General features: G+C 46.2%; 1 protein-coding gene across 1 annotated transcript; it reads left to right on the top strand.

Annotated features, from left to right (window-relative positions):
* Window positions 1–19,732: 19,732 nt before the first annotated feature.
* Window positions 19,733–65,130, top strand: MINDY4B (MINDY family member 4B). The gene is made up of 12 exons (XM_075555853.1): window positions 19,733–19,845; window positions 20,096–20,123; window positions 21,736–21,903; window positions 28,747–28,866; window positions 31,207–31,298; window positions 39,562–39,727; window positions 40,485–40,550; window positions 46,819–46,889; window positions 48,606–48,678; window positions 49,929–50,093; window positions 62,716–62,896; window positions 65,000–65,130. Exons 1-12 carry the CDS (start codon window positions 19,733–19,735, stop codon window positions 65,128–65,130), a joined length of 1,374 nt encoding a protein of 457 aa, XP_075411968.1.
* The last annotated feature ends 6,959 nt before the right edge of the window (window positions 65,131–72,089 follow it).

Raw genomic sequence — 72,089 nt, 5'->3', positions numbered from 1 at the left:
CACGGCTGATGTAGCCAAATGCAAACAGACCCAAACGTAAGCAATTTGGGAGATTTGTCACAGGAACCAGAGTAAGAAAAGTTCCTAGTGGAAGCCCAGAAACGGGAGGCTCGGGTCTGGCCCAGAGGCCTGTTCTGGAACCGGATGCATGAGGCTGGATGATCTGCAGGACCGAGCAGAGCCACGCAGGGAAGCGCGAGCAGCTGGGGTCTTTGAGTGGGGGCAGCCATCACTGAGGGGGCCACGCCATCTTTGAATTTGCCCTCAAATGAAAACTGTTGACCCGACTCCTATTGCCCCCAAATTCTCTCATCTTCCTTTGCTGCCCATGAAGATTTTTAATTATTGAAAAGTCTTTGAACTTTTTTTTCCTCACTAAGGTAAAGCTAAACAAGCACAGGACTCGCCTCTTGCCGTTGACCTACAAATACTTATAAAAGATCTTGCTGGTAACCAGGGACCTGCCTGTCTGTGTTGGAAATCTTAACTTCATTGGGAGGGTCTGTCTTTGTTAAGTTAATGAGGTAGGAATAGCACAGAGTGTTTAGTCTATTTCTTTTGAAACAGAAGAAATTAATGCAGCAAGTCAAAAGGAAATGGGGTAAGACAGGTACCAAGATACAGGAATATCTCCAAGGAATCATAAACAGAAGCTAAAGAGACAAGAAACTTCTTGCAGAGCCAACAGAAAAACAAAGCCTCCCCCTAGCTGGTGCTCTGAATTCAGACTTCTAACTACCCAAGCTGTGAGGAATAAAATGTTTGTCTGTGGTATTTCTGTTATAGTAACTGTGTTAGCCAGGGTTGACTAGAGAAACAAACACATGGGCACTCATATGTGTAAGAAAGAGCTTTATATACAAGAGAAATTGTATCTTGAGAAAACATCCCAGTCCAGTCCAGATCAAGTCATTAAATCCAATATTAACCCATGCGTTGGATACCAGTCTATAAATTCCTCCTCAGACTCATACAACACATGCAATGACACTGAATGCAGGAAGATCACAGGCCGGTGGGCGGAAAGTCTTGTGGATCCAGTGGTGGTGGAAGCATCTCAGAACTTGTGTGGGTCTCTACGTGACTCCTCCAGCTCCAGGGCTCTGGCTCCATCAGCATGGCTCCATCAGGCTTGTCATCAGGAATGTGTAGCAGAGAGATGAGCAGAGCATATATCTGACCTCCAGTGAGCCATTGATCTCCCTGTGCCTCCAAATGAGGTCATCAAGCTGCGACCTGATTGACGGGTTAGACTCCACCCCTTTACAGGTTGACAAATTATGTAACTGCCCCAGCAACACTAGAGAACCAAGACATCCTACCCCTCCCTCAGTTCCCTCCTAGTTCATGCTGGGAGTGTACAGGCCCTCTTGTGTCCTTAGGAAGAATCTTATCATCCCTGTTTTCCACACCAAGGCAATCCACAGCCAATGTATCTGCAAGGACAATTTGAGAAAACTGTGTTTACAAAGGAATGGTGCCCTATGGGTGCCCAGCAAACCCAGAATCCACGATGGTCAATGATGGAGCAGCAGACACCGATGTGGAGAATCATTCTCTTTTCCTTCCAACTTTACAACACAGCCTGCCGCACATACCACTGGCCAGACTGGATTGTGTCTGCCGTGTCACCCATCGTTCAAGAAACCCAAAACTGGATGCCCAGGCTAAGCACAGGACAAAGGCCACAGATCCATGTGTGTTTTGGGGGGTTTGTTTTTCTGCATTCAAGTCTTCCTCCTCTCCTTCCAGGTGCTTGGCTACTCAACTGTCTTCTGTGACCCAAAAAGGAACCGCTTTACTCTTATCCGCGTGTCTTATTATGCTTCATGCTTACCCATGGTATCTTAGGGCTGCCTCCTCAGCCCACATTCTGCAGAATCCGGGTTCAGCTTGTTTGGGAACACAGCTGAATTATCTCAATAGGAAACATGAGAGGGTCACCCCCCAAAATATCTAAGACCCTTCACGGATAAAACAGCCAAGTGCTCTCAGGAATTCCAGGCTTCCCTGAGAACACAGTTCCTCCAGACAGTGCGCCCCACCGTTGGAAGCATTTGTATGTATTGTCCAATGGGGAGCAGAGGGCATCAGGGCGACCTATAACCTGGTGGCCTCGCTTCACGGGTATGTGTCAGGCTGCTCTACACTTGTCCTGCCATAGGTCACAGGGATGAGAAGATTAAAACAAAAAAGCTGGTTGTTAACTCCTATTCAATGAGCCTCAATTTATGAGGACTCCCTGAATGACAGAGTGGAACCACTTAATAGCTGGAGTTTGGATTGGCTGATTTTTAGGCCTTTCTTGTAGTCCATCCAAGTCCAAAAGTTGTGCTGAGACCACTTCATCATCAGCGCCACACGCCAGCCTCCCCAGACAGATGAGTGATGGCCACTCTTTAGAGCCATGGTTGTGGAATCAACCCTGGTCTCCCGCATGGAGGTGAGGCAACAACCACTGAACCACCAAGACCCATGAACAGGCAATGAGCCCTTGCTGCTCTTTAGTCATCTTAACTTTGAGACTCTTCCTCCTCCACTTCCCCTCCATGTTTCTCTAAGAAGTGAAAGGATTGTCTCATTCTTTTGAATGGCTTATTTTGGAAAGTGGACATGTCTGCATCAGACACCTTAGGGGATTTCTTTCCAAATCAACTCCTTGCTCAGAAGTTCACAGCTGTGTCTTCGGCACCTCGTGAGTTACACACACTCCAAGTTCTAAGTCAGATGAATCACAGCCCTCGGCTGAGGTAGCCTGCTGGCCCGGCTTCCCTGTAGAGCGGTCTGTGTTGACACAGCCAACTGGTAGAGGCTGAGGAAGGCACTCGGAGTGTTGACTCAGGTCTATCTAGCCATGGAGAAGAAGGACAAGGCTTTCAACTCCCATAAACAGTTATGCTGCCCTGTCCTATAGGGTCACGATGACTCGGAATCGATTCGATGGCAGTGAGTTGGTTTCTTTCCTTAGAGCCGGTCAGACGTGCTCAGTGTCCCGGTGGGGGTCAGCTTGGTGAGCCACGTAAAGGAAGTCAGCAAAGACCCTTTTTGTTTGGGACACAGCAGAATTATTCACTACCTGAAAGATGATGGACAGGATTCACCTACTCCTGCCCCCCACCCCCACCCCCAAAAAGATCTCTAAGATCCCTCACAACTGGAAGGATGTGCCTGTGGACCTCAACCACTAGACTATTGATGGCACGTGTGTGTTTTCATTACGGAAGTACAATATGTTGGGACCTATTGTGAGAACAAGACGAAGCAACCAATAAAATGGTTTTCCAAAAACTCACTCACAAGGATGAGACTCCGACTCAGACAGTGGAAGGAAACATGGACATTGATGAAGCAAAGGATGCAGATTTGGGTGACTGGGCCAATGGAAGGGGTGAGAGGCAGGCCAAAAATAGGTGTTACACCTAAGTTTCTAACTTCAGAGACGACGTTGGAAGAATAAGAAGGAGCACCGACGTCTCGCAGGACTCTGGGAGTGCCCACGCGGGAGGGAAGGTGATGAGTTGGATTTAAAGATGGGGCCTGTGAGTTGCATTCGATGAAAACTCTGACTGACAACTGGGCCGGTGAGAAGTTGAATGGAAGGGGCCTGCGCAGAAGACAGGCCTGTGAGTCATCGATATGTGGTTAAGACTATCGTGGGTGGCGTGGGTCACCCAGGGAGGGGGGTGGCGAAAATCCACCAAGGAAAGAGATGAAAGGAATTGGTCAAAGGCAAGAACAGGGGCAAACATTCAAAGAGGAAAGAGAGATTTCAGAAAGTGACGAAAGGTGTTCTCTAGAACTGAATGGTCCAGTAAGAATGATCAACCAATAGATTATTGAAATCCTCGACCAAAACGATTTCCCAGAAGTAACGTAAGGCCCAGAGTAGAGGGCAGGCAATGGATGGTTTCCAGGGGTCTGTTGTCCGTTGTTGTTGTTAGATGCCATTCATTCAGTTCTGTCCCATCACGACCCTCTGCACACAGAATGGAACTGCCAGTCCTCCACCACACTCCCCGCTGTCCCTCTGCCCGAGCCCCTCGTTGCAGCCGCTGTGTCCATCCCTGTCCTCGAGCGCTTCCTCTCCTTTGCTGCCCCTCGACGTTGCCTAACATGATGTCCTTCTCCCGGGGCTGGTTTTCCCTGACAACATGCCCACAGTGTGTGCGATGAAGTTTGCCATCCTTGCCGCTAAGGAACAGTCTGGCTGTTCTTTCAGAGCAGATCAGTTTGTCCTTTTTGCAGTCCATGGTGCATTCAATATTCTTCTCCAGAAGCACAATTCAAGTGCATCATTTCTTCTTCGGTCTTCTGTATTCAATGTCCAACTTTCACAAACAGAGGCAGTGATGGAAAATATGGCTGGGGTCAGGTGCACCTTACTTCTCAAGGTAACGTCCTTTCTTGTCAGTAATCTAGAGAGGTCGTGTGCAGCCGATTTACATAATGCATTGTGCCTTTCGATCTTTTGAATGCTGTTTCTAGGAGCATTGATGGGGCATCCAAGCAAGACAAAATCCTTGACAATGTCAACCTTTTCTCCGCTCATCATGATGCTACCTATTGGCTCAGTTGTGAGAACTTGGGTCTCCTTGACATTGATCCACACTGATGGCTGCAATCCTGGACTTGCTCCTTTCTCAGAAGCGAGGAGACCCTCTCAGACAGACCCTGCCCGAAGAAATGCCCAACCAAGGTGACGCCAGACAAACCACCCAAATATTATGAGGTGTTAAATGCATAAACAGGATGAAAGTAGAATGGGTACCTTAGAAGGACCCATGGGTCAGGGGAGCAGAAAGAAGATACACAAGGGGTCTTAATACTTGAATGGTGCCCTGAGGGGCCAGGAGGAAGAGCCAGGCAAACACATGAGGAATCAGATTTTCTGTCTTCAGATTGTGTGATTGGTACTTCCAAATAATGGTATTTTCAAAGAATATTGAGTATACTCTGCACTGGCAGAGGAATGAGCAGATCAGCCCTAAGTGATGTACAGTCAGAATGTCCCATAGAAGCAAGGTGGCTGAGACTTCAACTCTCTTCCTCTGGGCGCTTCAGGGAAGATCAGTCACTCCACAAGGCGATTCCGTAAAGGAGAAAGTCACCCGGACACGAGGGAACGAAGGGCAGAGGTTAGGGAAGGAGAACAGAAGCAGGAACACTGGAAGGAAGTGCGCCAAGCCACGATGCATTGAGCAGGTTGAAATAAAATGTGTATTGAATGTAAAACTCATGGTCTGCTCTGTAAATCTTCATAAATCACACTATCTGTGTGTTAATGAAGAAATGCTCAATAGCCAAGAAATGTACTTAAACATACCAAGTATCACAGAGGTGGCATAGAACGGGGCAGTATTTGTCCCTTCTACATAAGGTGACCATGACTCGGAGCCAGCCTGACAGCATCTAACAGCAAGAATAGGTTTGCCTGTAAGTTCACACAGCGCGGTGTGGGTGGGTGTCACGGTGAGGGCGCACAAGGACAGATGCACACAACAAGCGAGGCAGCTGCTGAGCGAGGCCATGTGAAGTGGAGGTGGAGCGGGTCGAAAGATCTTTTCATTTTTTGCCCAGAAAGTCCATTTTCTCATCCCTCTCTGATGCAGACGTTTCTTTATCGGGGAAAAGACATTTCATTCTGTAACGGAAATGAAAGTTCACAGGATCGCTCGGGGAGAGGCTTCTTTATCTACAAAAATCTCCCTTTGTATCCTACAACTGGCTGTCTTTGGACCCTTTTCCAACGACCGGTTTGGATTGGGAAGACGCCTGGAAGCAGAGGAAAGGCATGGTTTACTTTCAACCCCGAGAGAACAAAGAGTGGTACATCTTTCCAAAGAATGGCACATCGGAGCGCGCCCGATGTTGGAGTTTGCCGTTGTGAGGAATGCAGTGGATCAGTGAAGGTTCCTGTAAGGGATAGGAACTGCTGTAACCAATGGAGGCAACAGTGTAGACTTTCTTGAAAGGGCAAGCTAGCCAATGACATACGAGACATTGATGATGTATAGGACTTGGGAAGGGCTCCAAGGCCCCAGGATTTGTGCACGGTTCCTGGGACCTCTGTCAATAAAAATACTCATCACAATACGGCGCTCAGTTCAAAATGTGGGAAAAGATTCCTGAAAGAAACTACCTGATTGACGATTTGGGGCAAGTTACCACACCTGAAGTGAACAACGGTGACCAGTGTGGGGATCATGTACAGACATGGGGTTCTTGGGGGCTCCTGCTGCAGGAAGAACTGAGTGATCAGATGGGGTGAGATCGCAGTGCACCGGTGCTTCCCTCCCACATCTCTCCCCAGCCAGGTCCTCTTTGTCTGTTCAAAAGTCCAAAGCACATTTCCACGTGACTCTTTTAAGTCTTCTCAGTTATTGAGAAAGGTGGACCCAACAGGAACTCTGCCATACAGTGATGCCTTCATCCAGGGCAGCGGTTCTCAACCTGTGGGGTGTGAATGACCCTTTCAGAGGGATTGCCCAATTCATCACAGTAGCAAAATGACAGTGATGAAGTAGCAATGAAAATAAATTTATGGTTGGAGGGATCACCACCACATGAGGAACTGTGTTAAAGGGTCGCAGCATTAGGAAGGTTGAGAACCACTGCTCTAGGGGAAGAAGGGGCTTAATGAAGGTTAGTTGACTTCTCTGAGGTTATGGATAGATGAAGTGAAGGAGACAGAACTTTTGAGCCAATATATATACATATACACATACAGACACATGCATATCCATATGTATGAGTGTGGGGATCATGTGACTGTGTGGGTAGAATGGGTATCTCCATTAGAGCCACCAGGACTGAATGGATGTGCTCACTTGGGTGTGCAAACCAAGTTGCTTATAAAAAATCAGGGAAGTGGGGAGGAGGACCTAGAGCACAAATTGAGGAAAGAAAATGGCAAAAAATAGACTTAAGTCAAGAGAGAGGCTCCTTACCCTCTTGTACATGGAAATCATTTGAATCAGAGGCTGCCCATTGTTTCCCAACAGACATTTTTTTATCACGGTCTAGTGAAACCATTGTTAATTGAATGGATGATGGCACAGCTAAGGACTACATTACATATCCGTTGTCCTATGATGCTTACCTATTGGCTGCAAAGTACAATTCTGAGTCATTCCTTTAAGTGGTATGTCCTTTCTGCTGTCCTCCTTCCTTCACACTGGAGGGGCAGGAGATTAAGCAACCATACAGGAGCATGAAATGCAAGCCATGTGGGAGGATGGCAGAGCAGCAAATGGAAGATGCCTGTGTCCTTGATGACTGCAGTGTTGCCATGTCAATAATTTCCAGCTGAGACTTATTTTCAAGGCCAAAGAAAAATCATGACAGTTATGTAGTAAGAAATAATAAAATCATGTGTGCGTGTGTGCAGTCATGTACTCCAAAGGTCGTGGTGTAGTGAGTTAATCATGGGGTAGCTAGCGGAAAGGCAGGTGATTCAGGGCCCTCAGTCGCTCCCAGGGAGAATGGAGAAGCAGTTGGCTTCCATAGAGGTCTACAGCCTCTGAAACCCTCTGGAGCAATTCTGCTCTGTCCAATCAGGACTTTAGGAGTTGGGATCAACTCTAGCAGTGGATTTGGATTTGGGTTTTTGACATGGTACACCTTATATTCCAAACCAAACTAATTACCATCAAGTCTAGTCTGGCATGCTAAATGCCTCATGATTGACATATAGCCTAAAAATAAAGAAGAAAAAGAGAACACATTTGACTAAGAGATTATTATAGATTCAATTGTGTTCCTCTCCCCACCAAAATACGCTATGTTGAAGTTCAAACTCCTGGTACTTGTGAATGAGACCTAGTTTAGAAATAGGACCTTTGAAGATGGTTTCAGTGGCATTAACATGAAGCCACACCAAAGTCATTGGCCTTTCGAAGAATTCTTTCATGAGAGCTCCAGCATCATTTCTATCATCAAGGCCATATTTCCCAACCACAGATCCTTCCTGTGTTTCCAACTTTCACAGTGCAATCACCAATAATTATCAATGCATCCAATTGAATGTTTGACCAATTTCAGAGTGATGCAGTTTTAGACTTCCTCAATTTCTTTATCATCACCTTTAGTGGTTGGTGAGCAAATTTAAATAGTAGTTGCACTAACTAGGTTTCTGTGTAGGCAAATGGATATTATCCTTTCATAGATCCCATTGTAAAGATACATCTTGAAATGTCCTTTGCGACAATGAATGCAATACCAATCCTTGTGCATCTGTCCCTTCGAGCACACTAAACCGTGTGATTGCTTGTTCCATGCTAGTCCATTTCAGTTCATCAATTCCTAGAATATCATCTGCATGCATTCCATTTTATGACTCCCAATGTGATGAGGTTCATACTCCATACATGTTCTGATTATTAATGGATCTTTGCAGCTGATTCTTCTATTTTCAAAAGTGCCCCACCAGCAAATGAAGGTCCTGGATGCTTTACTCGATTCATATCTTGAAGGTTGAATCTGCTTGGTGGATGGAGCTCTTGCTTGGTCGTTTTTTCGAGTGCCTTCCTGAAGGGCTCATCTTCCAGCGTCTGACCATGTTTGGTTGCTACCTATCACATTTCCAGTGACTAATCTCAGAGGTAGACAGCTGATTCCTTCTTACTCTGTAAGCTCAGCTGAACTCTGTCTGCTGGCTTTGAAACACAGTGACTGAGCTTTGAAACACAGTGACTGGGCTTCCAGCATCAGCGCACCATGCAAGCCGGGCAGATACAACAGACACGAATGAATAACTGACAGAGGAGTGGTGACTTCCCCCTTCTTAGAGCATTGCCAGGAAGACACTCTAATACAAGATTATTACAGAAGGGTTAGCAGGGTCAGGAGATCAGGCAAGCAATATTTAATCATCTGGAGGTGATAGAGAAGATGCCAAATTCCCTCAAGGTACTGCTCCGGCTAGTTCACCCAAATCTTGAATTTCTTCCCCAGATTGAGAAGTGGCTATGCTGAGAATTGCTCAATTTGTAAAATGGAACTGCAAAGACTTTAGCGACAATCCAGGTCAGGGGGCAAACAAACTCTTCCTTTAAAGGGCCAGAGAGTGAATATTTTAAGTGTGAGGGGCTGAACTGTCTCTGTCCTAACTATTCGGCTCTGTTGTTCAACACAGAAGCACCCCTAAATGATATGCGTGCAATTAAATTTTCGTGTCATCTAAATTTTGCAGGTTGTGAAAGGTTAGTCTTGTTTTCCTTCGGTTTGGGCCATTCAAAAATGCATAAGCTATTCTTTGCTTCCAGGACACCTGCTCACAGATGGCAGTCGAGATCTGGCTTGTGAGTCATAGTTTGCCAACCCCCGATCTAGCCCAATTGAGAATTAAACAGGGGACCAGGGATGCAAACTGAGGCACCCAAAGCCACAGAGGACGTTGATGACTGGGGCCACATTTGAGCCCAGGTCTTCTTTGCTTACAAGGTACAAATGAGCAGAACAGTTCCCCTTGGAAGAACAGCATCCTCAAGAGCCATCTGAAAGGCCCAAGACAAAGAACCAGCGCTTTTTCCCAAAGCAATATGTATACATAATGACAACAGAGAGCCGACTGCAGGGCCCGTCTCCTAGTAACCACAGCCTCTCTGATGAGAGATTGCTCCAACGTGTTATTTATAACTTATTTCCCAATAGAGAGAGTGAGTGGTTTGTTTATATTTAGTTACAAGGGCCGGGGAATCCTGATCTACCATCTTAGGGAAGACACAGACCTGATAGTCGCAGCTGCCAGGAGATGGGGAAGCAAGGGCGGTGGCGGTGCCTGGTGTTGTCCCTGTTACCAACAACAAGGGTCACATATAGCCCGGTACAAACAACAGATGGTGTGAGGGGCGACCAGGAGGGAACGGACAGCTTCCTATTTATACTCTCAGGAGAGGCATGATGAAAAACCTTTCTGCACCTTGTTCATCACTTGGAGCATCTGCTAATTTTGCCTTTTTTTTTTTTTTACATTGTTAGCATGACTTTGCCTCTCATTCCTAGAATTACATTTCTGGGAATGAATTCTGCAGCCTCCAAAGAACTTTCTTGGTGCCATAGAAAATTGGATTCTTTGAAGTCCAGGAATAGAGCACGAAGCACTTCAAATCCACAAACAGGCTATAAATAGAGGAGCTAGTGGCCCAAGTCGAGCCGGGAGCTCCCAGGTGGAGCTAGGTGGAAGTGGGAAACTGTCCCGAGTCAGAGGAGACCAGCACAGGAGGGGTTTTCCAGCAATTGGGCAGTGTCACCCAAACCTTTGTTTTCACCTTCTTACCTCCAGAGAAGGAAGTGGCCTTACGTAAAATCACACAGCCCATTCAATGAACATTAGAGGCCAGACCCGTCACGTGTCGCCCCTGGCTTTGCTGATTGACGGCCGAGCAGGCTCTCACACAGGGCAGAAGATAGCTGCAACTAGGGAGGCCGGCAGGATGAACCAACGCAGAGCCTTCACATCTTCCCATCTGCAAACATAAGCAGACAATCACGTGTCGTTGCACATAGGAAATTCGGCTTTTATGAAGAGAGTGGTGAAGGGGTGGTGGTGGGGAACCAGGAAACCATGGGCCCAGAAGTTGCCCAGCTGTTGAACTGCAGCCCCATCATTGTAAAAGAAAAAGTGCTCTTCAGTGTAATGGCTTAGCTGAGGCTTGGGAGCTGCAGGGGGCGTCTTTTCTGACAAAGAAAGAAACACAATTGCTCAGGAACCTTGAGGGGGTGGTTGGAAGCAACCGTATCTCTTCCCCTGTCACTCATTAAGAAAGCCGTGCAGTTTAGGCTTGGCTTTTCTTTTTGGGGGGTAGGGGTGTGTGTGGGGTGTGTGTGTGGTGTGTGTGTGTGCACCTTACCCAAATAGCTCTTGTGGTGCTGCGGTTAGACCCTTGGCTTCTAGTTGAAAGTTTGACATCTTGACTCGGCAGGGGAAACGTACGGCTGTCTGCCTCCTTCTAGACGACCACCTTGTAACCCCTGGAGCACTGAGGTAGTATATTGTGCCAGCCTGGCCGATTAACACATGTGGGGTTAATTAAAGGGTGGAGAGATAAATGGCTCAGTGAGCCTTACCCTTCAAGTTCTCAGGTCTCTTGCTTTCTGATGGTCGGACCAGGGTGCAGCTGCCTTAGCCAGTCCCTGCTTCAGCTGGCAAGGCTCACTTTCTGCAAGACAACCCCAAAGAGAAGCCACATGAACCTACGCCGATGCAACCCTGGGTGCTGGAGCAGCCATGTGGAGACCCCTGCCAGCGCTGAGATGCTTACACGTTCACTGACTTGGCTTTCTTCCTGCAGTCAGCATCATTGTGCGTGTTTTGTGAGATGGAGGAGGACTTTGTGGATTGCTGTCAGACATATGGGTTAATGTTGGACTTGTGGGCTTGGGCAGCACTGGGTTGGGATGTTTTCTTGATGCCCACTTAATCTTTGTATAACCTCTTATACACGAGTTTCTGTGGATTTGTTTCTCTAATGTACCCAGACTAGCACAGGCACTATGGGGTTGCGATGAGTCCGAACTGAATCGATAGCAGTGTGTGTGTGTGTGTGTGTGTGTGTTGGCTGTGAGCAGCTTCAGACCGATCATAATGTTTGTTACCCATCGTGATTTTAGGAGCAGATAGGAGATTGTCCTCTCAGCAGAGCCAGGCAGACCACAAACATGAAAGTGAGGCAACAAGAAAGTCGTGGCAGAAGGTGCTGGCTGATCGCTTGTCAGGGACAGGGAGGGGTTGAGTAGATGACTTCTGTGCTCCAGGTAGCACGGATGGCCTTTGAGTCAGCAGTAAATCACAGATATCTTCCTAAGTGTCTCAGACATGCTTCTCCTGTACTGGCGTGAATGCTCTGGTTCTCTTTCTGCCAAATAATTTGAGAAGCTGGTCTATATGAAGAAGATTACAGCAACAGGATTGGACAAAGACTTCTCAACAACCTGTATTATACTGATGACACAATCTTGCTTGCTAAAATCCAAGAGGGCTTGAAGTATTTACCGATAAAGATCACATTTCAAAACAAAGAAACTAGAAACATTCGCAACTGAGCCAACAGAAAACATCATGATAAACAGAGAAAAGATTGAAGTTGTCCAAAATTTCAATTTGCTTGGCTCCATAATCAGCCCTCATGGAAGCAGCAGTCAGGGAATCAAACGATGTGTGACATTGGGCAGATCTGCTGCACACGGCCTCTTTAAAGGGTTAAAGAGCAAGGATGTCGCTCTGGGCACTAAGGTGTCCCTGATGCAAGTCACAATCTGTGATGCAACTGTGTCATGTGCAGGTATAAGCCAGCCAAGGAGTAAGAAAGATGCAGAGGAATCGATGCATCTGAACTGAAGAAAAACCCAATCTGTCTTGGAGGAAGGACATTCTGGAAGTACCGGAAAGCTCCTTCAAAGCGAGGGCGGTGGGACTTCAGCTCACGTGCTTCAGACGTTATCAGAGGGGCCAGTTCTGCTCAGGGGGAAGTGACATCATGGTGAGTAAAACAGAGGATCAGAGAAAAAGGAGACGACCTTCGATGAGAAGGCCGTTCATGGTACTTGTTAAAGAATCTAACATAACCACAAAATTGAGGTTGGTGAGGCACTGGGCAATGTTTCACAGGGTCGCTGTGAGTCAGAGAACTTGATGGCGCCAAACAGCACAACAAGTGTTTATGAGTCAGCATCAACTCAGTGGCAACAAATCACCCCAAAAGCAAAGGGTTCTCACAGAAGGACCTGGGCTCAACCAGAGACTAAGCAGACAAAGACCCCCTGACCAGTACCTATGGGGGAAAGCTGGAAGCCAATGCCCTTGTAGTCTCTAGGACAGCAGTTCTCAACCTGTGGGGTCAAACAACCCTTTATCAGGGGTCACCTGATTCCTAACAGTAGCAAAATGACAGTGATGCGGTAGCAACAAAAATAATGTTATGGTTGGGGATCACCACCACATGAGCAACTGTGTGAAAGGGTCGCGGCATGGGGAAGGCTGAGATCCACTGCTCTGGGACTTTTGAATTCTAATCCTAGCCCTGACCCATACAAGCTCCCCTAACATATATGCTTCCCGTAAAATATATAAAGGTAGAAAAATGAGAACTTTGAAGAGAGGTTTGTTTGTTGTTTTTTTTTTTAACAAATAAAAGGCATGGACTCACCTGTTACAGGTATATCCATTCCGTGTCACTCTATAAGCCAGATGTCAGGCTCAGAGGATTTCTTTGACTGGTCACCATGGTGTGGGTGCTGAGTCCTGACCGCGCGTGTGCACCCATCTTACTCTTCACCACGTCGCTAAGGATCAAAAGCAGGGGCAGCGCTCCCCCCTTCTGGTTTGCATGCATGCGGTGGAATCCTTTTGGGAATGAATATAATCAGGAAAGTTTCATCTCCACCGAAATTAGAACTGAAAAAAAATTTTTGAGTGATAATTAAGCTTAAAGGATTTAACTTAATCCTAAGGAAGAGCTTTCCAGGCCTAAGGTTAATGAAACACTAACAAGATTTTGTTTTTTAAAAATTAGAAGGCACTATAATTCTGATTCCAGATTTCTGTTTATGAAGTAGTACGTAAAAAAATCAGCAAGAAAGAAAATTGGGGATAATTTTGCAAGCCAGTCAAAACATCTGCATGCCCAGGATTTTTTTTTTCATTTGACTTTAAGGCCAAATTGAGTAAAGAATTCTAAACATCATATTTTTTTCTGGGAAACGATCACAAATGTTAATAATATTAAATTCTTAGATAGCAATCCAACGATTGGAGATGCCTAATAGCTTTTCTTAATAAGGTATGGGCCCTGTCTTCCAAAATGATCGACCAAGAAAGAAAATGTATTGCTGTGTAGAACGTGTACTTATGCAGTGTGTTTCCTTTATAGATAGATATTTGATATGCGATTCTCTACCATTCTCCACTCTCCTGTTGCATAGCCACAGAGTTCCCTTGGTACTCACCCTTGTACGCACCCTTCCTTTTGCCACTGCAGACTCGTTGCTTCCTGGTACCCCATGCTCAGGCCCAATCTTTTGCCGCAGAGAGGGCTATCGTGGGACTGCAGTGGGAGGCGACTCTATGTGCCATGGATTAAGGGCAAGTGAAAAAGTACGAGGCCAATCCCCAAGTCAAACTTGCACTCCCTCCCGGCCCCACCCCTGCCACCTCAACCCTACAGACCTGGTCCAGGAACCTCCCATCTCACCTTTCCTTTTCAACCTTATGGAGGCCCCTCCCCTAACGTTTGGCAAAAGACTCAAGGAGCAGGGTGGCTTCCTCTGGCTGTAGCTGAACCCCACTCCTCCCTCTCTCTGGGACTTTCCAGAAAGCAATCTTTTCAAGCCATAGATTCTTCATCGACAGCTGGCTGAAAACGGAGCCGAAGACGGCACTTTCTTGGTTCAAAGGTTTGGGACTGCCGAGCCAAGAGTTTCTCTTTGCCTGGGCTGTTTCTGCCTCTGCGTTTGTAGTCCCACCAAGATGCTGTGCTGGTTCATCATCTAGCAAATGAATTGGTGTGTCTGTGAAGCCAAAGAATCATAGAGGGAGTAGAACCCTCAAAGGATTTGGTACCTTATGCCAATGGGGTGACTGTGGGCTGTCAAGTGGATTTGGTTAGTACTGCCATCCTGCTAGACTTGAAAGGGTTTACCCCACAGGTTGGGGAGGCTGGATTTTTCCATACTACCCAGAGAAGGGTCCACAGGGCATTGTCCTGGGTACCCAACATAACCTACAGGAAGACCGGAAGTTGAAGGATAAGGTTATCTCCAAATTCTCTTCCACAGGAACCGCTTGGGTGCTGTCAACCTTGACTTCCCAACAGAACAGTTCACCTCCAAACACAAAGGGATGGCTTCTGCATCACCAACTGGACGAGGAACCAGGAGAAGCTTCTGTTGGCAACTCCAGACATTGTTCCCATGGAAAAGTAACTAGTATCAGCACCACAGCCTCTGCAAATACTGGCCAGTCAGCTGGGCTGCCACTGGAGCTGAGTGCTACCCTCCTGGATGCTTCCCTAGCCAGAACCAAGCAGCCTCTGGGAGTCACATCTTCTGATGGCTACTGGTCGCAGGGCTAGCCACCAGACTCTCCCAACACTCTTACCCATTGCTACCCTGTGTAACACAGATTCTTCTCTGCTGGACATGGGTATTGCCCTTGCATGGAACAACAAGGCCACTCGCTCAGTGGGTCTGAAGTGGTGGATGCAAGCCTGGGAAACTCTGTGCATACAGGGCACCAGTTCCAGGGAGCACCCATGAGAAGTTGGGTTATCGCTGATGGCTACTTCTCCTGAGCTCTGAGAAGAGTAGAAAGGAAGAGTGGGCTCCTGCTGAAAAGGCTGTGACCAAGGAGAAACTTCACAGTGAGCTGACTGTTCTAGCTGCTGAATTTACTGCTGCTCAGTCCCAGAGCGCAGACGGGTCTAAAGGCATGCCGGTGGCCTCTCTGCCTACTCTACAGTTCTCTGCTGGAGACCAGAATGCTCCCTTTGCAACTGAAGACTAGTCTGCGGGCCCTTTGCTTGGATCACCAAGTGTCAAGCTGTTCTTCCACTCTCTTAGGAAATGAAAATAGGCTTCTGAGGAGCAAACATCAGTTTCTAAAAGAAGGACAACCAAGAGTGGAGCATGTCCTTGATTCCATTGGACCCGGAGTCGCTGGGCTCAGAGCCTTCTCCTAGACCCAGGAGACAGAAACGCCGTGAGATGGTATAAGATAATATGAGTAGCAAGAACCAGGAAACCAAGGTTAGAGGGAGATGTGCTTATTGGTGCCCAAAGGAAAGGGGCTGCCATGGACTCACCAACCCACAAAGCAAGAGAAATGAGCACCTCAGGCAGGAGGCATGCTGGTGGAGTGGCATGCCTCCAGGCTCGTGTTGGCAGAGCCAAAAGGACTGTAATGTTAGAAGGACTGAGGGCTTGGAGAGAGGAAGGAGAAGCCAGTGGCAGAGGTCCAAGTTGGCCTGGCTGCAGGAGCAACCAAAATGGAATCTAACAGCTTTCTTCATTGGAAATTACCTGATTGACAAATTGTATCCTACAAAGGGGTACCCCACTCAAAGCTATGTATTTAAATATATTTTTTTAATAAAACAACCTTATCACCTTCAAAGTACTCTCCATGACGCTTAATACATTTGTCAAATCTTTGATTCCATTCTTGGAAGCATTTTTCAAACTCATCTGTTTGGATGGCTGACAGCACCTCCTTCATTTTTTTCTTCACGTCTTCTGTGTCTCAAATCATTTTCCTTTCATGTCCCTCGTTGTTCCCGAAACAAAAAAGAAGTCGCACGGAGGAAGGTCGGGTGAGTCAGGTGTGTGAGTCAGGAGAGTCATGCTGTGTTTTGCCCACCATTGGCACCCTGAGACGGCTGTGTGAGCAGGTGCATTGCTGCGGTGGCAAAACCCGTCCCCCGTCTGCCACACATCAGGCCATTTTTGTCCCACACTGTTCCACCATCTTTTCCGAACCTCTAAATGATAGCTTGATTAGCAGTCTGACCTGGTGGAGCAACTCCAAATGCACTGCAAGTGGACATTTCCATCTGATCTGGAAGTTGATGGATGTCTGAGGTTTGTCATCAATCAACATTCCACCCCTTTTGAAACAAGAAAAACACTCATACACGTGAGCTTTTCCCATAGCTGTCCTTGTAAGCTGTGTTCAACATCACAACACCTTCTGTGACATTTTTCCTGAGCAGAAAAGAAAATTTCACAGCTGCATGATGTTCTCTTAAATCAGCCACCACTGAAAACCAGGCTTGAGTGAAATTGCTTTTACAAAAAATTCACTGTGACCAGAGAGAACCTACCCAGGTGATGCCACTGGGTGCAATAACTCAGAGCGAGGTGCTCTGTACTTGCTTAGCAGGGGGGAGGGAATGCTCCCTATGAAAGCTCCACCCTGCAGAGTTTTTATCCATTTTTTATATGCTCCTGCATATCTCCTGCATTATTCCTGTTGCTTCCAAATTGGTCCTGACCCTGTTGTGTAGCCTGTTACTTCCCTAATAAACTGCATACTTGTGAGTTCTTTGTGACCATTGCAGTGAACTATCAGTCAGCAGCTTGATCAACCCAGCAGAGAAGTGAGGAGTGCTGGGGGGAGGGTGGCTGGTGTTGGAATTGGGAGAAGAGTTGGAGAGTTGATCTTGACCTCATAGAAATCAGCCTCGTGCTGATGGCGATTCTCTATTCTCCAAAGAGAATATTGTGACCTAAGAGAACTCCTGACAGGCCAGCTCCTAACACATTCCAGGAGTCATGGATTTCTTGCTGGGAATGAAAGGAGTAAGAGGGATGTGACAACGGATGATCATCGAATCTGCCGATGTGGACCAAGGGTCTTTAGAAAGGCCGTATCACTTACTGCAGTGTTCCATTTCTTAGGAGTAAGTCTAAGCCACGAGAAGGGAATAAGATTGAATGGAATGCTAGGCCAGGTGGATAGATGAGATGAGAAATCAGATAAGGAATTGACCCCATTTCCTAGGTGAGACACAGAGAGGGTAGATAACTTCTCCAGGACGAGACAGCGAGTGAAGGGGAAATCATGTCCCAGAGGCTTGCTCTTCAGGGCTTCTCTACTGCAGTCCGCAGTCCGCAAGCACTTGCCCTGCTGTCTGCCTGTGTTTCTCTGCTGAAAACGGCAGAACTCCTATCTTGTTCCCCTTGGCATCTCCAAGTTCCCGAAGCACATAGGAAACACTCAAAACTTACTGATGAAATGGCTTATTGGTAAGCTGCCTGTTCATTAGGATGGAAGCTCCCCCCTTTGTAGACATCTCTTTAAATTAGGACATTACCTAGCCAACCTGTTATTCAGCAAAAATGCACAGATTTAATCATGACTTTTAAGAGAAATTGTTTTCTTAGCTGCTCCCCATTCCCAGCTTTGGGCTGTTAAATAATTTAAATGGCAGAGGCAGAATTTATTTGTTAATATGGTTTCTAAATTGGAAATCCCAGGACATTTCTCACCATTATATTACTTGAGAGGAAAGACTCTGCCATTTCTTTTGTTTTTGCTTTGTTTGCTTCCCCTACACTGCGGGTGCCCAATAAATATTAGCTATGGAGGCTACCTTTAAAACAATAAAGTCATTTTTAAGTAGGAAGATCTACGGTTAAAGATGAGGAATAAATGATGTCTTATGCTCTTTACGTTTATAATAAGAACTGCTAAACCTGCTGGAAGAGAACAGAATCTGTAAACATAAAATGGTTAAACAACTGCCGAAAAATTAACTTACGAGCTGGATAGAGGTAGAGTGTGCCTGCGCCAAGTTGGGGACACTCAAACCCACCTCTGACTGGCGCCACTGTCAGATCGCTGCCATGTTATAAGTAACCAATCCCTTCGTCTCTGGCCACTTCTAATGGTACTAACTCCAAATAGCCTCTTTCCCTTGACCTCTCAGCACTCCCACAACCTACTGTGACTCATGATCTGGAATGTTCGTGGACAAAGTGGCCTCCTACTGAGCAGGCTCAAGGTGGGTGTTCAACCAAGTCAGCAGGAACAAGAAGACGTTTGCTGGTAAGCATCATTTATTTTTGATTAACAGCGTTCATGGTCTTTATTGTCTCGATTCCCGCAACTAGAATCCATTCAGCCAATAGGAAAAGACTTAACTTTAGGTTGCTCTCCCTTGACATAAATGAGACCTTCCACTTGCCTTCAAGATTTTTAAGCACTAAGTTCTACAGGAAACACCTGTTGGACGGCTGCTTTCTTGTCCTACATATTTCCCAACTGTGGTCGGGAGAGAGTTAAGGTTTATTGTGCCAACCTGGCCAGTAAATATTTGTGGGATTAACTGACTGGCGGAGGGATAAATGACTCCGTGAACCTCGCCTTTCTAGTTCTCAGGTCTCTTGCTTTCTGATGACTGGACCAGGGTTGAGCCAGTTCCCTGATTCAGCTGGCAAGGCCCACTTCCTGCAAGACACCCCTGAGGAGAAGCCGCATAGACCTACCCTGGTGAAGCCCTGAGTGCCGGAGCAGCCCTGTGGAGACCCCTGCCAGCACTGAGATGCTTATACATTCACTGATTTGGCGTTCCTCCTGCAGTCAGCGTCATTGCATGTGTTTTGTGAAATGGAGAAGGACTTTATAGATTGGTGTTGGATGTATGGGCTAATGTTGGACTTGTGGGCTTGGGCAGCACTGTGTCGGGATGCTTTCTTAATGTACGCTTACCCTTTATATAAAACTCTCTCTTATACATGTGAGTTTCTGTGGATTTGTTTCCCTAGTCTACCTCGACTAACACAGGTGAATAGTTTTCAAGTAACAGCAGGACAGATTTTACCCTTGGGCTATGGATTTCGGTGTCACAAACACTTCCAAAGAGACCTCACCATATGAGGAACTATCAGTCCATCTGCCTGGTATCTCTCATCAATTCAAGGATCCCAGTCGTTTTGATCCAGTTACGTAATGGCAATCCTTTTGTTATAAATCTGTGTCTTGGATGGGACATTCATGCTGTCTATACAGTGAGCAAAAACACACAAAGTATTCCACCTCTAATGAAAGTTTAATGGTGATCGGATAGCATGGGCTTACAATGAGCTCAGAGTGGCAGTGGGTGGGGCGATCTCCTTACTGGTCCGAAGTAAGGATGGCACGCTTCACCCGGCTCAGGGTGCCAGCCGCCTCTCTTCTCTATAGCCAGAGCTCTCTCTTTCCCACTCTACTCTCTTCCTGCACTCCATTCCACTTCAAATGGAGACAGAGTTCTCAGACCAGGAACACAGCTCCCAAGAGCTGGACTTAGAAGCAATAACCAGGAAAATTTCACTGCTTGACAAATGGAGGGAAATCTTTAGTTGTCACAGGTAAGATAAGCTTGTTTTCTCATTTCCGTAGAATGAAAGGGGTTGGGGGTGTCTAACTAATCAGTGTGTATGCTTGCTACATGGAAAGTCTCAAGGCTAGGTTTATCCTGATAGTTCTATAAGGCAGAACTCCTCTGTGGAAAGAGACATCTCTAGGAAAGGTAGCGCTGGAGGGGCGGGGGTGGGGTTCGAGGATGTGAGGTCTCAATGAAGTGAGTGATTTACTTGATGTTTGCGCTTTCATTTCTAGGTTGGGAGCCAGTGATACAGCTCCTCAGGTAATTACTTTTCTCAAAGCCAATGTGTTTTTCTCGAGTTGCTTCTTCAAACAATCACGTTCACTGCACAAGCTGCATTTAGTCCATGCACATCAGGCCACGTAGGCACAGGCTTTTCACGTGTGAAAACATGATGCTAGAAAGCCTGTTGAAGATCTTTCTTTGCTTCCTTTTTATATAAAACCATCTGCATACCTTTAAGAGCTAATTGTCATCATTGAGAGCCTGGTATGGTTATTACTCTAGGGGAAAAGGTTGTATTAGGCTCTAGAGTTCCCACACTTTTGAAATGGCCCTAGGCTCTGTTTACCCAAGTGCTGCGTGTCCTTGATGAAAGGTGGATTTTAAAATAGTTAGCCTTATTCAGCTTGGGGTGGGGGCGGGGAGGGATATTTTCAGTCACCATTTTTAAAGAATAAAGGAAAGATGACTGAATGCGATTTGTTTAAAAAAACCTTAAAATATGCCGAACAATTTAAGATGAAAGATTTTTGACTGCATTGTGAAAAGATTCCACTCTCCATGTGAGTTATTAGCTCAACTACTGAACAAACGCAACACAAAATATCAAGAGTGATTTTCCCGGCACGGTCATATGATCTGATCCAATACTTAAATTATTGATATTATAATGCGAAAGCATCTTGCACTAAGGAACCTGTGATCAAAAGCCTTGTTTGTGCTCAAGTTCTCTTAGCTGTAGTCTAAATTAGAATCCAGCAACCACTGCTTCCCTTTCACTTGGAGAAGTATTGAATGAAGATAGCTGTCATTTGGGAGACAGAACACTCAAAAGATAAAACAATCTTTGAAAAGAAAAAAAAGGCAAGTTAGGCTTAACACAAGGTGTGGGAAACCCATTCCCATAAATATAAAGATTTCCTATTTGATTTACCAAATGTAGCTTCTCTCATCCGTAGTCTGTGATTTGGAAGCTGTAGCTCCGAGATAAGAGAGCATCTTCGCCTCCAGCCATGCAGAAATACTAAGAAGTGAATGTTCTTCATGTTTCAGCTACCGGTGGGGCAGATTTATGTCATGACAGCAGGACAGAGGTTAAGTAAAGGAGACTAGCGGGGGAAGAGCGACACTAAGTTATATTCAAATGCCTTAAGAATCAGTCAAGAAATGTAAAAATGCTTTTGTAAAATACAGGGGAGGTCTTTCTTTAAGGAAGAATATTATGATACCCACTTACTGGAGAATAGGAATCTGAAAGAATTTAACCGAGACAACCTGGCTTGGGCTTAGCATTCAGTGACTGAGACATACCCCGTGTAGCCTGGGAAGATTTGCTCCGTGTTTATAGCTTTTTTTTTTCTCAAAATAAGAGATTGTGACGTTTACATTCTCCTCTCAGCAGGATTTTAAGTCAAGGTCTGGATCACTTTAATTTTGTTTCAATAGTTACTTTTAACCAAAGTCACATAAAATGTATGAGAGGGTCCTTTTGACACGGACAGAGGGATTTCACCAACACACACACCCCTTTTAATGGCAATTTATCACAAGTTCTAGACATTTTTAAAGGGGCGAAGGAGCGAAGGGGGGGGGGGATTGGCCATCACCAGCTCTGTTTGCTTTGTTGGGGGGAGGGCAGTGTTTTGTACAGCATCATGGAGGCAGCCATGTTCCTGCTGATGAAACAGAAGACGGAACAAGAAGACCTCCGCCCAAAGGACAAGGACATATGTCATCAAACAGCCTTTGTTCTATTCCCAAGCCCTCTATCATCTCTTCAAAATTGGGCGCCTTTCCTATCTCCCCGGCAATGGCCACGGTAAGTATAGCTTGTCAATTAAACATGAAACGAAACGTAATCTTCCCCAAAACAACAATGCTAGGGAATCTTATCTGCTGTCACGTGAGAGTGTTATTGAAGATAAGACCGAAGACGGTTGTTATTGGTAAATGGAGACCATCATTTAAATGACTTATTTATGGTATTTCTCAAGGACACTGGGGATGTTCTAGTCTTCCCTCCCCAAGCTCGGAGAGCCTGTCTTTTCTTACTTCCTCGACGTGACAGCTAAAATTGAGGGAGGGTGGAGGAAGAGTCAAATAACCCACTGTGCCAGTAGGATCGGACAGAGCCTTGCAGAGGCAGACGAAAGACTGGCCCGGTGTGGGAAGGAGGATCATGGGAATGCCATTTGGCAGGGACGGAAAGGGGAAGACCCGTGCCAGGCCCAGTCCTGAGACGAGGGGCTGACTGCAAGGGGGAATCATTTTCTGTGCTTGCTCAGGAATATGCAGATTTGAGGAGAAACACACAGCTGAGCGGGTAGGAAAAGTGCTGGTTCCAGGGACTATCTGCTCCATTCAAGGTCTGCCTAAGGATCTGATAAATGGCTGAAGCAGACACCCAGCTAGGTGGCACAAGGAGGCGCCCCCTAGTGGATCAATTAAGCCAAGGCAGATGCCTCCCAGATGTCCAAGGGACCAGCTGTCACCATCCAAAGGGCAGGATTGGAAACCATGAAATTGAGGCAGGGCTCAGGCTGAGGCGGCAGTAACCACCAGGGTCAGGGATTTGTGTCCATTGGATTTTCAAATCACACTGAAAGGCAGGGCCTCTCAAGACAAGTTGTCCACTTACACCTCGTCCATCCAACCCCACTGACTGCCTAGAGCAGCAGTTCTCAACCTGTGGGGCCTGACTCCTTTTGGGGCTCAAAGGACCCTTTCACAGGGGTTGCCCAATGCACAACAGTAGCAAAATTAAGGGGTGAAGTAGAAATGAAAATAACTTTATGGTTGGGGTCATCACCACATGAGGAACTGCACCAAAGGGTCACAGCATTAGGAACGGGGAGAACCACTGGTCTAGAGCCTCAGGCAGAGATCGCTCCTTGGGGTCCTGCATGCTAGAGTCAGAAGAGGCCATTTCCTATCTGAGGACACCCTGGCCTATCTGGGGACATGTTTGCAGGTATAGCTCACTACCAACCTTATCATCAGACAAAGAGCCACTGTGCGCACTTCACACAAGGTCCCTCCTGGGAGGAATGTGTGAAGATGGAAAACCTTCTGGGAAACCTACACAAAGCCTTCACACAGTGCCTCCTCTGGGTGTTGAACACAACAGCAGGGCTGGCCCTGACTGCAGTAATTCCAACCTTCAAGGTCACCTTCACTGAAGCTCCTCAGACCAGACTCTGACCCATGGGAACTCCATGTGCGTCAGAGGTGCGCTGTGCTCCACATGGCCGGGAAATGGCTGGTTTTTCAGAAGTGCATCCTTGGATCTTCCAAGTGACTCTGGGCAGATTCGATCTGCTATCCTTTCTGTTAGCAGCCCATCGTTTTAACGGTTCACACACACACACACACAGAGAGAGAGAGAGAGAGAGAGAGAGAGAGAGAGAGAGAGAGAGAGAGAGAGCAGGGACTCCAACTACAGGGACTTGTTAGTTGCCCTGGAGTTGATTATGATGGCCTCAGTGTGCAGGGTAGAGCAGTTCTATTGTTTCCCCAGCCTGGGACACTTTAGAAGCCGCCCACCAGGCAGCTTGCCTTCCAAGACAGCTTGAGATGGGTGCATTGACTGGCCAACCTTTCCGCTAGCACTTAGCCATTTGTGCCACTCAGGGACTTTTATACAGGGAACCCCAGTGGCATAGATTATACATTGCACTGCTCACCATAAGGTTGGCATTTCGAGACCGCCAGCTGCCCTGAAAGAGAAAGATGAGGCTTTCTACTCCTGTAGAAAGTGACAGTCTCAGAAACCCACGGGGCAGTTCCATCCTGTTCCTATGAGGTCCCAGGCAGGCAGAACATAGGGACTGCAATCACTCAATTTGTTTTTCTTACAGACATGCCCACAGGACGCACAGAGCACCTTTCTCCGTCATTGGATTGACGGTCCGGGGAGGACTTATTTGCTCTTTTTTGTCAAAAATCTATCAGCCCCAATCAACCTCAAGCAGCTCGGTCTGGGGTAGTGACTATCTCTGAGGGTCCCCCTAAATCCACTCCCCATCCTTCTCTACCCGGTGTCGGCTGACCCTGAGAAGGCTGTCCCCGGGGCCCTGGGGGGCGGGAAGCGTGTGAAGTTGCTGAGGGCCATCAGAAGTGAGGGCTCTTAGCAAGGCAGCCCTCCTTTCAGGACTGTCACCTTGCAGGCTCCAGCAACCACTCAGCCTTTGCCCCTTCTGGTCTAAGGATCCTAACGGCTCTTTGCTGTTGCCTTCGCCGTTGTAGTTTCTCTCCATCCCCCCCCCCCCCACTATTTATTTACTGATCCGTAGTCTCTGCATGAAGCGTCTCATAAATTGATTGTCCCGATCCGAGAGGACATCTGTTTCCTGCTGGGACCCTGGTCGGTACAAGTTGAACGGCTTGCATGTGAGTGCTGGCACTGCCGCCGCATGGAGGGGTGGCCGGGGCGTGGCCATTGCACTGCCGTGGGCTCCAGAGCCTCGGACCAGAGAAGGAAAAGACTGAATTCCTTTTTGTTCGTTTTGTTTTAATTCAACAAATACGGATGTCTTTGTTGCACCAGATGCGGACAACACAATGGTGAGCATGCCAAAGCCAAGAGCCCACTCATCCTTCAGGAGGCTGAGCACATAAACATCCTCTCCGAGCTCAGCAACGCTCACATTTCTGCTCCCATGATGGTACAGTCATTTGTAAAGCCAGAAGAGGCTTCAAAGATTATTATTCTCCCCCTAGGGCAGCGATTCTCCACCTGTGAGTCCCAACCCCTTGGGAGTCGAACAACCCTTTCACAGGGGTCACCCGATTCATCACAGTAGCAAAATGACAGTGATGAAATAACAACAAAAATAAGTTGATGGTTGGGGGTCACCACCCCATGAGGTACTGTGTGAAGGGTCGAGCGTTAGGAAGGTTGAGCACCGCTGCTCTAGTGGAATGGGAGGGAGCCGTAAGGATGCATTGGGTTACAAGTTGGGTTGCTCCCTGAGAGAAAGGTGAGGCTTTTTGCTCCTGTGGTTTATTGCCATGGAAACCAACAGGCCCATTCAACCGTGTGCTAGAGAGTCATTCTAAGTTGAATTCCATGGACTGGATGGCTGTGAGTTTTTATTGAGTGAGTTGGGTGGGAAATGGGTTGGAGAGGAGTAGCCTGGTGCAAGTGTCATAGGGAAACTGATCCCAGGTCAGGATGAGACATTTTAACCTACTGAGAATCGTGAGCCCAAACCTTTGACTGCGCTGTGCAGATGTGTGGTAATGATCACCACCACCATCATCATCATGATTAACTGGAATTTACGGCCATTCCTCATAAACACTTGAAAACTACCAAAGCGAAATGACACGACAAACCACTCTTCGTGGTGCTAACTAGCAACTATCTTGACGGTCACAGTTCGACCACCCGCCATTTGGGCCTACCTACCAGGCAGGACAACCACACTCCATGCGGGTCATGGACTAGCTGTCAGATTAATCTTGCGATAGATTTTGTCTGATGCTTGATACCAAGGTCATATAGAGGATTCATCTCTGTCACCCTGGCTGATGGGCCCTGGCCTGAGGATCCTGCAGTCTACCTGATCCCCAGGCTCCCCGAGGACACAGGTCTTCCAGATCCTATCGAAAGAATGAGAGGATTTCAATTTCAAGTCCCAGTCTGGTCTCAAAGACCCTCCTACTAATTTCCTGATACCTAAAATTCTACGAGGTCAGTGGTGAGGGATACACACTCTAAGCTGCCAATGGCAACAGGCAGGGCGGACCAGGGTTTGGTTCTGTTGGCAGCATTGATGCTAAGTGAATTTGAGCTCTAAGATTGCTTAGTCTTCAAAGTCGACTTCCTCTCTCACATTTACACAACAGCTTCTCTCTGCCCTTCATCCTGCCGGTCTCCGACCCCTTTCTTCCCAAGTCTGGGCTGGCTTCCACACCAGCGTGTGTTCCAGTACAGGCACACGCTGTTGTCCTTTGTGACATTTGCTCAGCACTTTGCCAAAGCCAAGGCCAAAGCCCCTTTCCATACGTTATCTCTTCAAAAAATATCTGGAATGTGGGCCAGCGGAGGTTATTCCCATTTCTGGATAAGCAAATAAAGAAGTTTAGAGAATTTGTCTGGGGCCAAAGGGTCCGTAGACAGTTAACCAGGCATTTCTCAGCCCCCGTGTGGTCCCATGCCCCTTGTAGCCTCACAACACACACACACACACACACACACAGTATTTCAGTGAAACACAACCACGCCTTCATCCCTGACTTGAGTTTGTGTGTGCACGCTTGCAGACCTTTCTCTCTGTTGGGTCTACTCCATTCTAGTTTAGACCATTGTACGTTGTGTCCCAGAGCGTGTGATGGCTGTCTCTGTGGACCATGGGGTGCTCGGGCTGATGGGGTTGAGTAACAAGTTAAGGGACGAGGAGTTGTCTGGCGACAGAGTTCTCCCTTTCTCCACTCTGGCAGGCACCCCTCTAAGATGGTCTGGGCAGTGTGTGTCCACACCTCATTAACGCTCCTTTCTTCTTCTTTGATCAGAGTGCAAGGCTCCCAGGCCTTTCACGGGCAGCTGTCTCTAGCTGTTTCATGATATCTTGTTTATACATAGTGATTTTACTTCCCATTTAAGGAAATGGTATAAGTGTCCTTTCAAAGTAGATGCTTCCCAAATGATACTAAGGTACCACAAGCAATTAAATCTATGAAGTAAGTGATGGTGGGTACCTCAATAGGAGATCATGAAGATGGGCTGCACAGGGTTAAAGGTGGATTAACCGCAGTGGCAGAAAAAAAGGTATGAACCCCAGCTATTTCTACTTGCTGGGTGACCTGAGGGAAATGCCTTACCCTGTCTGTGCCTCAGGACAAAGCAGGTAGCAATTATGTCTACTCTGGATATATGGTAGTGTCGATGTTGGGCAGCTGATCACAAAGTCGTCAGTTCAAACCCACCAGCAACCATGGCTTAGAGATAAGGTTATCGGTTCCCATAAAAATCTACTGTTTTGGAAACCCTGTCTCTATAGGGTCACGCTCAAGTGCAGCGAATGGGACCTTGAATGTGAAGTGCGTGGCAGCACAAATAGAGGGGCATGTGGTGACTGGTTGAATGATTAGCAGCTCAAAGTCACCCAGAGAGACCTCAGAGATGGGGCCTGGTGACCCGCTTTCTTAGAGACACCCTGGAGCCATTCTTTTCCTCGAGCACTGAGGTTGACCCGAGTCAGAATCCACTGACGACAGCTAACAGCAACAACGCCTTGAATGGAAACCAGTAGCTGGTTCCTATTCCAAGCACGTAGAACATGTTCGAGTGAATGCTGCCTGTCATGACCATAGTTGGAATGCCACCTCTCCGTTATCTTCCTGAGGATTTACTCAGACATGCACTCCCTGCCTCCATGCTCTCATGGTGCTTCTAATTGCCTTACCGAACACTGCACATTCCATCTTCCGCATGTCCACGTGGTACTAGACATTGGACGTATCTATATTCTACACAGGCCCTTGCCTATGGATGGATTCCTTTAAGACATATAACAACGTAGCTCTGTCTTTTAGAACACTCTAAAGGTCCTCGCCAGTTTCAACCTTCTGCAGAGTATCCAGGGAAAGCCCTCAAGACCCTTGAGCAAGAGAAGACAGCATGCACGTTGAAGATCATGTAAAGCATGGTTGCACACGGGCTAGACACAGGGTGTCATGCCCATTCCTCTTTTCTGAGTGAAGCCAGATGGAAGTAGTTACAAACTCATGGAAATCAGGGACCAAACATCAGCCCACAAGAGAGTCTAATGAGGTTAAGGGAAGATGAGTGGCAATGGAGGGCAAGCCAGAAGGGTTAAAGCCAACTTGGGAGCAATACTCTGTAGGAATGGCATGTTGAGTCTGTAGAGTAAAACAGTATATAGGAATCAGACATGACACTTATACACGAATCAGACGTGACACTTATACACGAATCAGACGTGACACGTATACACGAATCAGGCATGACATGTATACACAAATCAGGCGTGACACTTGCATAGGACTTCTCACAATGAAAATACGGGAAGAGAATGCAGTATGACTCTGTATGTCGGAAGGGGGCAGAGAGTCATCTGCAAGTTCTGCGCTCTTACTTAAACCTGACCATGAACCAGGGTGTGACTAGCCATGCTAACATCCAGGCTGCATCGGAAAGTGGATTGTTGCAGATGCCCTTAGGTTAACAGCACCCTTATCATTTGATTTCCCTTACGATCTTTTAAATTTGTTTGATTTTTAAATATCTTCTGCCTTCTTTTTCATTGAGATGTTTAAAACCTGTTTTAATTTGTTGCTTTTAGTTCTTGCTTTTCAAAAAAAATATTTTTCTGCATATGAAATCCAGGCTAGGGGAAATCTGCAGAGACCACGATTGGATTAATGGCTCCTTAGGGGTAAAGCCGGGGGAGGGGGGGTTGGCAAGAACTGGGGAGCTAATCCCGATGAGGACCAGGATGAGGAAAAGGTAGTCAACCTGATGGAGGTGATGCCTGTACACCCTCCTGGGTGTGATTGGACTGCAGAATTGCACAATGTGTGGATGCATTCCAGCAAAACTGACGGAAACGAACCAAAAGGATGTGCAAAGGTCTGGTGTGGAGTGTGCCTGAGAGAAGTTCTCTTTGGCTCGACCACTCACTTTCCCTCATTTCAGAAGCTGCGCCAGAGCCTCTTTGGAACTCCTGCCCATGTCTTCAGTTCTGATTGGAAAAAGGCCTCTTTCCGGTTCCGCGAACCTTTTTCTGACCTGGCTTTTGCTTTGGAATTGGGAAAGGTAACGACCCATTTCATCATGTTTAAAACTCTCCCCCCCACCACGTTCTGTTCAGGCGTCATCCATACACGTGTGTGTTTTCATTAGCAACACATGTTAAAGAATATCAGCAATGAAAAAATGAACCTTAAATTCTAACAGAGTGAGATGATGGCATCCTTGCTGAGTTGGAATAAGTCTAAAATCCCCTTTCTTTTCCTTCAAATTCTAATTTTCCTGTCTCTTCCCTCCAAGTTTTAAGCACTACTAATGCTTTAGAAGGCAGGATGAGATTTGGACAAATTTTCCTGGCTTATTTAAAATCAAATAATTCAACGGCTATCTCTCTTCCTCTTAGACCAGTGGTTCTCAATCCTCCTAAGGCCACGACCCTTTCATACAGTTCCTCATGCTGTGGTGACCCGCCCCCCCCCCAACCATAAAATTATTTTTGTTGCTACTTCATAACTGTCATTTTGCTACTGTTATTAATCAGGCAACCCCTGTGAAAAGGTCATTTGACCACCAAAGGGGTCGCAACCCACAGGTTAAGAACCGCTGTCTTAGACCAAAAAGTCAAACATGTCACCATAAAGTTGATGCCAACTCACATTGACTCTGGAGAACACAATAGAACTGCCCGTGACTATAATGTTTATGGAAGCAGACTGCCACGTCTTTCTCATGGAGAACAGCTGGTGTGTTCTGAGTGCCAACTTCTGCCAGCGGCCCAGCCCTGGGCCACCTTGGTTCCTCCCGTACCTCCTACGATGTAAACGTTTGCTGTAAAGCAGGGGCGAGTGACAGCGGGATTTGTCTGTGGCGGCCGAGGTGATTCTGAATCGTGGACACCCCATGCTTGTCAGAGTAGAAGTGCCCCATTGGTGGGTTCTCGGTGGATCTCCAGGCTTTTCTTCCCAGGTGCCTCTGAGTGGGATCGAACTTCCTACCTTTGGGATAGCAGCCACTGTACTCAATATGTTCACCACCCAGGCAGCCCTCAGGTGGGACGTTCCTGCTGTGGGTCATCAAATGAATCCCAAGGTGACGGAGTGAAAGCGCCTCCTCGGGGTTCATCTCCTCTGGAAGGAGCGCTGGACAGTGCTGTCCAGTAAGGGCTGGACCGACCGCTTCAAGGCCCGTGGTTCCAATCCCCAGACACTCATCTAGAGAAGGATGACCCCTCTGCTATTGTAAAGCTTTGCAACCTCGGAAACCCTATAGAGCAGCGGTTCTCAACCTGTGGGTCGTGACCCCCTGGGAGTCGACGATCTTTTCACAGGCATCACCCGATTCATAGCAATAGCAAAATGACAGTGATGAAGTAGCAACAAAAACAATCTTATGGTTGGAGGTCACCACCACATGAGGAACGATTTAAAGGCTGCAGCATTAGGACGGTTAAGAATCACTGCTATAGAGGGCTGCTACGAGTCAGAATTGACTTGATGGCAGTGGATTTGGTTCTGAATCATTCCAGAAGCGTCCTGCCAATCATTTTCCCCACAGAGTCACTGGGGGTTCGAACGATGGTCCTTTTGGTTAGTGTGTTCGTCTGGGTAGACCAGAGAAACAAATACAGGGACACTCATGTGTGTAAGAAAAAGCTTTATATGCAAGAGCAGTTGAATATTGAGAAAACATCCCAGCCCAGTGCAGATCAAGTCCATAGGTACAATATTAGCCCGTATGTCCAATACCAATCTTTAAATTCCATGCAATGATGCCGAATGCAGGGAGATCACAGGCCAGTGGGTTAAGTCTTGTGGACCCAGTGGCGGGCAGTTTAGGCTTCTCAGCACTGGTGTGGGTCTCCATGTGGCTCTTCTAGCTCCAGGACTCTAGAATATCTCCATGTGTCTTGTCAGCAAGCATGTCTCAAAGGGAGTGTCTCAGTGTCCCACCTCCAGAGAACTATTTATCTCCCTGGCGTGTCCAAATCAAGCAGTGTCATCAGGTTGTGACTTGATTGACAGGTTAAACTCCACCCCTTTACTCTTAAGTCTCAAATTGACACCAGATTATGTAATTACCACAGTCCGCAACTGAGCACTTCGACGTGCCACACCGGGGCTCCTGCAGGTAGACTAGGGAAAGACCTGCGATCTCCATCAACTGAGCTCCGCAAAAGCAAACAGACAGGCCCAAACTAGTCACCGTGGATTCTAACGCGGCCCTGACGAGAAGGAAGCGATAGCCCACATGCATGCCATGCCGACTTGCTTGGCTCGGTTCGGGAGACTCCAGGAGGGAAAAGAATGCCAGCGCTCTGTTTTGTGAACAGCAGGCCCAGACGACTCCACCACAGTAAACCCAGCTCCCCACCTTCACGCACCTCAAGGTTCTTCCTCTCCTTTCCAGGGAGGTGCCCGGGGCGTCCAGATGGCTGTACAAGTCTCCCTGATCAAATACTTGCTGTTTACAAGGACAGGGAAGGGCTGTGACATTCACAGGTAAGAGGTCTGTGAGAAGTGCTTGCAGGGTGCCATTGTACCAGAGCCTTGACAAGCAAAATGACATTGTAACGGAACATTCCAGGGAAGGGGATCTGCCTCCTGAGGGAGAAAGGGCCGTTTCTAGCAGAGGGATGGATTCCAGGGCAGGGGAGGGCTCCCCAGAGGTCACTGTCAATGTTCAGTGGCAGGAATAAAAGTTGGCAGGTTTTATGCTCTGCTGCCGATCACCCTGTCAGGTAAGATTAAGTACGAGGTCTCAGGTGGGCTTGCTTGTCCTTATTGGATGGGAAGTCTCTCTTAACAATTCCAGGGAGGAATGCAACCTGGTGATGGAAAACCTGATGAATGAAGGATCAATTCTCTTACTTAGCCCAGCTGACAAAATACATAGTGTTTGGGAGTAGTCTATGAAGGAGAAGGAGGGGGGAAAATCCGTTTGAATTACTTTATCCTTAGAAGCTAGCAAACCCTATGGTGGATATGAGAGGGGATAGAAAGAAGGAAACGGCATACCTCTGCCCCCAGACAGGATGAGTTATCACCTAAAACAGGAACTAAATGCATCGCCACGTCTCTCAGAAGCAGAGCTTCAGATGGGAATGCTTATGCAAGCGGCTTATTAAGGAAGTGCCTCAGGAGGGGAGGACGAGGCAGAGAAGGTTAGTGTGGTGGCTGTGTCTCCTTGCATCGGTTTCAGGTCATAAAGACACCCCCTTGTGACAGAGTAGAATTGCTCCATTATAGGAGAAGCTTGCCTGGTCTGTCTCCTGTGGAGGCCCAAGGTGGGTTCAAAGTCCTGAACTTTTGGCTAGCAGCCCAGCACTTGACCACGGCACCACCAGGGCTCCTTCAGAAGTTAAGTACGAATGTGGCTTTCAGTGATGGCCCACCTCAGCTGGATCCCTCCAGGAGCTCTGGAGTGTCAGCTCCTCTTGAGGGCCAGCTCCACCTTCCGATAAGGGGGCAGGACTTTCCTGCCTCTGTCATCGGCTATGGGCTATGGGCTTTGGGCGGGGGGGGGGGGGGGCCTAGCTCCCAATCACGTCTGGGCAAAATGACTCCACTTCCTCAAGAACCATTGGAAAGTGGGAGCCTGAGTACCAGAAAGCATAGCAGATGGAAGGTGTGCCCATCCAACGAGTAACGGACCCACAGGATCTAGATGAAACACATGCATTTGCTGCCGGAGTGTACAGCCTTTCACCCAGTCACTGGGCTGTGATAACTTTTAAATAAACCCAGCGAGTCACTGCTAGTATAATGCTGCTCCAAGTGCCACCACTTCCAGGAAGCCTTCCTGGATCTTACCAGTCAGATGTTCTTCATTCTTCCACTTGCTGCATCCACCTTGCTGCATCCACCCTACAGCCCTGGTCCTCAGACTCCTATTTGTTACCCAAACTCAAACACCAGGTAAAAGGAACATGATTTGTGGGCCTTAAGCATGTCAAGACTGGAATTTATAGAAAACCATTTTCAGAACCGTGTGTGTTCTCTAGCCTGGGTTCTCTAGAGAAGCAAAATCGGTGCCACTGTCATCCGTAGACATAAAGAGAAATTTATATTTTAGAGAGTGGCTCACACAACTATAGAAATAAGTACATCCTATCTAAGTTCTGAGGGTCAGGTGTTAAGCTAGAGGCGTCTCCTGAGTCACATAGCATCAGGGCTGATGAACCCAAGATCATCACAAATAACACAAGCTAGTATCAGGCTGCAGTTACGGATGAATATGACGTCAGTGTATCAGGCTTGTGATTGGAGAGAAGAATGAATCCGGGGTCAGCAGATCAGATGGCAAGCTACTGCTGGACCCAGAGTTCAGTGGGTACTATATCAGGCTGTTGGTTCAAGTCCAAAGAACCAAAGGTTGATGAGCAAGATGCAGGATCCAGACCCAGCTAACACTGAGCAAGCTTGCCTACAGCATCAGTTTATCTAGGAAGAAGAGCTCACCACTCAGGAAACCTCCTTTCAATTGCATCTTACTCATCTGGGCTGTGACTTGAGTAAAGTAACTAATATTTGTATAACTGATTAGCTGCTCACAAAAGATCCAGATATGTGAGGTCCTGCCATGGAGAATTACTGGGTTGGATCCACAATCAATTCTCATGAAAGCGGCAGCCAGGGGATCAAACAATATATTGGACCTGATAAATCTGCTGTACAAGACCTTTTAATGTGTTAAAAAGCAAGACTGTTACTTTGAGGGCTAAGGTGTGTCCCAAGTCATGTTATTTTCAACTGACTCATATGCATGTGAAAGATGGACATTGAATAAAGAAGACTCTATGCATGTGAATTGTGGTGCTGACAAAGAATACTGAAAGTACCAGGGGCTGCCAAAATAATTAGCAAATTTATCTTGGCAAAAGTATAACCAAAATGCTCCTTAGAGGCAAGATGGCAAGATTTTGACTCCCATACTCTGGACACGTTGTCAGGAGAGGCCAGTCCATGGAGAAGGACACCAGCCTTAGTAAATTAGAGGGGCAGCAAAAAGAAGAAACTCCTCAGAGATATTGTGTTAGACCCGGTTGACTCAAGAAACAAATCCAGAGACACTCATATACGTGTAAGAGAGAGCTTTCTATCAAAAAGTAATCATACATCAAGCAAACATCCCAGTCCAGTCCAGATCAAGTCCATAAGTCCAATAGTAGTCCATAAATCCCTCTTCAGACTCACACAGCCACATGCAATGATGAAAAGTGCAAGAAGATCACAGGCTGGTGGGTGAAAAGTCTTGTGGATCCAGGAAGGTGAAGCAGGGAGAGGTGGGGTGGGGTTCCCAGGACCTTCCTTATGAGGAGGTCACATCCACAAGGAGGCATCATCAGGCTGTGACCTGGTTGACAGGGTTGACTCCACCCCTCCATTTCAAGTTGACATGAAATTATGTAAATACCACAGAGATGGATTAACACAGGGCACTGACGGGCTTAAACATAAGAACAACTGCGTGCAGCGGGTTGCTGTGTGTCAGAACCATCCCTATAGCACTGACAAGAACAATTGCCTGGCCACTGAGAATCCTGCCTCCCCTCCTTCCCCACCCCACCCCACCCCCACAAGTTGTCAGAAAACCTAACTATCACAAAGGTCCCAGAATTCTTCAGGGAAAGGAAAGTTCCACTACACTGCCATTGAACCAATTCTAACTCAGAGTGACTCTGGAAGGCAGACGAGAATTACTCCATAGGGTATTCAAGGAATAAACCTTCATGGGAGAAGTCTCATCTTTTTTCTGTTGAGCTGACGGTGGGGTTGAACATTAGATCTCCCAATGAACAGTACAATGCTTAACCCGCTCACTGTTCCACTAGATGGAAACCTTACCTACAGAAGCGGGTAGATTTAGTTGGAGGATATGTAAAAAACTATGCTAATATTTTATTTGGTAAGATTTCTATAGCTGTATAACATTGTTTTTTTTTTTCCTTACTTACCCTTGGATCTGTGAAGATTGTAGCAGAGCAGGTGGAACAAAATTAGTAGGTTTGTTGCTAGTATTGTTGGGTGCTATCCAAGTGGTACAGGGTAATAGCAACCTATTGACGACAGAACAAACACGTCTTGAGCCATCCTCACAGTTGTTCTTAGGCTTGAGCCTAGTTTTGCAGCCAAGGCATCAACCCACTGTATCTTCAAGCATTTTTCTCTTTTGTTCACCAAAGAGCCCTTCTTCTGTACCAAGCATGATTAAATACATCGTTTGATTCCTTGGCTGCTGCTTCCATCAGCATTGATTGTGGATCCAAGCAACAGGAAATCTTTGACAACTTCCTTTTTTTTTTTTTTCCTATTTATCATGACGTTGTCCGTTTGGTCCAGTTGTGAGGAATTTTTGTTTCCTTTACACCGAGCTGAAATCCATAGTGAAGACCATAATCTTTGATCTTCATCACTGAATGAAGTCCTCTTCACTTTCAGCGAGTAAGGTCCTGTCGTCTGCATATCGAAAATGGTTAGTGAGCCTTCCTCGAATCCTGATGCCAGACTCTTTTTCGGGTCGTTGAGCTAATCAGATTATTTGCTCAGCACACTGATTGCATACATATGGTGGAAGGATACAGCCCTGAGTCACACCCTCCCTGATCTTAAGTACACTCCTTGGCCTTATTCTGTTCCAACTACTAGTGCCTTTTGGTCCATGTACAGGTTCTGCATGCACATAATCAGTGTTCCGGAATTCCCATTCTCTGCCACGTTATCCATAATTTGTTATGATCCACACAGTGGTATGCTTTTACACAGTCCATGAAACACAGAGAAACATCTTCCTGGCATGTTCTGCTTTCAGTCACTATCCATCTGGTGGCGGCAATGCTATCCCTTGTGACATGTCTTCATCTGCATCTGTCTGGAATTTCTAGCAGCTCTCTGGCATCCATTGCTGAATGGTCTTCAGAAAAAGTGTACTTGATTGTGATATTAGTGATCCTATTTAATCATTTCTGCATTCTCTTTGGGTCACCTTTCTTTGTAATGGTGACCTTAACAGGGGTCGCCTGTGTTAGTCTGGGTACTTTACAGAAACAAATCCACATAAATTCATGTATAGAAGAGAGTTTTATATAAAGGGTAAATGCACGTCAAGAAAGCATCCCAACCCAGTGTTGCCTACGCCCACAAGTCCAACATTAACCCATATGTCTGACACCAATCCACAAAGTCCTCCTCCATCTCACAAAGATACCGACTGCAGGAGGAAAGCCAAATCAGTGAACATATAAGCAACTCAGCGCTGGCAGGGGTCTCCACACGGCTATTCTAGCACCCAGGGCTGCATCGGGGTAGGTCCATGTGGCTTCTCCTCAGGGATGTCTTGCAGGAAGTGAGCTTTGCCAGCTGAAGCAGGAAACTGGCTAACGCAGCTGCACCCTGGTCTGACCATCACAAAGCAAGAGACCTGAGAACTAGAAAGGCGAGGCTCACTAAGCCATTTATCCTTCCTGCCCTTCAATTAACCCCACATGTGTTGATCAGCCAGGTTGGCACAATAACTAACTAACTCATCACCTGATTCATAACAGTAGCAAAATGACTGTTATGAATTAGCAATGAATATAATTTTATGGTTGGGGATCACCATGACATGAGGAATTGTATTAAAGGGTCACAGCATTAGGAAGGCTGAGAACTGCTGGAGAAAATTAAGGAGCTCTTTCAGTTATTTGGTCAGGTTACTGTCTTCCAAATTTCTTGGCATAGATAATTTACTGCTCCTAGTGCTTCATCGGCTTGGTGGGACATTTCAACTGGTATTCTGTCAGTTCCTAGAGGCTTGTTTTCCACTAAGGTCTACATTACATCTTGAACTTCTCCCTTCAATATGATTTGTTCTTGATTATATGCTACTTCTTGAAATAGTTGAATGTACACTATGTCTTATTAGTACAATGACTGTGTGTTCTTTCTACTTTCTTTTGATGCTTCCTGCAACATTCAATATTTTGCTCATAGACTTCTTCAGTCTTGCAACCTGAGGCTTGATGCTTTCCTTCAGTTCTTGCAGCTTGAGAAATAGACGACATGGACTTCCTTTCTGACTTTCTAACTCTTTGCACATCTCATTATAATATTTTGCATTGTCCTGGACTGCATTTTCAAATCTCTGTTCAACTCTTCTTCATCCCTCCCATTTATTTTATCTACTCTACGTTCAATGGCAGGTTTCAAAGTCTCTTGAGATGCCCACGTTGGTCTTTTCCAGCTTGCTTGTCTTCTTAATGGCCTTTTGCTTTCTTCATCTATGATGGTCTTTGTATCATTCTACAACTCATCTTGTCTTCAATAATTAGTGTTCAATGTGTCAAATCTTGCGACGGTCTATAGATCCAGGTGGGGTATACTCAAGGTCATGTTTTGGTTCTCATTGCCTTGTTTTAGTTTTCTTCTGCTTCTAATGTATATATGAACATTAGGTCCATAGTTGCCCTCTGGTCTTGTTCTGCCTGATGATATTTGAACTTCTCCTTTTTCTATTACCACTTATATAATCAATTTGATTCGTGTATTTTACCTAGTGAGTTTCGCTTGTATTGTTGCTGTTTATGTTGTTGAAAAGAGGTATTTTCAATGAAGAAGTCATTAGTTATACAAAATTGTATCATGAGATCTTTGGCTTTATTTATATAACCCAAACCACATTTTCCAACTTCTAATCTTTGTTTCCACCATTTACATTGTAATTATCAATGTACCTTGATTGCATGTTTGATCAATTTCAGATTGAAGCAGTTAGTAGAACTCTTCAGTTTTTACACCATTCACTTTAGTGGATGGTACATAATTTTAAATAAATAGCTGTATTAATCATTTTTGTAAGTGTATGGATATAAGATTTATCTTGAAATGTTCTCTTTGATGATGAATGTGACATCATTGTTCTTGAAATTTTCATTTTTTGCATAGTAAACCATATGATTATCTGATTAAATATAGTTAATACCAGTCCAATAAGTTCAGTAATGCCTTGGAGAGTGATCTTTTTGGTTCCATTTCATTGTAGATAAACTTTCCATTTACAATCCAACTTTCAATTCCATAGATCTATACTCCATATGTTCCATGTCCTAATCACAATAGTGTTTTGAGGCTACTTTTTCTCATTTTGATTTGTACCCATCTGCAAATGAAGGTCACGGATCTTTGCTCCATCCACATCATTAAAGTGGTTCTACTTTAAGGAAGCAGCTCTTCAGTTATATTGTTGAGGGCCTTCCATCGCTTACCATCTATCATTATGTCAGATAATGTCACACTGGTAGCAAAAAGGGTTTCAATGGCTAATCCTTGAGAAGTAGACAGCCTGTTCCTTCGTCCTAATCTATTCTTAGTCTAAGTTGTATCATACACAAACTCATTGCCATCAAGTCAACGCTGACTCATAATGAGCCTATAGGACAGGATAGACCTGCCCCTGTGAGTTTCCAAGACTGTAAATGTTAACAGGAGAAGAAAGCCCTGTCATTCTCCCAAGGAAGAACTGGTGGTTTCAAACTGCTGACATTGCAGATCGCAGCCCAACAAGGAACAACTAGGCCACCAGGGCTCCTTTGTGTCCTATATTTATGCATCCATCCATCCATCCATCCATCCATCCTTAGTCATGTTTGTATCATTGAAGAGCCTTTAAAACCTGTTCATCATGGTTGACTGTAGTGAATCAAAATTAACTGGTATGGCTCTTCTGTCCATAGTCTTGATAATGCCTACCAAATGACTGCTGGGTCATGCAAATAAGGTATAAGGATTCTACCTTGGGATTGATCTGTTTTGCTGTTCCACTGGGTATAAAAGTTAGCCAGCTCAGAAGTAGGAGCAGAGGAAGCTCATGACAGCAAGAGAGACAAGCCAGGAAGGAGTACATGCGAGATCCCTGCCTGAAGTGACAAAGGCTAAAAGGCACCAGAGGCCAGAGCACCATGAGACAGAGCAGAGGAGATGTGCCAAGACTTTGAGACACAGTGCTGGGCTTCCCAGTCCACAGAAAGAGTAAAACCGAGTGCCTTTGGATCCAGTGACGTTATAAGTGTCTCAGTGCTGGCGGCAGTCTCTAGGTGACCTCTCTGGCTTCAGAGGTCTGGTTGCATCAGAGAAGGTCCATGTGGCTTCTCCAGCTCAGGGCACTAGTGTAGTTCCATGTGTCTTGTCAGTTGCAATGTCTCCCAGGGAGTCAGCGGAGAGAGAGAGAATATGTCTCCCAACTCTAAGGAGGAAAATATAGGAGTTCCCAGAATTCCCAAGAGAAGGCCATGTCCACACAGAGGCCACAGTCGGTATATCTTGATTCACAGGCCAGACTCCATCCCTTCACTTGTAATCCTCTCAAATTGACACCAGATTATATAACTACTACAGCCATGAATCATGTGATCAGTTCCTTACCACCAAATCATATCATTCTATCAGCAACTCCCCTCCCCTCCTCCTACCCAGACCATCAGGAAACGAGGAAATCTGCCCGGTCTGAATGAGCTCCCCCGCCCCCAGCTGTTGGGTGTGAATTACAATGACTACAACTAACAGATCCATATTAAATACATCCGCACACCACAGCTGCTATATAGATCTCCTTTCCAGCGACAGTGGGCAGTTCAAGGCCTCCCGTGGCATTTTCTACTGTCGGTTGATGATGGAAGCAAACAGACTCAGCCTGGATTCAGAAGGAGACACAAAACTGGAGGCCCTGGCCTATGAGTGAGAAAGGGTTCGTGCTTACACTTTCATTAACTCCCCTCCTGCATTACAGCTTACAGGAAATGAGCAAGCAAGAACAGGAGCAAGCCATGGCCAAGACATTAGCTGGCATCCTTTGGGCGGCCGGAGCCACTCAGAAGGCCACCGTCTGTCTTGTGACCGAGGATACTTATGTTGCCTCCACTCCTGACTATGCCAGGGATGATTTCACAGAGCCGGTGAGTGGCCAACGTACCGTGCAACTACACTGGCCCCAGACAGGGAGTGTGAGCCCCTCTCATGTGCCTGTGTGTGCCTGGAGAGGGCCCAGGCACCTTTCAAAGAGCAAATGCCTTCCATGGCCTTGGGAGTGACACAAAACCCAAACAAACAAACTCACTACCATCCTGTTGATTTCCGACCCACAGTGACCCTACAGCGCAGAGCAGAGGTGCTCCTTAGGCTTTCTGAGGCTACAAATCTTTAGGGACGCAGATGCCTTCATCTTTCTTCCGTGGAGCAGCTGATGGGGTTGAACTGCCAACCTTTCGATTAGCTGTCTAATGCTTAACCCACTGGGCCACCAGGCTCCTTGTAAGGGGCTCAGCCACCCCAAAGGGAGAACCTGGCTATGAATTTCTCCTCCAAAATTGACTGTGTTCAAGCGTTCTCCCTGCCTGAAAATCATCATAAATGACATTCCCATAACTGCTATCTTAAGGATAATTAAATTCTATTAGGAAAAAAAGAAATCAATGGTTTTAATGTTCACTGATTTAAAACTGAGGACTGTAAATCTTGATGATGCCAGTAGCCGCCTAATTTCACCAGGTCTGCTTGGCACGGCCCCAGGTGAGGACGTGTGTCAGCCTGTTAGCAAGGTGATCGTGCAAAGGGAAAAAAAACCCTCCTTTGAGGGAATAACAGTGAGTTGACATCCCTCAGATGTGACTTTCATCTTCCTTTTCATTTTTATCTTATATTCCTGACTTATAGCTCCAGCTGTTTGAATTTACAGAGAAAGAAGTCACGGAGAAATTCGTCTCTGATCATTTACAATGTGTAAGTGTCTCAGTGTGGAGGTAATTCCTTTACGGTCAACCTGTCTTACAGGAAACTTCTCTCTGTGTAAAGCATGTGCCTAATGATGCTGGTTAAGAAAGACAGGTCATTTTCAGAGCTAAGAAAGGCGTCACCAGAGAGAGCGAAGCCTGCTCCCCCCTCCCTGCAACCTAGAAAAAAGCACACATCATAAAGGCCCCTCACAGATGCCTCTCTTCCCTCCGCTGGTCAAACTTAGAGAACAATCTTTTAGAGGGCCTCTGCCAGGCTTTCCTGAAGGGCTGATAAAGTTGCCCGGTCTCCGCTAATGAATAAGAAGTCAAAATGGAAACAAAAGAAAGAAAATAAGAAAAATTGACCCCTCATCTCAGTTGCTATAATCACCATCTACATTGATCCCAAGTAAATGCCTTTTGGTCTCATTTTATGTCTTCTATCAGTACCTGCCACGTCATGGCCTCTGCTGCGGTGAGTAGGGACAACATGGAGCACCATCGTGGTGGGAAGTGGAATATGCATCTTAGAGATTGCTCTGGAAGGAGAGAGGAGTAATCTTGGTGATGCCCTATATTAAGCATTGAAATGATAAACAAAAAGTCAATGGTTTTAACCCGTAGAGAGTTCTGAGGGAGAAAGATGAGATTGTCTGGTCCCAGCAGGCTTGTCTTCAAGCAGCCACCTAAGTGAGGTGATAAGGAAGAAACACACCATCTGGGCGATCCAAGGATCGTAAACAATAAAATCCAAATCCAAGGAGGAAATGGTATCAGAGTTTAAATTGTGAACACCCAGTTTACAGAAGTGGAAGACCAAAATCCATTTGCAGACCCCCTCCCTGTCACACACACACACACACACACACACACACACACACACACACACACACACACACACTATGTTTTAAGCCTCCGTGGTGATTCCCCTCTCAACATAGTCCTGGGGTGGGAATAGCCTTGAGCATTGCAAAGTCAATGTGGCATATGTAGTTAGGTTAAAATGTAGTATCATTGGATCTACCTCTTGACCCGTCTAAAGTTGTTTCAGTTTTTAATCTTTTCTGCTTTTAATCTTTTCCATTGAGGGTTTTTCTATCTTTTGTGTAGTCATTGCTGTTGGGATTTTTGTTTATTTCCTCTTGTTTGTATTTTGTCTGACTTTCTGTCTATGAAGTCCAGGAGAGTAGCTGGATTACTAATTCCCTCGGGGCATGGCAGGGGGGGATGGGGGTGAGGGGTGAGGAGTAGAAGGAGAACCAGAAGGAAATGTCCTGCACTTGGGGTGCTTTGTTCTGCACTTGGGGTGCTTGCTTCATTCTTCTTAGTATGATGCGCAATTACATAGTAGGATATGTCAAGTGTCTGTCAAGAAAACTATGTTTTAAAGATTTATAGCCTTTTTTAAACCCTGTGGAGCCATTCTACTCTGCCTGACAGAGTTGCTGGGAGAGGCAATGGGCCCGTTGGCAGTGGGTTTTCTGGGAGGATGTAGAAGGAAAGGAAACACAATCAGAAGAGCCATTGAGCCAGACTCATAGAACTGTGGAAGGGAGACAAGAAGTTGGTGAAACTTACTGCTCCATTCCTTTCAAAGTCCTATTGAGGTAAAATTGTGGAATGGGTCTTCACCACGCACTAACTATTGACCTTGGTTAAACCTATGCACAGGCTTTGGGTTAACCTTTGTGGCTGGCAGTAGAAAGGTTTCCCCAAGGATAGCTATGCCCTACTTCAGAGAACCTGTAAATATGTTACTTTCCCTGGCAAAGAGGGGTCATGGTTATACGTGGAATTAAGGTTGCTAATGAGCTGGCTTCAAAATGAGGAGAGCAGCATGAATTATCCACGTGAACCCAGTATCACCAAAGAATCTAAACATGGAAGAGAGAGGCAAAGATGTTTGCAGGATCTTGGGCTCTGGACAGAATACAAACCACCATTGCTGGTTTTGAATATGGAAGAAGGTAGTTGCCAGTCAACGGAATGCAGGCAGACTCTCGAGAAACTGGAAACAGGGCTTCAGACTGGTTCAGGTTGGTTCAAGCTCCTGTTGAGGATTTCCATTTCCACCCCAGCTATACTGGATTGGGATTTATATGTTAACAAGATCCTCAAATAATTCTATTACAAAATAAATATTAGTGCCCCCTTCATTCACTCGATGATGGAAATTCATGGCCTACTCAAGAGAAAGGGATTTTCTGATGAACTTTTTGAAGCCCCCTAGTTTCCTCTCAAAGGCATGCCTTTATCTGCGGGGGGAGGGGGAGGAGCTGCACATTGTGGAAAGCACCCCGAGACTCTTACTAAAAGTCTACCTGTCGACAGTGGGTTTTCCACCCATCATCAAGATTGGTGAGTCCTGCGTCCCATCCATTAGGGCAGGGGTCTCCCGCTGTGAGTCTGAGTGGGACAGTTGACCTATCATATATAACTGACATCATTAGTCTCAAGCAAACGAACAAAAAAACCAAGCTCATGCCGTTGAGTTGCTTCCAACTCGTGGAGACCCTAAGTGGTATATTTTTCAAAATTTTGTATCAGTGAACATCAAAAACATTGGGAACCCCACATGAACACCCAGCTTTTTGCCCTCCTTCAAAAGCCCCAGAAAATCTGGCTACAATGGGTCCACATTTTTGCATATCCTCAACTAGCCAGAGTAGGGGTCAGCTACCCCCATTTGACAGGATGGGGTAATGGCTTCCTAAAGGTGACCAAGTTGCTACACCCTGGAGCCCGTGTGTGTGTTACCTGTTGTGGTGACAGAGAAGTTTGATTGATGTGAGTAAAGGTTTTGCATCGGCAAAAGCTTTTTGTCTTATCTGAGTAGGTCAAGCGTAGTCATCAAAAACAAAACAAAACAAAAAAGACACAGCTGTTGAGTCAATTCCAACTCAATAAAACTGCCCCACAGGGCTTCCGAGACGACTTTTAATAGAAGCAGACTGCTGGAGCTGTCTCTCAGGGAGCGGCTGGCGGTTTTGAACCACTCATCTCTTAGATGGCAGCTGAGCTCTTTACCCACTGTGCCATGAGGACCCCCAAAGACCATCACGGGAACCCTTACAGGAAGGAAGCCAAGCGTCAGAGTCAGAGGAAGGAAGTGACAACATGGGACATCAGCTGAGGAATAGGATGACTTTTAGAAGCTGAAAAAAAATGCTCTCTCTCTCTCTCTCTCTCTCTCTCTCTCTCTCTCTCTCTCACACACACACACACACACACACACACACACACACACACACACACAGTTGTCCTGGAATCAATTCACGTCAACCCCATGTACATCAGACAACAGCTGCCCCTCACAGGGCTTCCCCGGCTCATAGTTTGGAAGCAGAGCACCAGGTCTCTTCTGAGGCTCTGCCAATGTTTCAGCTGTACGTGAACGAAAGTAATGGCGGCTGCTTTGAGGACTGAGATGCGCCTGGCCCAAACCATGGTCTTTTCAGTCTCCTCACATGCACGTGGACGTTGGCCTCTGAATAGGGAAGGCCAAGGAGGAATCGGTGCATTGGAATTATGACACCAAAAGAACAAATAAATTTGTCTTGGGAAAAAGTACAGCCAGAGAGAGGCTTAGAAGCCAAGATGGCAAGACTTCCTCCACAGACTTTGGGGGGCGGGGAGTGTTCTTAGGAGAGACCAGTTCCTGGCAAAGGACGTGGTGCTTGGTAAAATGCAGGGCATCCACAAAGAGGAGAGCCTCAAGGAAACGGGTCGAAACCAGCTGCATTGACCTGGTGGCTGCAGCCATGGGCTCAGGCACAGGAACTGTGGGGAAGACAGCGTAGGACCGGGCCGTGTTTTGTTCTGTTGGGCGTAGGGTCACTATGAGTTGGAACTGGCTCGACGGCACCTGGCAACAACAGCAACATAAAAGAAATGCGGGCAGGACCCGGCCAGGCTTCATTCTGTTACAACAGGGTCCTTCAAAGTCAGGATCGAAGGCACCAACACCGCCAACACCCACGGACTCTGAAAAAGGCAAGGAGAGCTTTTTTCCCCAGAACCTGCAGAAAACAACAGAGGTCTGCCAGTGGCCGCCATCCAACCTCCGTAATGAGAAGCTTGTCAATTCCTGGTGTTGCAAGTCACCGAGTGCATGGTAATTGCTTGCAGCCACCACAGGAAACAGACAGGTACACCCTGGTTTGCCGCAGGCCCCGCCGCCTCTCCCCATCTCTCTCTCTCTCTGTCTCTCTCTCATCCTGCAGTGCACTCTTTTGTGTTCCTGCCTGGCCCCTGCATCCCCAGAATTTGTTCTCCTGCCTAGGGAGAACCCTGCTCCCTGCTAGGTCACAGGTAGCAAAGTGGACAAGCCAATCCATAGAAAGATTTATCCCTCTGGGGAAAACAGGTGACTTTTAGCAGAAGCCTCCTGTGCCAAAGCCTCCAAAGGAAGGGCTTTGAAGGCCGGGGACCATGAAAGCCAGCGAAGAATTGCTTTTCAGCAGCTGTTGGCGTAAAGCCCAGGGGAAGCCCATTGAAATGAGGACCTGGAAGCTGGCTGGGCAGGTTGACTTTGGTCTGGGAGATCACAGGGCACCTCCAAAAAGGCCTGAGAAGAAAAAAAAGAAAGGAACAAAGGTGACAGAAAAGAATGGAATCAAAAAATTTCAGAGGGCAACTCAAGAAGACAGATAAAAAAGTCGCCTGCCCCCAAAATGAGGAGAGACACCTCAAAGAGGGACCGACACTCACTTTGTTATGGGCCTGCCGTGGACTGGGCCCCAGAGAAGGGAGCACACATGAGTTAGTTTATTTAACTTTTCCAACAAACCTGGGAAGGGGATATCGCTACCTGGAATTGCAGATGAGGAGATTGAAGCCCAAAGAGATTAGCAAGGAGTTAGAAAGCAGTAGACTGACATTGAACTCTGAAAGCTGTTTCAGGAAAGCCCCTCTGACCCTCCAGAATCTGAGAGGACAGTGATAAGGGTTCGACAAAGCTGGGAAAAGCTAGACAAGGGGAGGCCGGCTTCTAGCAACACTGGGGCCTGAGTTAGAGGGATGCTAGACACAGAGAGAAGGGATGGTGCCACTGGAGGTGGGAGGGAGGCAGGAGAAGGAATTTGAAGCTAAAGATGATGTAGGGGGAGCAGAGTACCTTGTAGCAGCAAGAGGATGTAGATGTACACATACTCACATATCATGGCCATGAGTTTGGGTAGGTAGGTAGACAGATGATGGATGGATGGATGGATGGATGGATAGATGCATTATTGTCAGATGCCATTGAGTCGATTTTGACCCAGAGCAATCCAATGGGACAGAGTGAAAAAGACTTCCTAGGCTGTAATCTTTCCAGAAGCCATTTTCCAAGTCCTTATCTCCAGTCTCAACCTGTCAGCTAGCAGTCAAATGCGTAACCATCTACACCAGCAGGACACATGCTCACACATGCAATCTCACACACAGAGACACATACACAGGGTTTCAAAAAGTTGATGGAAAAAGAGAACTAAAAGATAATGTCATTTTTCCATGAACTTTCTGAAGCTCCTTGTGTAGGTGTATGTGTGTATATATGTATCCATAAATAGATGTGTATATAATTCTTACTGACATGAAGTCAATTCCAACTCCTAGCGGCCTTATGGAGGGGTTCTGAGACGATAAATCTCTCTGTGACCAGACAGCCACATCTTTCACCTGAGGAGTGGATGGTCAGTGAGTTCGTTGTGTATTGTGCCAACCTGGCTGATAAACACATGTGGGGTTAATTGAAGGGCAGAGGGATAAATGGCTTGGTTAGCTTCACCCTTCAAGTTCTTGGGTCTCTTGCTTTGTGATGGTCACACCAGGGTGCAGCTGCCTTAGCAGTTTCCTGCTTCAGCTTGCACGACTCACTTCCTACAAGACATCCCCAAGGAGAAGCCACATGGACCTACCCCGATGCAGCCCTGGGAGCTGGAGCAGCCATGTGGAGACCCCTGCCAGCACTGAGATGTTTACACTTTCACTGACTCGGCTTTCCTCCTGCAGTCGGCGTCAATGTGTCTGTTTTGTGAGAAGGAGGAATTTGTGCACTGGTGTTGGGCATATGGGTTAATGGGTTAATGTTAGACTTGTGGGTTTGGTTGGGCAGCACTGGGTTGGGACGTTTTCTTGGTGCACACTTAACCTTCATATAAAACTCTCTTATAATGAGTTTCTGTGGATTTGCTTCCCTAAAGTACCCAGACTAACATAGTCGGTTTAAATTACTGTTAGTACAGGTGCCTATCTCTGAGGCAAACTCACTTCTGTTTGTTTGTTTCCCATAGTTCCAAGGGGCAGGTAGCCGTGGAGTCATCATGTTTCTTTACAGCCTCCTCTTCTCCAGGACGTTTGATAGGTAAACACAATGAATGGGCCCTCGGAAATGTCCCGTAGGCTCTGGGGTCACAGATGCCATCTACTCTGGTGTCGGAAAGACAGCTTGATCCCTTATTAGAAATGAGTGTGCAATGTGTTTTCTCCTAGATTCCCTTTGTCAGCATTCCTTTTTCTGCTCTGGATCTGGTCGCGTCATGGGGTGCAGCATGGGAAAGTTTGCCCCTGCTTTTTTGAATATAGAAGTAGGATCCTTCCTCTTGTGGTCATAAACGTGGGCAGTGATAAAGCTTACCTGTACAATCTTCATGAACAAACACAAAATTATCATTCACAAGTATGTGTGATGTCGCTGAAGAAGGGACGCCCGCTTCTTGGTGTTGCTGATACGATGATCTCATATAAACTCGAGTCCAAGTGAGAAGCAAGAGATACCTGTGCACAGAGATACCTGGAGAGTATGAGCTGGGAGGTGGCAGGCACCCAGTGAGATAGAAAGACAAGTCCAAGAGAATCTCCAGGGAGGCAAGGTGCCTGCTGGGTAGGGTAGTCTGGGAAGGCTTCATGGAAGAAGTGGATTTTCTTCTAGAACTTGAAGAAAAGGGAAGCTTTTAATAGTCACAGGGGGAGCCAGGAGTCTCCCCAAAGTTAAGTGCAGGTCCTAGAGCTGTGCTCCCGCAAGTCACCTTTTATATTCCACCACCCCACTCTTAAGCTCTACATTATTATTATTATTTGCTTAAATATTTCCTTGAAATCAATACACATTTAAATCTCAATTGCTTCCTAAACTTTGATGTCCTTTAAATTGTACATTTAGTGAATTAAAGTAATATTTTCCCTTATCTGAAGGTAATTTTTTTAAGTATTGCACTACAATCGGAGCAATCTTTATTAAGTAAAAATATAAAACTGTGAAGCTGCTGTGTCTCCACGTATCCTCCAGCTATGTCTGGCGGTGATCCCTCCGTCTCTCCAACACTTGCTGAAGAATTCTGCTCTCTTCAATTTAGACATCAAAACGGCTCTTTGAGCATCCTCACGGGACTCAAACTGTGTCCCTTTAAAATATCCTTTGAGTTTTGGAAAATGACAATTCTGACGGAGCACAATAAGGGGCAGAGGGCAAATGATATAGGTTTCCTAACGAAATTCTCCTAGGCCAGCCTTTGCCCTCATTGAGAAACGAGCAGGTGCGTCGTCGTGACAGAAAGAAAGTGCATTGCAGGGTTGCTGGCCTTGTCCTAAGCAATCCAAACGTTCTTAAAACTTTTCCTAAGCACGATGATGGCAACAAATGTATAAATGCGCTTGACACAGTGAATTGTGATGAGAGTTGTACGAGCCCCCAATAAAATGATTTATAGGGGAAAAAACGTTTCCTAATAAACCTCCATGACTGTACTATGCCCTTTGAGAAAATCTATCAAGATGACCCCTTTGAATCTCTATGTGGATTGAGTCCCCGGCAAATCCCCAGGGCCCACAGCTTAGGAAAGCGATCACCTCTAATATGAGTGGTAATTCTAGGCCTTCTCGAGTTCAGCCACAGTGTTTTCATCTATCAAGGTTGAATGTCTTCCCTCTTGGCTCACACTGGCACTCTTCCCGACGTTCCATAAAATTCTTGGTCCACCTACACACTGTTGTTTTATGTGAGGCAACATTCCTGGAGACGTAGGTTCTGTGTTGCGTCATCACCCCTGGTCCGAAGCTGATGGTTTTGTGCATTCTGCAGGCTCCAGGAGGACCTGGACATCTCCACCACTCATCTGCTACAGCCAAGTGCTGGAGGCTTCCTGTGCAGGCAGGTGAGTGGGAAGACTTAAACTTATTTTCGCCGGAAGCAAGACGTCCCTGCGTGGCACAAACAGCTGGCTCTGTTGCCACCAAGCCGTTGGCTGTTCCAGTCTGCCTAGAGATACCTGGAAAGAAAGAAGAGCAATCCACTTTCAAGAACCCAGCCAAAGAAAACCCTATAGGCACAGTTCCACTCTGACACATAGGGAGTCACAACTAATTTGTTTTCTCCGTAAGCAACAAGTGATCCAGTTATCTGGAAAGAGTCAAAATAGTCTATTCTCATTTTACTGTCAGAGTCAACCTTCCCATTTCTACGACAGCCCTCTCTAGTTCACCTCCGAGAGCTACATTTTCTGAGCTTCTCAAAGCAGGAGGTGATGGCAGGACCAGGCCCACCAGGACACGCTAAGAAAGCATGCTTCTTGGCATCGGGCCCCTAAATCACAACTATAGAAAGCAAAGCTTTAAAGTATATCAAGGGAGGAAGGGTAATAAGATCAGAGTGGGTTACACACAGAGTCTATTTCAGGAAAAAAGTCGATACATTATTATCTCTACTTTACCAAATATTTATGACTTATGCTTTTCTTATTATCTATTATATGATTCATTTATTTTGGTAACAATGCTAAGTATGGTCATTTTAAATGTTTTTCTAAGAGAAATGACCTTTGAATCCTTTTAAAAATATATTGTTACTGACTTCTCTCTTATTGTATATTATTACCGTCCCCTCTACCCAGGTGACCATGTGCCTATCCTTTAATTAATGATTTACCTTCCCTCCTCCTCCCACCTTTGGTAACCATGAAGAATGTTTCTTTTCATGTGAACACCTATTATAGACTGTGCATAACAGTGGCTTCATGTGATATTTTTCCTTTTGTGGTTGAAGCCAGAGTGCATTGGGCTGTTAACCACAAGGTGAACAGTTCAAAGTTACCAGCTACTCCTCAAGAGAAAGATGAGGCTTTCTACTCCCATTAAAAGCCCCAGTCTTGGAAACCCGCAGGGCTGGTTCTATCCTGTCTTATCAGGTTGCTTGAGGTGGAATCAACTTGAGGACAGTGAGGGGTGTGTGTGTGTGTGTGTGTGTGTGTGTGTGTGTGTGTGTGTGTGTGTGTGTTTCACTCAGCATAATGCCCTCCAGGTTCATCCACGTTAGGAAGTATATCACAGTTTCATTGTTATTCTTCAACGTTTGCATTTTGTTCCCTTTTGGCCTCAATTGTAAACATTTGTCATGTATGCCATCTAGGCGCTCCTGAACTTGATTCTCACTGGAAGAGCAAGCCCAAATGTCTTCAATGGCTGCCAGCAAGGAGGGGGGTCTCCAGAAGGCTTACATGGAGTCCGGGCCCGTGCTGAGGTTGGCTATTTGCAGTGGGGCAAGGATGCCTCAGAGGGGGGCAGGCTCTCCCAGGTGAGTATGTTCTGGTTGTACCCACACCACCAGAATGCCAACATGTGGGCGAATGTATAACCAATCTACAATGACCATTCCAGTGGACTTGAAATCACTGCCATCGAGTCAGTTCAACTCGGAATGACCCTGGTTTCCAAGGCTGTAAATCGTAACAGGAGCAGCAGCTGGTAGGTTTGAACCACTGACCTTGAGGCAGCTAGCAGCTCAATACTTCACCGGCAGTGCCATCCGGGCTCCAGTTGGGATATAATGTACTCGGACGGTTTCAAAACCCCAGGTCTCACCAGCCCCAACCTCTCTCAGCCAGCAGCACCAGTGAGGCCCGGGGCTCAGCACATGTCCTTGTCTTCAGCTACACTCCTGGTTCCACCTCAAAGCAGCTGCGCTGTGTTCAGAGCTCGCTTTGCACTGTAGACTGTGTTTTTATAGCCCTGGCTCCTTTTGTCTTTTTTCTCTTTGTTCTAACTACAGTGTCTGATTCATGAAATTACCGTCTCACAACACTTACATATCAGACTTCTGGTGCTCTCGGGAAAACAGTGTCTGACTATAGGATGCACAGCAGATTTTGTGTCAAAGGATGTTTTCAAATTTGACTTATTTCTTGAGTTTATCATTCAGATTTATCATAGAAAAATGAGCAAAGACAAGCTAACGGTAAGACTTGTGAAACCAATCTCACCATCCAAGGACTACTGCTACTAAAAGATATGTTGTAGGCCAATCATTAGAGGGAGGCAGACAGATGCATCCAGCAGGAGCCCTGGTGGCGCAGGGGTTACGCGTTGGGCTGCTGACCATGAGGTCATTAGTTTGAAACCACCAGCCACTCTGCTGGAAAAAGATGTGGCGTTCTACTCCCACAAAGAGTTATAGTCTTGGAAATTCACAGGGGAAGCTCTCCGTGCCCTGGCCTGTAGGCTCCCTCTGAGTTGGTGTGAGCTCGATGGCAGTGAGTTTGGGTTTTCAGTACAATGAAGGGGCCGTTGGTGTCTTAGGGTGTGTGTTGGCTTTCTAACTATACAGTCCACAATTTGAACCCACTAGCAGCGCCTCAAGAGAAAGAGGAGGCTCTCTGCTCCCATAAACATGTACAACTTTGTAACCGCCATGCAGGTCTTTATGGGCTGGAATAGACTAGAGGGCAGTGAGTTTTTAGCTTTGAGAAATCGAGGTTCTGGCAGCGTTGTCTGCTTAGTGTGGATGGCTGTGGGCTTGGTTGTGTTTCAGTGCAAGAAAAGACTGGACACCTTTTCAATGACTTAAAAGTTACATGGGCACCAAGTAAGGAGGTAGGGATGATTTTATTTTTTTAAGTAGGGCTTGGTTTAATCATTTCACACTGAAGGCAAGTTTACCTCGCAGTAAGGGGCAAGTAAAAGTTGTTCATATATAGTTCATAACTCAGAGCCTTACTGTGTGCATATGTATGGGGGGGTTATAGACTCACACACACATATATACATATATGTTTCTAAAACATGTTTTTCTCATTTCATGAAAATATAAATTATGTCAATGACGTGGTCCTTCCTCAAATTTAATAAGTACCAAGACTTCCCTTGTGTGCAGGGGGAAGGTTGTGCTTTGAGCTCTCTGAATGAGTTTGAGAATGGGTGTGCTACTTTAAAGTTCTGAATCGCCTTTTCCAGTAATTTAGGGCTTCATTTTAGAACGTGTGCTATGCAATGAGGAAGAAAAGGAGGTCGGAAACAGGACATGTAGCAATCCCATGTCCTTTATCCCTCCCTCCTTCCATGTAGGCATGGTCAGGTGGTGTCTATGGCCAACCTGTGAAGGCTCCTTTGGAGAAGCATGGAGGGATGCAGTGGGGACAGGTCTCGGGGTGGGAACGTAAGAACGGCAGTGAGCCTAAGTGCTTAGCTGTATGACAAAACTCATTCCCAGTGTCATTCTACCTTAGCCACTATCCTAAGCTAGAGAACCCACATCGGCACCTCTCCGAGCTCAGGCATGTGAACCAGTAGCGTACAAACACGCTGCAGCCCGTCGCTGGGCCTCCTCCGCTATTTGACTTAGTGTTTGCCTTGGCATCGATTCTGTTTTAGGACTTGATGCTAACCTTTTACTGAGGTAGGAACATAAGCCATGGGATGGATGCGATCGCAGCATTTCCTTTCCTGAATACATGAGTGTCACTGGTGCTGCTAGAGGCCATCGAGTTGTTGAGGTTCGGACCAACCCCACATGTGGCGAGATGAATCACTGCCTGTTCTCCACCCTTCTTACCACCCTGGCTGCCTTCTGGCCCATGGTCGCAGCCACTGGGTCCATTCATCTCCTTCAGGGTCTTCCTCAGTTCCCTGATCCTCTCCCAAACAAGTGTCCTTTTCCAAGGACTGGTCCCACCTGATAAGATGTCCAAAGTGCACGAGACAAAGCCTTGCCCTCCTCACCTCCAAGGAACATTCTGGCTGCACTGCTTCCAGACAGAGCCATTTGTCCTTCTGACAGGCCACGGCATAGTTCATGTTCTTGGCCAACACCATCATTCAGATGCACTGATACTTCCCCCGTCTTCCTTACCCATTGTAAAGCTCCCATGGTCATGTGAAGCGATTGGAAATGCCTTGGCTTGGGGCAGGCACACTTCAGTCCTCAAAGTGGCCTCTTTGCTTTTTTAATACATAAATAAGCAAACTTTTTAAAAAAAAGATCACCCTCTATCCCACTCTCAGTCCACCTTCCACCAACGGGTGTAGATACCTTGCTTTGGAAACCTTCTGGTAAACAAGAGGAAATCCCTGTAGTACATGGGAAACAAACTGGCCCTGACATCAAGAGCCTCGGTTCAAGACCTTGCCCTCCACTCACAGGGGTTCAACTTGGGCTGTTTGCCTGTGTGCACTTGTTTCCTCATCTACACACTAGTGCCCCTTTATAATTAGGTTATTGTGCCAACTAGGATTCCATAGGAACATGTGGGCAGGGTTTAATCAGGTCACAGCCTGATTGGAGGGAGACCAGGATACGTGCTTTCCGTGACTGGCCTCCTTCTCTCTTTATCCCTGGTGATCAGACAGACCAGCATGCTGCTGCTTGAGCTAGTTCTTTGCCTCAACTGTGTGCTGCTCTACCTGTGGGCCAAGCCAACCCTTTGAATTGTGTGGCTTTTCTATGCATAGCTAGAGCTTCATCGGGGCCTGCTTCACCATGCTCCTTCTGACTAAAGTTGCCTCACCCTGCCATCTGCTGCCTGCTGGCTGATTCTGCTTGTCTTGCTTGAGGGCAGATTCCATTGTCTGCTTCCTTGACCTTGGACCAGCAGCTAGAGTGAGTTGAAGGACTTTCAACTCTTTGGAGTCTCCTCGGCATCTACTCATTTTAAAAGCTCCGGTAAAGCTCTCTCTTGGAATAATGAGATGAGTCACAGAGGGGCCAGTGTGTACCTACAGCATTGCCAGAGGGAGGGCAGAGACAGCAACGGCTGGAGAGCACTGAGCTCAATGCTCAACTCTGGCTGCATGTGGAAAACACCTGGAGAATTTTTGATACCGCCAGTGCCTGTCTTCCCTGGGGGCAGCGTCAGCGTCACAGAGGTATGGCCTGTGCAATTGTATAGTACTCAAAACCTAGAAGGCTCTGTGTTTATTTTAATGGCCTGCCTGCCACCCTCTTGGAGTTCTTTATATATATTGTTTAACCAATGGTCCTGCATTGCCATTTTGCAGTGGGTCCCCACAGATTACATTTGCTTATGTATGTATCAAAGGGTGTTACAAACCAACGATGGCACTTGAAGGTCCTACCACAGGAGACTCTGTTTGACACAGTCTGGGCGGTACCTGAGCGTCGGGGCTTCGTACATCCCACAGGTGATGCTGATGTACAGTCAGGATTGAACACCTCTTTTCTGGCAGAGCTTCTCAACCCTGTCATTGCTGACATTTTTTTGGCCAGAAAATTATTTGCTGGCGGGGTGGACTGTTGTGTGCATTCTAAGACATTTGCCACATTCCCTCCCCTCCCCCACCCCCACCCCCAGTTGTGCAAATGCAGAAGGGACCAGACAAAACTTGCCCTGGCATGTATGCGGGAGGGAGGGGAGAAGAGCCAAGCCATCACTGGTCCAAACGACTGCCTGGAAGGAAGGAAAAACAAAGTCTCTGTGTTTAGCGGATGAATCCTGGGGAAACTAGCTATTTAAACTAAACTGACGAGAAACAGTGTCTTTTTTTTTCCCCATTAGTATCAGAAAGACTGGCAGCTTTCTTTGCCTTTGTACCATTTGCAAGATTTGGGGGACAGGTCTTAGACCTTACTGTAAATTAAAATTTGATAAGTGTTTGCTAAAGTGTTACTAGGACACTGTGCTGGGGGGCTGTGTGTGGGGGGGCGGGCTCTAGGTCAGAAAATATATCACGCACACACACACACACACACACAAATAAATAAAGGGCCGATGAGGCGAGAATTCAGAGATCCAGGGCTCCCATTTCCTCTGGCTGACATTTCTTTCTGGTCAGCTCAAACCAAACGAGCTGCTAAGTCATGCTCTAAGGGAAATTACCTGCAGAGCCTAAGGCAGCTTCCAATGCCACGGTGAATGTTTACTGGGCCAAGAGGCCATGCATAAGGCAAGAAAAATCCCAAACACAAGAAGGTCCCTAAGAGGCAGAGGGCCAAATGCAGCAGCCGGATCCGTCTCCAGGTGCTGGCTCACAGATCGGAAGTAGGGCAAGAGGAGGGAAACGCCCAGTTTAGCTCTAAAAATCCACGCAGGACTCAAATCACAATGCCTCCATCTTTCTGGAAAGTGACTAATGCGGCTTTCCCTCCTCCCTTCTTGGATCCAGGGCTCACTCCCCAGGGAAACGCCTGTGAATCCTGCCCTCGGTGGAAATTGCCTGAAATTGTACACTAATGGCTTGAAACCCTGAGGATGTTTATTATGTTGTCTCTGTCTTGCACTTGGAGTCGGGTCTCAGAACAAATGCATTAAAGAGCAAACACGGGCTGGCGGTTAGTTTCCTTCCTTGACCTGCTGAGATTTATGAATACATTGGACTCACACCTGTCTAGGTGGAGATAGAGACATCCAACTGATCTTTGCTGAAGGCACTCTTTCTTTATCAGCTCATTGTTTGGGGCTCGAAGGGGTCTATTGCTGTTAGCCAGCTGAGCACAGCGCTTCCTGGCCCGGCAGCCATCCATCCCCACCACCGATTCTAGCTCGATCTTTGTGAGCCATAGGATTTTCATTGGCTGCTATTCCAGAAGTAGATAACCAGGCCCTTCTTCGTCGTCTTTCTTAGTCTGGAAGCTCTGTGGAAGTCTGTACAACATCATATAAAACCAAAAACACAAATTCCGTGCCACTGTGTCGATGCCAACTCATAGCAACCCTACAGGATAGGATAGAACTGCCCCCATGAATTTCTGGGCCTGTAACTCCATACGGGGGTAGAAAGCCCTGTCTTTCGCTTGGGGAGTGGCTGGTGGTTTTGAACGACGGACCTTTGGCTAGCAGCCTAGTGCATACCCACTGCACCAGCAGCACCCGTATGACATCAGAGCCACAGACAGCTCCCCCGACAGATGGATAGAGGCTGTGCATGAGGTGGATTGGCTACAGATCAAGCCTGCGTCTCCCCCTCACTGACGTCGGGTCCACTCCAGCTAGTAGCTCTTCCCTCCATTGGGTGTCGCAGCCGGACTCTTGGTAGAAACAAGAGTTTCTGTGGAGCATCCGGGCTACCCTTTCAGGTAGCAGCTCAGCACTTCACCCACCATGACCCAGGCTCCATCTTTCCCACCAAAGGATGATAGATACATACTGCTTATCATCTGTGTCAGTCTGGGTAAACTAGAGAAACAAATCCATAGAAACGCATATGTGTATAAGGGAGAGTTTCATATAAAGGGTAATTGTACATTAAGAAAGCATCTCAATCCAGTCCAATCCAAGTCTGATATTAGCTCATATGTCTGATACCAATCTATGAAGTCCTCTTCAGACTCACGCAACACCAGCAATGACACCAAATACAGGAGGATCACAGGTCAGTGGGTAGGAAGTCTTTGGATCCAGTGGCGTTGTAAGCATCTCAACACCAGCAGAGGTCTCTCCATGGCTTCTCCAGGTCCGTGCTTCTGGCTGCATCAGCGTAGGTCCACGTGACTGGAAGTCAGCCTTGTGTCTTTTCAGTAGAGCATCTCCAAGGGAGTGGGGGGAGAGTCAGAATCTCCCACCTCAAAGTCAGAAAAAATAAATTCCCAGAATTCTCAGGAGAAGGCCAGGCCCACACAGAGGCCCCATTGGCTATCTCTGGATTGACAGGCTAGACTCTACCCCTATACTCTTAATCCTCAAATTGACACCAGATTATGTAACTACCACTTCATCCCTGAAAGGTTATAAGTACAAAAAGCATACTCTGAAACTTTATTTATTTACTGAAGGCGGCCTGGTAGCACAGTAGATTAGCCCAGCAACCAGTCCAAGGGAGCACAGGGAAGCAGCCTGCCCCTGCAAAGATGGACGGCTGAGAAGCCCTAAGAAGCCATCCAACGCTGTCCTGCTGGGGCGGTCACGAGTAGGAACCCACTCCAGGGTAGGAACGCTGCCAACCAATTCATGCAGCCACTTTGCACAGAGCACCTACTATGCGCCAGACCTCGCCGTGTGACTGGCCATGATATTGCATGTAAATAAACCTCAATGCCACTCAAAGTTATCGTCAGTATTCATTGAAGTCCAGGGACTGCTGGCTGGTCATTCATTTTCGAGGTGAGAAAAACCAGGCTGAAAGAGGTGGAGGCACCTGCCTGGAGCCTCCAGCCAGTGGCAGAGCCAAGGCAGGGATCTCCCTCTGAAGCCCGTGCCCTGTCCCTATGGCCTGTTTCCACCTGGTTTCTGATCAAGCAGTAAGAAGTGGCTCAGGGCGGGGGTGGGTGCGATAGATCTAAGGAGGAGATGTGTGAACTGATCGTAAAAACCGAACAGAAGAAAGATTCCTGTTTGAAAAACAACAACAGCATAGTGCAGCGTGATGGCAAGCGTCTGCTGCCGAGGCACAAACCTTCGTCTGGTGTTGTCTCTGTCTACCCTAAGGAATCCTCTTCTGAGTCTGTGACAAAATTGCAGAGATTGCAAAAAAAAAAAACCCACAAAAAAAAATCCCCAACTCCACACATGCCTTTCAGTCCCAATGTCACAGCCCAGCTGGCGAGACTTGGAGGAGGGCGAGGGGGATGATTGCATTCTGATTAAATGACAGGGCAAGACCCTCAGAGCCCACCAGAGTGACATGCCCAGCGGGGCTCAGCCAGCAACCCACAGGACGGACAAGGGACTATTCTGAAGCCTCCCTGTTACGTTTCTATTTGAGGGGACAGGTTTGAGCATGAAGTTCCAATACCTAAGTGAAAACATAAAGCAGTTGGAGTCTCACACCATCTGGAAAGCCTTGGAAGGGTCACATTATCTTCACACCTGCCACTGAGAAGAAAAACCAACTCTGATTTTTAAAAAGCAAAGAAGCCAGTTAGTTCTTGCTGGGCTGACCCCCACGGGCAGTCCTGGCACAGCTCGTCACCCTGCGGGGCATGCCCTCTTCTGTCTTGGCGTGTGCCCTTTGAAGAGTCTGATGGGGCAAAATCCAGCCCCAAGGGTGACAGAGAACGCCCCACTCCCTGCCCTCCATCATGAACCCCCGAGGTAGCACCCTGCAAACACGTCATCACGACAGACCTGCAAACTCCACCAGGGGGTTACAGGGCCTCTGCATTCCACACGGCAGAGGTACAAGCCAGACCATGAACACATATGCATGGGAATCGTCGCCAGGAATCCAGGGAGAAAGCACCACTTTCCCAATGCTTTCCTCTCATTCAGACTACGACACTGCGGCCTTGGGACTTGCAAGCTCATTATGCAAAGGCACATGCTGAAGGCCATTGTCCTAGGCAGCACGGAACAAAGGATTACTCGGACTCCATCCTTGTTTAGCGTGTGTCTGTCCTTCTTCTTGTCCTTCGAATTCACACGGGCTTAAAGATCTACTTCATGAAAGGCTTGGTTTCTGCATGCGTGCCGAAACCACTGGGTGTGTTCACAAAGGATGAACTTCAGGAGAAAGGTATTTTATTTATAGCGCCACTGTATCACAATTTAATTTCCTTTTTACCATGGCAACGTGCACAAATTATGCATTGGTGGACTCTCACCAATAAAATATATTTAGAAGCCTGATTTGGTGGGGGTGGGGGGGTGGGAAAAGCTGTAAATTGAATCTACCCAAATGCAGTGCACATGCTGAAAATGGAAAATCCCAATCAAACGAATTGTGGCCGGCCCAGCAGAGAAGGAGGCGTTGTTTGGCTAGAGGCAGGAGGGAGGGGCTTTATTTTCTTTTTCTCAGGGTGCATTGAAACCGGAGGCGTTCTCAGTTCCGATCCTAAGGCTGATGTCTCGGAATAAATGCCCACCGTACCACTGCGCTGATGTGTGCCAGTTTCCCTCTCACCAACGCTCCTCAAGACTCTAGCCTTCTATCTATCTGCCCTAGGCGGCGTTTCTGCAGGGTTGCTTTGGAGGCTGGGACTCGCTGTCTGCGTCCTTCATTTTCCTCCCACCCTAAGGAAATCTTGAGCAGCTTTGAGATCGGGAAAGAAAATGGTGGCATCCTGAAGTAGCCATCATGGGGGGGTCACCACCTCACACCACTCCTCTGCCCATTGTTTTGCCCGCATTACAAAGATTCTCAGAAACAGTACCCCAGACCTGGACAGCCTGCCTGTCCCATCTACTCTGGCGTCGTTCACAGGAGCTTTTGCGGATTGAAAATCAGCCAGAATGTGCCCCATGAGTGAACTCAGAATGGCGCCTTATCACAAACAGCCCTCGACCTCCTGGCAGAGTCACCCCTGCTTCCTGAACTTGAGTTCATTCAGGCCTCTGTATGACACAGGAATGTGAACCACCTTAACAGGGGAGCCAGATAAGCATCCAAGGAGACCCGGCCATCACAAGGATGAAGAGAGGCAGTGTTTATTCAGTAACTCAAGAATGGATTCCGAGTCATCTGGACGCTGGGGGTGGCTGTCTGGAAGTGGAACACATGCCACTGTTTGGCTGACACATCCCTCTGTTTTAGTTCTGATGGTGCCAGTGGGCGGACATGCCCCCACAGTGAGTGCATGAGAGGCCCGGGTAACAGTGCGCCTCCGGAGTGGAGTGGAGTCTGAGGAGATGAGCAAAGCCCGTGTCTTGACCTGAGCATGGACGGACCAAGGTGCTAGGCTTTCCGGCTAGCTTAAAAGTCCTTTGTGGAGAACTGGCTGCAGTCATTTCCTTTAAACGCCATATGACCGCTTCTCCTGGAAGCGCAACAGGAAAACTTAAAAAGAAAAGAGCTCATCTGATCCACCCACGTGAGGAATTCAACCCAGAGGAAAGTGACATCATTGAACGATTGAAAGGTCAAAATGTTAAATCACTCATCTTTCATACTTGGCGCTATCTAAACAGGCGATGCCTTTTCGAAGCTGGGTTGGCCGTGCGGCAGACTTATTTCCGAACACACACCGCGACTTTGAAGACGAAGAAGAGAAACAGAACATGGCTAGATTAGATCTGCCCCTCTCCCCCTTGCCAGGAAGAAATTGGAAAGCAGGGGGTCAGGACACACGTCTGGGCATCAGACAGACCCAGTGGGGCTTTCCATAGAGTCCTCTTTGGAAATACACAAGGTTTGTTGCTGTTGTCTGCACTTCAGAGAGTTTGCGGGAAAATTCCATCCTATATCCCTTTCCCCACGAAGGTTCTGAACCCCCTTCTAGTCACAGCAGGAGACACGCCAATTCTGCAGTTGGAATGTGCAATCCGGGGACATGGATTCCACCACCCTTCTCACTCTCCTTTCCTGAAGGGTCCCTCTGCCGTGAACATAAACGTGTGGTCCCCATGTTGTCTGCGGAATGAATAGCTGAGTTTCTGTGGTCAGTTTGAGCCCATAGGTAGACCTGAAAAGAGCACGAGGCGCAAGACAGATATTCCTGACTAGTGAAGCTCAGTTGCTGTTTGCTTTGAAGAAAGCCTCAGGCTATATTCTTGGTTTAAGGTTGAAAGAGGATCTTAGAACCATCATTTGGGGCAACTGTCCAGCCTCTATGGCGTCCCGCCAGTCTGGATTCCAGGAGAATTTGAAATTCTCTTCTGCCTCTTTCCTATTTTGGTGAGGATGCTGCTGTAGAATCTCTGATCCAAATATTCAGTCTTGGTGGCCGGGCACCATCGAGTTCTTCTGGTCTCATGGCTAAGGGGCAGTAGCCACACATGTCAGAGGCGATTAGCCACACATGCCATGTTTTCCTCTGATTCCGAGTCTTTCTCCCTCGGTTGTATCTCTTTCAGTAGGAAAAAAAATAACGTTTCTAATGTGAATTAATTTTTTTTTCGATTCCCCCTTTCTCCCTCCATCCTCCCCTAATCCTCCTGGTATCTCTATTCTCATTGTTGGCCCTGGGGGTTTTATCTATCCTGGATTCCCTGTGTTGTGGGCCCTTCTCTGTAGCAGTGTGCATGTTCTGGTCTAATCTGATTTGTAAAGTAGAATTGAGGTCATGATAGCGGGGGGAAGGAAGCATTAAGGAACTAGAGGAATGTTGTGTTTCATCAGTGCTATACTGTGCCCTGAATGGCTTGACTCTTCCTTGTAACCCTTCTGTGAGGGAATGTCCAACTGTCTACAGATGGGCATTGGGTCTCCACTCCATGTCCCCTCCCCCCCATCTACCTTGGGTATGAATTTGTTCTGGGTCTTAGATGCCTGATACCTGATTCCATCAACACCTCATGATCACACAGGCTGGTGTACTTCTTTCATGTGGGCTTTGTTGCTTCTCAGCTAGATGGCCACTTGTTTATCTTCAGTCCTTAAAGACCCCAGGTGCTATAGCTTTTGACAGCCGGGCACCATCAGCTTTCTTCCCGCATTTGCAGAGTGTGGCACCCCGTCAGACTCAACTGGAAGGCACTCATAGAGGCAAACAGACAGACCTTGAACTGTTTATAGTTTTTCCATTTTTGTCCGTGGTTTTCTTTATGTTGTTGTTATTATGGTTTGGGGTTTTTCAGTTGTTATTGTCTTGTTGGTTTTGACTTCCTTTGTTGTTTTGTTTGGCATTGCCTGGTTTTTGCGCTTATTAATGTCTCTATATGTCTATCCAGAGAAGATAGGTGTGGTAAACAATTCAGAGATGAAAAGAATGGGACAGATGGTTCCCAGGGGATATGGGAGAGGGGGAGGTGGGAGAAAGGAAGGGGGGGCGGGTGGGGAAGCCAGCCCAGGGACAAGGGAACAACAAGTGAACTAAAATCAATGGAGAGAAGGGTGTAAGGTGCCTTGTGGGGCTTGATCAAGGGCAGTGTAACAGTGAGGAACTGCTATATCCAAATGAAGGCCAAACATGATGGTGGGACAAAAGGAAACTGAAAGGAAATAGAGAAAAGAACCAGGAGGCAGAGGACATTTATAGAGGTCTAGATACAGGCATGTATGTAACATGTAAATATATTTATATATAACCAGAGGAGGATAGATCTATGTACTCATATCAATATGTTAAGAATTAAGGTTGCAGATGGACATTAGGCCTCGACTCAAGTACTCCCTTAACACAAGAACACTTTGTTCTAATAATCTGGCATTCCTGACATGATTGCTGAAGACAAAATGGGTGCATAAGAAAATGTGGTGAATTAATTTTTGTGATAATCTTTAAATATAGGTGTGTGTGAGTTTCCCTGCCTCTTTAAACAACATGGTAGATATCATTTATAGAAATGTACTCTTTTTCCTGATTCCTTCAAGGGCTACTGAGCTGTGCAGGTCCAGTTCCCTTTTACTACACGGTCTCCCTGATGTTGTTTTTGTGAATGTAATTCCCAGCTCTGAGAATTCAAGGTTACATTGGCAGTTGCCTGGGGAAAACCAAAAAAAGCCCCATAGAACAAGCTCGTTTAAATAGTGAATTTAATATTACGTGGACTATTAAATCAGTCCCTATGCTCTATGGACAGCTTCACAATTCATCAGTGTTAACCTGTACATATGTGTGTGTACACATGTTTATGTGTATATTCTCTTCCTATCTCAAAAGCTTTTATCTATATTCTAAATACTCTATATTGCCCTCCTTCCCACATCCTTAATGGTCAGTGTGGCCAGGATTCCGACTACCTACTTGATGAAATATTTCCCCATCTTGAAAACAGAACGAGTATATTTATCAACGGCAAAGACAGACCTTATCCTTCCAGCCTCAGTTTACCCACTTATTCTCTACTCATTTCAAAGCCAAACAAACTACAGTGGTTCAATCCCCTCAAGGAAGGCAACCCCTCCCCGCCAAAACCAAGCGTTTGAAGTCATTAAGACAGGTGGTGTAGCATGAACACCACACTACACCATTCACGAATGTAGCCCCATTCATGACAAAGCCCTAGTTTCCAGTCTGACTCCCCAGGGCCCCCGCAGCTGTAAGTACAAGGAGACCCCTCAGAGCTGCTGTTTGATTGTGCTGATGAACCAGCCTGTGTCACGCTGTATTTATGTATCTGTGCATTCGTCTGCGTTCTCCTCCTCCCTTGTAGGTGGGCAGCATGCTGAAGACTCCCAAATTACCTATTTGGCTGTGCAACATCAATGGAAATTATAGCGTCCTTTTTAGCACCAACAGGCAGCTCTTATCAGACTGGAAAATGGAAAGGCTCTTTGATCTGTACTTTTACAGCAGCCAGCCCTCCCAGAACCGGCCCGTGCGTCTGACAGTCGGTGAGCTCTGTGGGCTGTCACGTGCACGGGGATGGCTGTGGGCGCTGATGCTGAGCACCTGTGTGTCAGTGCAGGCTGGCTCTGCAAGAAAGCGCTAAGGCTCCGTTTCTGAAATGAAGCTCATGGGGGAACCCGTGGGCCTGAGCCCAAGTTGGGTAATGTGGACATTCTAAACCTGCTTCCGAGTGGAACGAGTCGGGGAGACAGCCTTGTACAAGTGGAACAGAAAAGCACACAACGTTTAGCTCAGAGAAGGAACAAAGGAGGAGATGTCAAGTTTTCCAAAAGTCTTTTCCAAAGTCTCTTATCTTTATCCCGAGATAAATGGTTAAAAAAAAAAAAAAGAAAGGGTGTAGGGTATCCAACCACTGACAATCTATCCCACAACCAAACATGAGATGATTATCCTGTGACAGCAGTAACCAAACCGCTAGGGGATGTCTGTTTACATCAGTTCAGAAAGCAGTATAGTAGTTACCTGTTGGGCAGCTAACCACAAGGGCAGCAGTTAGAAACCACCAGCCGGCTCCTTGGGAGAAAGCTAAGATTTTATATTCCCATAAAGAATTACAGTCTTGCAATCCCATTGGGGCAGTGCTACCCTGTCCGATAGGGTCTCTGTGAGTCAGAATTGACTCAGTGGCAGTGAGTTTGGTGTTTTGGGTTTTTTTTTTCACTAGTCACTGGGTACTGAGCAAACAACGTGATGGAGCAGGCCCCAAAGCAGAACCCAAACCCATTGCCATCGAGTCAATTCTGACCCATCCTCCTAGAGGACAAAGTAGAACCCCCCCCCCCCCACGGGATTTCTCAGGCTGTAGGTTTGTCTGAAAGTAGCCTGCTCATCTTTCTCCTTAGAGGAATGGGTTCAGCCCTCCGACCTGTTGGGTCAGCAGCAGAGCGCTGTAACCACTGTGCCATCGGGACTGAAGGAGACAGCGCAGTCCCAACAAAACGTCAGGAGTTTCTTCCAGTCCGCTGGCGAAGCAGACAACCAAATAGGCCATATCCTTTCTATTTGAGCATCCTGTTCTTAGGCTCATGAGGGGAAAAGACTAACCCTTACATACCTTTGACTATTGGCCCTTTGGACCCAGGGATCAAAGGGGTGAGACTAGGACTTCATCTCTCATAACCTTGGGTCAATTTATGGAGGCTCCTGTCTGGTACTTCACATATAGCATCACAGACCTGGCCCTAAGTAATTTTCACTGCCACGTCTAAATTTGGGAATGTATATTAGTGGCCATTCAATCTGTAAAGCTGTTAGTTCTCTTCTTTAAGTATGAGAAACATATATTAATCTAGTTAATTGCATGTGGCATTGATAATGAGCAATAAGTCTGAAAATATGCTACAATACACCATACTCTGCTATAATACGCTATACTATATAGTACATACTATACTGTAATTTCTACCCCCAACGCTTTGAGGAAAGCACCATTTAAAACATTATGATTAGCTCATATTCAACAGATGCATCATGTTCCAAGAATGATGCAGACACGTATACATACATTGACTGTCCCATTAAATTCTCACAGCAGTCATATGAAGTAGTTACTATAATATTTATTTTTGAAGATAAAATAATTGGAGGATTTTAGTAAACAGCTATCAGCTGCCTGAGTGAGGCGTAGAGAGGTTGAGCACTCACTCAAACAGGCCTTGAACCCCATCGTGGCTCCCTCTGGGCTCTCGGTAGGCATCTAGGCTACATCTAAAATGCACTTTGTACTCACAGCAAATGAGAAGAACTGGTGAGCTTTCCCTTTTCTGTGTGTCATGACAGCATTTATGACCTACAGCTGGCTCTAGGCGCCTCAGCATGAAGACCTAAGTGCATTACACGACTTATCAACATTCATGCCCCAAAGCACACAGCAACCCCAGTTAGCACAGATGTGTTTTGCAAGGAGCATTTAAACATCCCGTCCCCTGGAATCCCCTTCAGATTAACCATTTCTAGGAACACAGTTTGCTGAGCCAATACCTACCCACTATTTTTTGTTGGTTTTTCACCCTCCTTCTTAACTCACCTGATTCTTCTCGGATAATTTCCATAGATTTGGATCCAAATGTCAGGTATTCCTCCCTCAGATACCCATTCCCATCACTGGGAAGAGGACCAGCATGGCACGGAACGGCGCTTTTCCCCAGTGGAGATGACAATCAGAACCAAGTGGAGAGAGGCCACCATCAACTGGAATGGGTCTGCCCCCTTTTTCTAACAGGACACAATGAGTCTGAAGAATCGGAACTGCCTGCTGGGGTGCAAAACTCTAATTTGGAGACAGACAGTTTTATTTCTCTATTTAGCACCCAAAAAAAGTCCGACCAAAAAACCCAAACGTGTTGTTGTGTTTATTTTCTCTTCTCTCCTGGTATACCAGGTGTGCAAGGTGGCCCCTCTCTCTAGTCACATGGGCCAGTTCTTTGTTTTATTCGAAAAAGAGAATGAATCTCTCTCCTGTGTGCTATTTCAAAATGGCTCTTCCCTTGGCATCATTGTGCCCTGGGATTATGGTTGCAGGCAGCTAGTTATCATTTGAGGATGGAGTCACCAGTGGCGCATCATCAGATTTTTAGTAATGGCAAGAACGCGAGCTTCTCAAAGATTTCCTGATACAGAGCGCATTCCTTTCCAAGGACACATTTTCACATGTCCACATGAGCAAGTTCTTATCATTAATAAGGGACTAAAGCATCGCTCTTCATGGTGGGCTGGCATCTAAAGCAGTTGATGTGTGGGTTAAAGAAGTCAAGATGCGGAGGCAGGCGGGACATTCTTTTTACCGATGTTGTGTTCTGTTCTTGATACCCTCCATATAAAAGCACACAGGAACACTGAGAAAGAATTATGATTCCTAGATAAAATACAGTTATTAAAAATAAGATCTCTTCAAAAACAAAACAAAAAAAATAAGATCTCTTCTATGTCATTGTGAAGTAGGAAAACAATACTTTTCAGAATATAACCTTTCTCTATAGCAGTGGTTCTCCACCTTCCTAATGCCAAGGCCCTTTAATACAGTTCCTCATGTTATGGTGACCCTGTATGTGGGTGTATCTGCGTGTGTGTGGACCTGCCTAGAGACAGATAGGGGAGCGGTGTCTCAGTTCCTAAGCCCATCAGAAATATGTGAAAGGATCGTTCGCACCCCCCAAAGGGGTCGCGACCCCCAGGTTGAGAACCACTGCTCTATAGTGTTAAAATATCCCCCCCGCCCCCCCGGAGAGACATGCAGAGCAGGCACACTTTTATTTTCTAAAAGAAGAATACGACAACCATTTAGACACTTTTCCTGCCCATCCCACTGGGCTGGCCAGTCACAGACTTCGCACTTTGTCTCTCAAACACAAGGTTAGTTTCCGAAGAACAACCTGCCTGTTCTCATTGTCCAAAAGAATTTGTTAAATGCATCTTGACCTGATTCAGAAGATAAAGAAGGTTTTCACTGAAAGAGGATGAAGAAAATGAAATTTCAGGGTGAATAATAAATTATGTCAACAGAGAAACCCAATTTGACTCAGATTGCTGATGACGGTAACTAGGTCATTGGTGTCTTCAGTAGGGACAAATGAGTGGGTACCGACAGACCCTGGTCTTATCAGGTCTTTATCTTAGTAATAGTCGTGTTTTTCCTGATGTGCTGGCCTGTTTCTTTCTTTCTTTCTTTTTTTTATGAACACTGACTTGAATTTATAACTTGATGCTTCTTCCTGAGTAGATTTCTAGCAAGATTAAAGCCAAATTAGAAACCAGAGCAAGTGCACCGGCGGAGCTTTGCTCAGTCACAGGTAATAGAAAGTCTCACACAGGGTCTTAGCGAATGGCCACCTCCCTTTCTAACATGCAGTGGCCAGCTCAGGGTTCTACAATGCTAATGAATGACTTAGACTTCCTCTTCTGGATACCCTTGACACTGGGGCAAAATGGGAATTCTACCGAAGAAAGAGCAGGATGCCTGTTGAGTGAGCTACCAGCAGGGTTTGCCCGGTCATGTGTGGGTTGTGTACGAAAGTCCTCTTGTAACGGGCCTCATTCCTGGATGGTTGCTTCTCTCACTCCCTGTTTTTTTTTTTCTTTAAAATTTTAATTCTTTCATAGTTTTTGTTACCCTGCTTAATTTCACATTTTTTTGGTGTAATCTGTCCTAAATTATTCCTGAAAGAAGTATATAAATAAACAAAGTCACTAAAAATGATTAAATACATGTGTCTCACACAAAGGTATTATTTTGCCTTTTGATATTTAAAAGCATTCATTGCTTTGTCAATGAAAATAGGTTTTCATTTTATTTTTTAAACAGGCACCTAGTAAGACAACTTTTAAAAGCTGGAGACATGCTGTTTAAAAGTAACAGGCACACACCTGGATCCATCAGTTCACTTAGAAACTTTCTAAGTGGTTTAAGAAAAATTATTTTGTCTTTTCAGCTTATCAAACACAAAGCAGAACCCTATTTGCTTAAAGATGCACTCCATTTCTTAACGTTTCTTACTAAACTTGTCATGTCTTTAGTTGGACTGGTAGGTATCTCAAAAGTATTGTGTGTTCTTAAGTTTATACTCTGGTGCCACAGACCAGCTGTGACAAGGTTGAGGGGCAGGCAGCCCTGAGAGACTGTGTTAGGGAGGGTTATATATATATATAGAGAGAGAGAGAGGTTTACATAGCAAGAAGGAATTTAATTGTGAATTGGTCTACACAGCAGTACAGAGGGTTCAGTTCAACTCACTTTTGTGGAAAAGTTAATATACTGAAAGTACTTCAACTTCTGTGGGCTGCCCACCCAAGTTCAAGGAAGCAGACAGCAGAGTCTGCCCTCAGGCAAGACAGGCAAAGTCAGGCTGTAGGCAGCGGACGGCAGGCTGGGGCAGCAACAGTTAGCTAGGAAGCATAGCATAGCAAGTCTCGAAGGAGCCTCAAGCTCCAGCAGTGCAAGGTCACAGGATCCCTGGTTTGACCCCCGGTAGAGCAGCACACAGTTGAGGCAAAGGACTGGCTCAAGCAGCAGCATGCTGGTCGGATCACCAGGGAGAAACAGAGGCAGGAGGTCGGCCTCAGAAAGCATTTATCTCAGACCACCTCCAATCAAGCTTTGACCTGACTAAACTCCACCTACATGTTCCTCTGGAGGCCATGTAAATCTAACCATGGCAGAGGCCCTTCCTGACTTCTATGAAGAGCATCTAGCAGGGTTGGTTTTGCCCTTTAGATAATAAGCAACCTTGAGTCTCACTTGAACTTGGCTTTATTGACAAGTGAATAACAAATTATGGATCTATGAGGAGGCTCCAAAAAGTTAGTGGAAAATGTCCATTATTTTTTCATTCTATTTTCCCACAAACTTTAGAAAGCCCCTTCATGTACTATTGGATGTCGTAGTTGCCTTGCCCGGTCTGAGAGGCACAGCAATTCACTCACTGGTTTATTCGCTCATTTGCTCATTCAGTAACCATTTTAGCATCTCATGTGCCAGGCATGAAGTCCTTGGTGCCACTTAAATGGTTAAGTGCCGGAGTACTAGCCAGGAGGACAGCAGTTAAAACTCACTCACAGATGCCCCAGAAGATGGATCTGTGATGTGCTTCTGAATCGCCACAGCTTGGAAGACCCTGTGGTACCATTACACTCTGGACGTGAGGTCGCTGTGAGTCAGAATCAACTCCAGCTAACAGTGAGGTGCTGGAGAGTAGGCTGGATGCTGGGGAAACACAGGGGCAAATCTAGCCCCCCTTCTCTGGTGGAGCATGGGAACTTCTGAGGGAACGGCATTAATCAAATAACGGCTTCAGTGAATGCAAAGCTGAAAACTGAGGCAAGTTTCCCGAGGGAAGGGATTTCTGATGTAAAGTCTTATAGTAGTGGACCTGACGACTGTGAAGTAGCTTCTCTGAGAAAGAGGCATGTAAGCTGCGGTAGGGGGCTGAGGAGGAGATGAGTAGGAGAAACGAAGAGCGAGAGCTTGTGGAAGCCCTGGGGCGGGTGTGCCTGAGGTAGAGGAGTCCGACCAGCTGGCGGCAATGAGCAGGGTGGAGAGAGGCCTAAGAAGCAGCAGAGAGGCAAGTAATGACCTGTCATACAGCCTAGTAAGTCGTGGGTGTGCAAAATCATAGTGAGGTTTAAGTGGAAAAGCCCTCAGACTTAAGTGTGGAGAATGGATTGGAGAGAGACCAGAACAGAAGCAGAAGCTAGATAAAAGGCGCGGCAGTTTTCCAGGCTGTGGATGGTTCGACAGAGTGGAGGCAATGTGGGTGAATTAGACCAGTCAGTGGAGAACTACACAGAAGGATAAACGAGAGGTTGAATCTCTTAGCAAGTAGTATAAGAATGACCTCTAGGTTTCTAGATGGACAGCTTGGGAAGTTGTGCTTTTATTGGATTTGAAATTCCATGAAGAGCTTAAAAGAATGGCAGATTTGGGAGGGAGGAAATCATATGTTCACTCTTAGACACAGTGGAGGCGGCGTGCTTTTGAAGCATCCAAGTACAGGGGGGAGAACAAGGGAGTCGAAATAAGGATCTGGGGCTCCAAAGAGAGGTTTGGACTAGAGAGATACATTAGGGAGTCACTTATGGTAAATAATGTAAAGGCCTTAGGTAGCATTGTTTAAGAAAAGTAAGAAGTCATAAGAGACATGGAACTCAAACCGAGCCTTGAGGAATTCTACCATTATTAGCCCAATAGGGAATGATGTGTCTGAAAAGGAGGCAGAGCAGGAGCAGCCAAAGAGACATGAGGACAAATAGAGGTGAGTTGTAAGAGGCTGACCTGGTATGAGTTTTGTCCCATGAATCAAGAAGAAGAAGGGTCTTGGGTGAAGAAAGAAAGGTTGTCTCTACCCCACCCTTTCCTCCTTGAGCTGGTAGTCTTTGAAGGATCTGGGCCGATCACTGGGGAACAGTATCAAGTGATCCATAATTGCAGATGGTCAGAACTTCAGAGGCTTTGACAGACGTAAATGTTTAGATTTCCCAACATTGTGATCCTGCAGTGTTTCATTAAGACTAGTCATGATGCTTTGGAGGACTAAGAGAGGGATCTGTTTCATGAGAGGAGAAACAGTCTCACACTTGGAAAAGCCAGTCGTAAGAGAAGGCGTTTTCTGCGAAACCCAGAGCAATCGAACAGGAGAAGATGGCTAGCAAAGGGGACGTGGTGTGAGGGAAACAAGATGCCATGTGTAAGACAGAAGCAGCAGGAAAAACAGATTCAAGATGAGAGCGGACAAGGCCCAATCTCAGAGAATACAATTCTTAGAGTTTGGAACGCATATTAGCAGTTAAATTCATTTCCATCAAGTTTGGCATTTATAAAAAAAGAAAAATATTACCCTGATTTCATTAAAACACGCTAGAAGTGTATCAAAGAAATATATTTTTACATAAAAACCAAGAGTATTATCAATAGCAATCAGGAGATATCTTAAATAAGAAGGTACGTTAGTCAGTGACTCTCTGTGTTAAAACCAACCAGAAAGGACCAGGTGTGAATGAATTCAAGAAGTTCTGTTATAGACAGATTAAATGTAACTCTATTTAATGGATTCATATTCCTTGTCCTTCCAAGAGGATTTGGTGGTTTTTACTGCTTTCAGTGGCTAAATTTAATGACAACAAACAGCAACAATAAAAATCCTCACTGTAGCCCACAAGGTGGTGCTATGAGAGTAAGTTATTTCCGTTTCATAAATAAAGTATAAAGGTGAATGTTGACAATTTAATCATATGCTTTCAAAACTATTTATTTTTAAAATGATTTGCTGTCGTTGTTGGATGCTGTCGAGATGGTTCCAACCCATAGCAATCCAAGGTGCGATAGAACAAACCACTGCCCCATCCCGAGCCATCCTCACCATTACCGCTATGACTGGGCCCATTATTGGAACCATTGTGTCAATCCATTTCATCTAGGGGCTTCCTCTCTTACACTGACCCTCCACTTTACCAAGCATGATGTCCTTCTCCAGGGACCGGTCTCTCCTGATAACATGCCCAAAGTAAGCTAGATGAAGTTTCATCATCCATGTATAGAGATTAGAGCAGAAATGGATAAATTGGAAAACAGAAAAATGATGGGAAATATAAACAAGACAAGCAGCTGTTGTTTGCAAGTATTAACAAAATTGACAGACCACTGGCAAATGTGACAACAGAAAAGAGAAGATGTAAATATCTAGAATTAGAGATGAAAAGGGCAACATCACAACAGATCCAAATGAAATGAAAACAATAATAACATACTGCTATGAGTTATTGTACTCTAACAAGTTTGATAACCTAGAAGAAATGGACAAATATTGAGAAATACACCATCTAGACCAATTAACCTAGATAGCTATGTAAAACCTCAACAGACACAAAATAAAACAAGAAATATATCAGGTCATCAAGAAACTTCTAATCAAGAAAAGTCAAGACCAAATGGCATCACAAGGGAATTCTACCAAGTATTCAAAAATCATTCTCACGTTCTAGGCTATTCCACGATATAGAAAAAAGCAGCTAACTCCTGAACTCAAGCTATGAACAAAACACAACCCTGGTTACCCAAACTCGCAAATACCCACAAGTACAGAAAAGTACAGACCAATATCTCTCATGAACATTGGTGCAAAAATTATCAGCAAAGTTCTGGCCAGTAGACTCTACAACATATCAAAAACATACCTCACTATGAAAGAGTGGGATTCATACTAGATACCCCAGGAGGTTCAACATTAGAAAGACAATCGATGTAATATACCACATAAATAAAACAAAGAATATGAACAAAATGGTCATATCAATAGATGCAGAAAAGGCATTTAACAATATTCAACATCCATTTCTGATTTTAAAAAAGTAAACAAAGTAGGAATAAAAGGGAAATTCCTCAACACAATGAAGGCCATATACCAAAAAAATCATGCTCAATAGGGAAAATCTAAAAACAAATCCCTGAGAACAGGAACCAGATAGGAACCAGGTGGATGCTCCCTATCACCACTATTATTCAGCACCACGCTGGAAGTCTTTGCAGAGCAATTCGACAGTAAAGGAATCAAAGGAATATAATGTGTCAAAGAAGAAGAAGTGAAATTCTCACTATTTGCAGACTATTTGATTTTATATGTAGAAAGCCCCAGATTGCTGAAAATAATCGAAGGATTTGATAAAGTAGCAGGATACATGATTGAGAAG

This window comes from Tenrec ecaudatus, chromosome 8 (genome assembly GCF_050624435.1).
Source record: "Tenrec ecaudatus isolate mTenEca1 chromosome 8, mTenEca1.hap1, whole genome shotgun sequence".
In the NCBI taxonomy this organism is placed as follows: domain Eukaryota; kingdom Metazoa; phylum Chordata; class Mammalia; order Afrosoricida; family Tenrecidae; genus Tenrec; species Tenrec ecaudatus.
Note: the sequence above shows the minus strand (reverse complement) of the source record. Positions and strands in the feature narration are given on the sequence as shown.

Bases quoted from the DNA above. Each gene is read 5' to 3' on its own strand.
- MINDY4B (XM_075555853.1), top strand. From the start codon at position 19,733: ATGGAGACAGAGTTCTCAGACCAGGAACACAGCTCCCAAGAGCTGGAC. The intron at 31,299-39,561 runs GTAAGAGGTCTG...CCTGCATTACAG, and splicing joins AAGGGCTGTGACATTCACAG to CTTACAGGAAATGAGCAAGC. The intron at 40,551-46,818 runs GTAAGTGTCTCA...TGTTTCCCATAG, and splicing joins TCTCTGATCATTTACAATGT to TTCCAAGGGGCAGGTAGCCG.